Genomic DNA, 72,089 nt, shown 5'->3' on the forward strand with positions numbered 1-72,089 from the left:
ATAAAGGTATTTGTGACATAACCTAAGGGCTAGTTTCACATAAGCCCTGACTTATGGGCTCTTTCCTGCCTTTCTCTTCTGTAGAACTTGAAAATGCAAGTCTCTTGCCTTCCCAGACCATTTGGCACCTAGATGTGCACCTGTTGTGAATTCTGGGTAGTAAGATGGAGAGCAAAACCTCATGGGAAGGCTTTCTGAGAATATTCCTTTTATGAAAAGGGTTCACTTGGCATATCCCTTGGGCTTTTAGCCTTTCTTCCTGCTCAGAATGTAGAAACAATACTTGGAGGTGAAAGAATCATTTTGCAAAGAGGAAGATGGAAGCCATGTGCAAGAGATAGTGATATCAAAGATGAAAAAAAAATCTCTCCTAATAAACATCTTTAAACCTTTGAACTAACCCTAGATTACTGCCACTAGAATTCTTTTATGCTGAAATAAAATATTTGCTTATTTAAGACACTGTTGGGCATGAGTCACTCAGTTGCGTCTGACTCTTTGCAACTCCATGGACTGTAGCCTGTTAGGCTCCTCTGTTCATGAGATTCTCCAGGAAAAAATACTGGAGTAGGTAGTCATTCCCTTCTCCAGGAAGGTACTGTTAGTTTTTAGCTTTTGTTAGTTTGCTTTTGCTTGTGGAAAGCATTCCTTGTTTTTATAAGGTGTAAAGTGTCTAAGAATTTTGTTGACATAATTTGTTCTTTAATATATTTTAATCCTCTCCTAACCACTTTACTGACTCTGAAAGTACATGAGAATAAAACAAAAAACTAACAAAAATTAGAAAATATTCATACTGCACAGTTAGATTTCAATAGGTATTAGCTTGCTATTTTGAAGAACAGAATTTAAGAGTAGCAGAACTTCTCAGGATCACTGTTGCTGTAATATTCACTCATTATAAAGAAGCATACCACTACGAAACACATCACAACAATTGATCAGATCAAATCCCCATCTCATCAATAAGTATTTTAGTAAGGAGATGAGACACACGTTTTATGATTTGTAATTTTTACAGAAATTTCATCCCATTCTTTTTAAAACAATTCAGTTTTTCTCCTTTTTCAGCTCATTCATTTCTCAATGTCTTTGGAGACACAGCCCTGCAAAATAACCTTTCCTGCCTAAGCCATTTAGTTCTCACTCCCATCCTGACAAATATAAGCTACAATCTTGTGCTTCACAATCATGTCCTTGGTGAGAGGGAGATGATATAGAGGGTGAACCTCAGTTTATCTTATAACAACTACAATGAAATGAAAGTGAGGCAAATAGGAGCTCGTTTAAATGTTCATAATTTTATAAAATTAGGCACTTTAAATGACAGAAAGAGTTACTTATAGTAACTCATTGCTAGAACTGTTCCTAAAGGGACTGCATTTTGTCGCCAAAAGGCAATTGAGTATGACTACTTCACTTACGCGTATTTGTGTATAATTTAGCAGCAAAAGATAGAGTGAAATAAAACCCCTTGAGCTTGTGCTTCCTTTCAGTTACAAGGACTTGGGTACAGGGGAATAAAGAAGTTTTAAAACCCAGATATTTTAAATCTCAAAAGCAATGCTATGCTATGTAAAAAGAGCAAGGTTACTGAAAGCTGTATCACCACTGACTGTGTGGAGGACAAGTTTTAATGAGGTATCTTTGTCCTCTATGAAGTGCTGTTTGCTGTGCTAGGTCATTCCATCAGGTCTGCATCTCTGCGACCCCATGGGTTGTAGCCCGCCAGGCTTCCCTGTCCATGGAATTTTCCAGGCAGGAATACGGCAGTGGGTTGCCATTTCCTGCTTCAGGGGATCTTCCTGACCCAGGGGTCAAGCTCTGTCTCTCGTACTTCAGGAAGGTTCTTTACCATTGTGCCACCCGAGCTAATCGGAAGTTTAAAAAAGTGTTTGGATAAAATCAGTTCATTCAAACAAAACACAGTTTTCCCCTCCAGTTTCTTTATGTCTTAGTCCTATTGCTTATTTATTTATATTCTACCTTTTCAGTGTTTGAGCATAAAGTATAATATTAAGGTTCTGTTTATTCACAAGTGCGTCCTGAATCAGAATGGGCTGACTCATCCAGTTAGAGAAGGAGTTTGTTCTTTATTCCTCTCCTCCAAACAGAACTCCCTATTTTGTGCCACCAACCACGATTGATACTCGTGCTTTTTTTCATTTTGTTGAAACTTGGCAGAGGAAGCAGGCTGCAAACAAAGATGGGCTTCTCTGTGCTTTAGTGGCAGATTAGCTTCTTGTGCGTCTTAACGTATAAGCAAACCCTACTGAAAAGCAACTCAAAGACTATTCATTGTGGAGGGTTTCTAGTTTCTAAAAGGTGCTTTATTAACACATATACATATACTTTTGGTTTGGTGTTCATATTTATAAAACAATATTTTCATCACAAATCTTTATCTTTGTCTTCCTAGGAGACACAGGGTGCCAAATAAGGTTTGTTTCATTCTTTATTGCTCTGAAAGTTGCTAAATGATAGAAATGACCAAGAGACAAACCCTCCCTTCCCATTTTTTCAGAAGAATTGGGTGATTACTTTAGTCTTCTAAGACTCGTTTCATTCTTATGACTTTCAGAGCTATGAAACAGTGAATCTGTGTTATTTAATGCCACTGAGTTTGTGGTAATTAGTCATATCAGAAATAAAAAGATATACACTTATCTACTGTAAAACTGACTTCCAGAAGATTGGTAACAAAAATTAGAAAAATCCAAGTCCATGTCTCTGTTAAGATGTTGCTGTCACGGGATCATCTGCTGATGATAGAGAAGCAGATAAGGGAAGCCATCTAGTGGAATGTGAGGAAGTATGACTGGGAGTTAAGATAACTGATATGAAGTAGAAATAACAAATATCCAAGACAAAGGAATGTTGTGCGGAAATATTCAAGAAGAGGGAGGCACTTCTGTCAAAGGGAAAAAGTATTTGTAAACAGTTTATGTTGGTTAAAAGCTTGGAGAATATCAGAACTGAAAGAACTCATATCTCTAAAATATTCAAAGTGACGTGAAAAGCCGTGTGCAATGAGACAGGTAAGCTGGAATGAGTGGAGAACTATTTGTTATTTTACATTGGATCATCAAGGAACTTGTCTTTCTTTTAGGAACACGTGGAAGCCAGCAATGGATTTTACTGCACACGCTGGGGTAGTTTGGACTTTTGTTTTAATTAAACTATTTAATTTTATGACTTTCGTCCCACATTAGTCATTCAAATATTTCAGTGCTTTTCTTCACCTCAGCATTTAAAAGCATCTGCAACAAATATATGACAAGGGTGATGATAGTTTTAGGATATCATCCTATTAAGCACTTGTAATAATGCAAATACCATAAGTGATTGTGATGTTTTATATAATAAAATACAATGATTAAATGCCCATATTTCTGGTACTGAGTAGGCAGTTTAGATAATTAATGAAAGTCAGTTAGTTGTCCACATCATCTTAATCAATAAGGTTAGATGGCCTCAATATTTCCTCCTGCCCTTTTGCCCAGCCCTAATGTAAATGGAGATGAAAAAGAAAAATCACTGTGATTAAAAACAAATCTTCTTTAAGTGAACTTTAAAATTAATGTGCCCCTTGTGATAGTCATGGTCTGAGTTTTACTCCCAATTAAGCGCAATGTAAAAATGAAATAAAAATGACATTTGTAAATGGATGGAAAAGAAATCATATATAAGAATGATTTGATTTTAAATACCTAATGATATTATCTCTTTAAAAAAGTCTGAGGGTAAGAATGAATTCGCCTATAAAATTTCTGATGTCAGTATTTCCCAGAGACAGATGAGGCCTTGCTAATTTTTGCTTATTTGAAGGGAACTGCTCTAAGTTTGATTAAGGGTCTTTCTTAAGAGGGGTACAGGATGACACGGGGCTTCCCTTGTAGCTCAATTGGCAAAGAATCTGCCTGCAATGCAGGAGACAGGGGTTCAATCCCCAGGTTGGGAAGATGCCCTTGAGAAGGAAATGGCAACACACTCCAGTATTCTTGCCTGAAAATGTCCATGGACAGAGGAGCCTGGCAGGCTGCCGCCCATGGGGTCGCAAGAATCAGACAACTTAGCAACTAAACCACCACCACCACCACATGTATATTACTTTTTATAACTTTTATCAGTCATGATAAAAAATTAAAGTGGGGAGAGTCCCATTGAAAATGGATTTCAGAAAGGATAAAGAAAATTTCACGTGATGGCTCTAGTTACAATAAAGCTAAAGCATCTACTTCGCTATCACATATTTCCAAATAGATTTGAGTATACTTTTTAAAAATTAAGATGGGTCCAGATCTTTTTTGTATATTATCATAAACCTCCTACTAGTAGATGAAAAACTCAGGGTGAAGCAGGAAGACTCAAAGTCTCTCTTGAGGTATCTCCTCTTTGCTGGCAATAGTTAAGTTTTTCTCTAGTCAAAGTATGTTCCCTCATTTTAAAATCAGAGTCACTGCATTCACATAGAAATACTTCAAGTACTATGAACAAGTCATACAAACTCAAGGCACCATGTTCAATCTTGGAGATAGAACATCGGATTCTGAGAAGAAGGTCAAAGTATTTCCACTCTGTCCTCCACTCATTGACTTCAATTTACCCCCATTTCTCCCATTCAAGTAATTATTTTTTTTTCCTTCATGCTCCATTTCTAAAATAAAACCTTGTTGTTTATGGCATTATGTTATCCTTAAAATGATTTTAAGTGAGAGACTGAGTATAATGGTTGTGGTCTATAAAGACATTAACATTTCTGGATTAATTTTCTTATGAATTTCATATTTAATTCATGGTCTTCTGTGTTAGGAGACATTCATGTGTGTGTGTATATATATATATATATTATATATATATATATATATATTTAACTCCATCTCCTTATTCGTAAAGTCTTCAGGAGCTTTGTGATAGTTAAGACCAAAATTTTCCCTAGAGAAACACCTAATATTCACATAAGACAAAATTGCATGCTCTATCATGTCTGACTCTTTGCCACCCCATGAAGTCTTTTTATAAGCAGGAAAGATATAATTAAACGTGGTTGGTGTTTAAAGCTGGATGCTAAACAAATGAAGTTTAAAATAATTTAAATGGTGAGGTGAATCTGTCCCTTGGAAGATTTTATTTTCATCTGGATAACTTAGAAATTAATTTCAAAAATAAGTATATAATCATAGAAGGTGAAGATTAGTGCAGGCCACTCACATCCACTCTTCTCTTAGGGACAAATCAGAACTGGAGAAACCAGTTTAATCACCTGTAAATAAAATCATGTGCTCTCTAGGCATTTAAAATCGTGGCACTAGTAATTTTGAAATATGCCTTATTTGTTTATTGGAAATGAAATTTGAGGAAAATAGGACTTTAGTATCTCCATTTGTAGCTGAGGGAGACTAGCACTCATGCATGTTCATGACCAATGCCACACAGCTATTTAAAGTCCCAGTTTTCTTTTTTTCTTCTTTTAAAAATTATTCATTTTAATTGCCAGCTAATTACTTTACAATATTGTGGTGGTTTTTGCCATACATTGACGTGAATCAGCCACATATGTACATGGGTCCCCCATCCTGAACCACCCACCCACCTCCCTCCCCATCCCATCCCTCAGGTTGTCCCAGTGCACTGGCTTTGAGTGCCCTTTCTCATGCATCGAACTTGGACTGGTCATCTATTTCACATATGGTAATATACATGTTTCAATACTATTCTTTCAAATCTTCCCACCCTCGCCTTCTCCCACAGAGTCCAAAAGTTTGTTCTTTAAATCTGTGTCTCTTTTTCTGTCTTGCATATAAGGTCATTGTTACCATCTTTCTAAATTCCATATATATGCATTAATAAACTATATTGGTATTTTTTTTTCTGACTTATTTCACTCTGTATAATAGGCTCCAGTTTCATCCACCTCATTAGAACTGAGTCAAATGTGTTCTTTTTAATAGCTGAGTAATATTGCATTGTGTACATGTACAACAACTTTCTTATCCATTTGTCTGCCGATGGACATCTAGGTTGCTTCCATGTCCTGGCTATTGTAAACAGTACTGTGATGAACATTGTGGGACCAGAAACTATAAAACTCCTAGAGGAACACATAAGCAAAACACTCTGACATAAATCACAGCAAGATCTCTATGACCCACTTCCCTGAGTAATGGAAATAAAAGCAAAAATAAACAAATGGGACCTAATTAAACTTAGGTTCAAGCTTTTGAACAACAAAGGAAACTATAAGCAAGGTGAAAAGACAGCCTTCAGAATGGGAGAAAATAATAGCAAATGAAACAACTGACAAAGAATTAATCTCCAAAATATAAAAGCAGCTCATGCAGCTCAATACCAGAAAATAGTGACCCAATCAAAAAATGGGGCAAAGAACTAAACAGACATTTCTCCAAAGAAGACATACAGATGCTAACAAACACATGAAAAGATGCTCAACATCACTCATCATCAGAGAAATGCAAATCTAGACTACAATGAGGTACCGTCTCACACCAGTCAGAATGGCTGGTATCAAGAAGTCTACAGCAATAAATACTGGAGAGGATGTGGAGAAGAGGGAACCCTCTTACACTGTTGGTGGGAATGCAAACTAGTACAGGCATTACGGAGAACAGTGTGGAGATTCATTAAAGTCCCAGTTTTCTATTGATGATCAGAATTAATGATTGACAAAGAATGCTAGAATGAAAACTGGGGTGGGTAAGGCCAAACTGGAACCCATCAAATTCACAGTGGAGATATTTACCTAAATAACGATGACCTTCAGAGTGTCATGGCAACTGCTACTTCTTGTCTTCCAAATCCTGTACAACTTTATTTTGACCAACTCTAATCTGGAATTGGCTTCCCTGGTGGCTCAGTGGTAGAGAATCTGCCTGCCAATGAGGGAGATGAGGGTTCAGTCCCTGAGTCAGGAAGATCCCCCAGAGAAGGAACTGCAACCCACTCCAGTATTCTTGCCTGGGAAATTCCATGGACCAAGGAGCCTGGCGGGCTACAGTCCATGGGGTTGCCAAAGACTCAGACATGACTTAGAGACTAAACAACTTGGAATCACCCAGGAAAAGGACATTCTATGAACTTTAGTGCCTAGAGTAACCAAGTTGGCAGAGCCACAATTCAGCATATTCTCAATGTTAAAGCAAATATTTTGACCAGTTTGTCAAAGCTCTTTTCTTTTTTCTTGTTTGATGCTATTTCTAATTGAGTTATAACTGACATGTAATATTATTATATCAGTTTTAGTTGTATATCACAATGATTCAATATGTATATGTATTGTGACATGATCTCCATAATTAGTCTAGTTTAAGAGAAAGCATGTTCTCTGTATGTAGGAAGAAGGAGTAGCATTAAATAGAAGATATGGTACCCTTAGTATTCTTTTATAAATCCAGGTAATTACCAGTAAACAGTTTTCTAAAAGGCATAGTGGGACCCTGTTTTGAAAATATTAATAATGGTGTTAAGGATCAGAGAGAATAGATATTCTACAGTCAATCGTTTGGTAAGTACAGTGCTAAGCAAAGTTTAGCAAATATTAAAAATGATGATGTTTTTAACATTTTGGTATTTATTTTGATTGAAGGAGAAAGGAACATAGGAAATAATATGAGGAATTTTGTTAAATTACATGTCCACATAGCTGCTACTTTTTCCTTCACCTTGATGACATCTCTAAGAACAAAAAAGGAAAATTTTCTAAAGGTTTAAATATCTGATACAAATTTTCACCTGCATATCTTATTCTCTGTATTTAAAAAGTAAATTATCTCTTCAACATGAAAGATGAGGAAGGTTGATGATCTTTCACAATACACAGTCATTTTCTGACAATTTTGTATTGCCTAAAAAGTAAAGAATGGATGATTTAATGCAAACGAACCAACAATTAAGGGTCATTGTTAGTTAATCAGCAATTTAAAAACTTCCATAAGGTATCCTCAGAGTGGAATTCTTTCCTTGTCCTTGATTCATGATATTCCCATGACTTTGCTCAGGGGGAGACTTGGCAGAATCACGCTGCAGTCAATCATAAAGCTATTATTAAATGCCCATGTTAATGACCAGTTTCTAATCATATTGTGGATAAAGTTAATCAAAGATAGAGACATGCTTTGTGAAAAAAAAAATTACTCATGAAATTGGTTTTGAGTGAAAAGTCACACTTTTGCTTATAAAGTTAAATTTTAACTTCACCCTTTATTTTTAACAGTAGTCTACTCACACTTCACAGTCTGAAAAGACATGTAGCACTGACAAGGTTTCTTTATATATTATTTAAACATCAAGTCCGTACAAGGACTGCGATGTCTTAAAAGCTCTATTATATTATATAATAACCCAAATCCAATGTGAATGATAACTCAAAAATGGCATCCTGAAGAGACATATAAGAAAGGTCAACATTTTATATCAATATAGGTCTTTTTATGCATAGATCAAAATTAGTGTTTATAAATTTGGTGCTATGAGAGTATTGCAAGAATGCTAGAATTAGAAAAATTAAACACATAAATAAAATTTATATTGGTGATATTTTCCCAGTGTAAATTTAATAAACTTATAATTTCCATATAAATTTCAATATATTCCAATATAAATTCCCAATTCTTTTATATTTGCAATAAGATTGATTATTCATTCCAGATGGTCAATGATCTGACTTAAATTCTATCAGGTCTTCTCTAATCTGTCCCTTCTATTGATTAAAGAGGACTATTTAAAATAAAATTAGCTTGGATATGAAAATAAATATATACACTATATATGCAAAAATATATTCTTACAATATTCACATATATTATGCAATGCAATATTATATAAATGTTTGTATATACTATAAATAGCATATTTAAATTAATTCAGATGTAATAAAGGGATGTGAGATTGAGATGAAGTGATATTTCCTATATTTGTAGAGTTGTCATATACTTTTATTTTCTGATCTTTCTGAATATAGTCTATATATCTTTAGTTAAGCTATCTTGTAGCAGAGAAAATTAACTTTTTAAAATTAGATTTTCAAATTGTTGGTAGAGAAAATTCACTGAATTTCCCTGAATAATTCTTCCAGAACAACTGATACCATTATGATTTGAAAACATATTTAAATTTTACAAATTTAGTGAAAGAAAACCCACTGGAAAGAAATTCTAATCAGAATTTCCAAAACTAAATTAGCAAAACTTGAAACTATAAAATATCAATAGTTATCAAGGTAGGTACATTTGCAGGAAAAAGACTGAATAGATGCTATTTGATAGTAAAGTTAAATGCTTAGCTTTTAAGATTTAAAAGGAGATCACTTGGGAAATAAAGCAAGAGATTCTTTGATGAATAAAATAAGTGCGATTTTTTATTGAGTTAATTTTGAGTAAATTGTCCACTAGAGTATTTATTTGGGCTTCCCTTGTGGCTCTCCTGGTAAAGAATCCACCTGCAAGGTGGGAGACCTGGGTTCGATCCCTGGGTTTGGAAGAACCCCTGGAGAAGGGAAAGGCTACCCACTCCAGTGTTCTGGCCTGGAGAATTCCATGGACTGTATAGTCCATGGGGTTGCAAAGAGTCAGACATGACTGGGCAACTTTCACTTTCATTTTTCACTTTCAGAGTATTTATAAACTCCAAGAGAAAGAATTTTACTAATTCGGGATATAGTTATTAAAGAAGATGAAAAATTCAATGGATCAATCCTATTAGATCATTTTTTTCTGACCTAGGAGTACAGAAGTAGGTGGGTAGAATGTAGGTCAATCAGCTGATGTAACTGCATCAAGACTCAAGTTCCTTCAACCTTGATCTTGTCTTCTCTAAGGTGTTCTATTAAAGAAGAAATCAGTGCCGTCTCACCTACACATTGTCTGTTCTATAGTCACTGAGATGGGAGACAGTGATTTCCTTCAAATCAGTTAAAGTCAAGAAACACGTTCCTTCACAAAGATTTGACCTGGAAGTCTCACCCCTTGCTTCTGCTCACCTTTCACTGCTGGAAGCTTACTCATATGCTGCCACACACAGTTTCAATGGAAACCCAGGTTTGTATTCTCTGAATTAGGTCACCATGTATCCAGCGATACCCGAGGCAGGTGTGGAGAGAGAACACAGGAGACTCTGTGGCTGAAAGAAGATGGAGACAATGAGTATCTGAGGGCTTTAGCAGTCTCTACCCCAGGAACCTGGACATTGTGTTCACTAATGTGTCCTCTCCTGAACAAGGTTCTAGTTCACTGTAGTTGCTCAATGAATATTTTCATTTCAGGAAAATCAAACCACAAAAAGAAAGTATAATGTTTCACCCAAGGTGAATTGCATTTAACTTATTTATAACAAAATTCATTATTCCTGACCTTGCTGCTGCTGCTAAGTCACTTCAGTCGTGTCCGACTCTGTGCGACCCTGTAGAAGCCAGCCCACCAGGCTCCCCCATCCCTGGGATTCTCCAGGCAAGAACACTGGAGTGGGTTGCCATTTCCTTCTCCAATGCATGAAAGTGAAAAGTGAAAGTGAAGTCAGTCAGTTGTGTCCGATTCGTAGTGACCCTGTGGACTGCAGCCTACCAGGCTCCTCCACCCATGGGATTTTCTAGGCAAGAGTACTGGAGTGGGGTGCCATGGCCTTCTCCAATTCCTGACCTTAGTTGATTTTAAAAGTGTGTTATTCCACTTTATTGGATGTGTACACTAATGTTTTTTGTAAACTTTGAGAAGTTTTGGCTCTCATTTTTTCAGTTTTGTTTCCTTCCCTTTCTACCTTTCCTTTCTTTCTGGAGATCATATCATGTATAAAAGAGTCCAACAGGACTGAGCAACTGAGCATGCACACGTATATTGGTGTGCCTGATTGTATCCAGATCTCTGAGGCTCTATACATTTTCTTTATTGCCTGTATTTCTTAGACTAGAAAATCTCATTGATATAAATTCAAATTTGCTGATTTTTTTATTCTTCCAGTTAAAATTTGCTTTTAATCCTTTTAGCCAGTTCTTCTCCAGGATTTCTAGTTGTTTCTTTTTTTGCAACGGATGTTCATGGTTATTATCTAGTTTGTGAGACATTATTCTCCTACTTGCTTTTGATTCTATAGACATGGCTTCCTTTAGTTCTTTCAATATATTTACAATCGCTGATTTAAATTCTGTCCTAAGTTCAATATATGAGCTTCCCCAGGGACAGTTTCTATTAACAGTATCTTTTCCTGTGTATCTGCCATACATTTCTGTTTCTTTGTGGGTCTCAATTTTTTTTTTTAATGAGTATAGAACGTTTTTGAAAATATACTGTGGCATCTCTAAAAATCACATTTACCCACCTCTTCATGGATTGTTTTTGTTGAAATGCATTGTTTTTGTCTGTTTGGACTGTTTTTATAAAGTAAAAGTCTACATTAAATGTCAGATGCAGCAACTGAAAACTTTGTTCCAGTTACCTTAATGATGAGCCTTTCATTGGACAGAAGTATAATTAAATACCTTGAATCTTGCTGAGCACAGACCCAGCACTTTCCAACTCTGCCTTAGTCTTCAATGTTATTCAAAGACAGCCAGAGAGGAACAGTTAGGACCTTCTTATGTATGGGGATGTACACAGTCTTGCATATGTGTGCGGCCTTCTAAATTTTCAGAAATATATTAAAGTTTTCAAAAGTCCACTATGGACACAGTTTCCCCCAATTTGTCCTTTTAAGATTTTTGGTGAACCCCTTATTCTCCCAGACTGGTTTTGCTGCTTCAGATCTCTGTGATTAAACAATTACCAGAGATTATTTTTGAAAAAAAAAAAAACAAAAAAACCTTGAATAGTAGTCTTTTTGATGAGAGCATGCACTGACTCATATCAGAACAGATGATTCTGAGAAGAGAGCTTTTCAGGAACCATCCTGACATGTTAAATAATGACTCTCCCTTGGGATTTTTGAAGTGGTGCAATCCTGGTCTCTTTAATGATTGCTGAGCTGCTGGACTGCTGGGTTTTAGATTCTGTAATTGAAAATTTGTTAGTTTTCAAGGATATAAAGAATACATAGAGGAGAAGTATGGAAAGATTCGTGGCATGTTAATGTCCCAAGACTTGCTCTTATTTAGATTTCACCATTTTTCTTGATAGACTCTTCTTGTGTTGTTACAAGCTTTTGGTTGATTTCCAGAGTTTTTAAAAGGTTGATTAAGGACAATTTTGACCAATGTTCTCAATATTTTATAGAGAAACAGATTGTTAGATTTCCTTAATTTTTTTGTTTGACATCTGGTTCTTATAATTGGATATAAGTACCCTAATGCTCATTGCAACAATATTTACAAAAGTCAGACATGAAAGTAACTTAAATACCCATCGACAGATGAATGGATAAAGAAATTGTGATACATTTATAATTGAAATATTACTCAGCCAGGAAAAGTAAATAATTTGAGTCAGTTGTAGTGAGGTGGATAAACCTAGATATCTCACCTTTCTCAGACCCTTTGTTATACAGACAAAAAGTTTGAGGTTCTGGAAATTTAAATGACTTTCCAAAAGCAACCCAACTGGCATATCCTTTATCTAGATAAAACCAAGGCCCAAGGCCTTCTGCATCCTTGGAAAACTCTGGTCAACACATTTAAGGAAAAAAAAAAGATAATGTATGAAACTAGATATTATATCTTATGTATGTAAATACAATATTATTTTATTTACAATTATAAGCATACAGAGTAGAGTCCAAAGCTAGATAATGGCAGGGAATGCTTGGAGGAAAGACCAGAATAAGTTTCAGATCTCAGAAGACATGACCTTGAATGTCATGAGGATGTTTTAGTCTTTGAAATAACCCATTATAGTAGTGAAAATGAGACTTGACTTTGAATGAAAATTCATTGTTTGGAAATTGTTTCAAGGATGACGTGTTTTTCTTTAAGTTGATTAGAAAATTGCTTTTTTCTTAAGTAATTGTCTCCTCTTTGCAGTTAACTGCTGCTTGTCAAAGGTAGGAATGTGTGTGTCAGTGATGTCAGTTAAGGGTAACTTAATTTTACTTACTTAAAAGTTTAAGAGAGTAACATCTTACAGTTCCACCAAGACCCCCTTCACAAGTTTATCATCATCAGCTTAGATAATTGCCATTCATGACCAGCTCCCCCAGATATTCTTTTGGCAGACACATCAAATTTAGCTAGTTATTCTAGAATACAGATCCCCAGCATCCAAGATCTAATGCCTGATGATTTGAGGTAGACCTAATGTAATTACTCCAAGAAGGGGGACCCTTTCCAGGGCCCAAATTGAGCTCTTGTCTAATACTCAGAAATGAACTGTCTGAAGAGATACATGTGCTAACAAGGAAAAAGATTTTATTGGGAAGGAGCACCCAGGCAGAGAGTAGTGGTAAGGGAGCCCAGGAGAACTGCTCTGCCATGCGGCTCACAGTCTTGGGTTTTATGGTGATGGGAATTGTTTCCGGGTTGTCTCTGATCAATCAGTCTGACTCAGAGTCCTTCCTGGTGGTGCCTGCATTGCTCAGCCAAGATGAAGGCCAGTGAGAAGGATTCTTGGAGGTGGTCTGACACATGGTGTCTCCTTTTGACCTTTCCTGAACTCTTCCAGTTGGTGGTGGCTTATGAGTTCCGTGTTCTTTACCAGGACCTCCTGTCATAAAGCAACACATGCAAATGGTTACTGTGGTGCCTGGCCAAGGTGAGTGGTTTCCCTGTGCTTTCCCTAAGATAATAATAATAGAAATAGAGTGCATGACATATGTGGCACGCTTGAATCAACCCAAAACCACCCCTCTTACCCCTGGTTCATGGAAAACATGTCTATCAAAAAACTGGTCCCATATGACAAAAAGGCTGGAGACTGCTGCTCTAGAATTTAGCTAATGTAGTTACTGGGGTGTCTTCTGCAGCTCCTCCAGTCAAATGGTCAAATAACCCTCATGAAGATGTGAGGAAAAAAAATATATGAAGATGACTGACTCATCGTTGGCTACCCACCTTCAGTCTTTATTTTTCCACTATTAGTCAAACAGAGGATGAGATGGTTGGATGGCATCACTGACTTATGGACATGAGTTTGAGCAAGCTCCGGGACATGGTGAAGGACAGGGAAGCCTGGCATGCTGCAGTCCATGGGGTCCCCAAAAGTTGGACACAACTGAGCGACTGAACAACAAGCAAGACAAGTAACTGAGTCTGTCCTGCCCTGTTTTGGAACACATGGTGTGTAGATCTGACATTTCTGTTGCTTTTTTCCCCTACTTAAAGTTGATTTAATTTAGTTTCTTCTGGAAAATTGTTAGTGTTGTGACAGAAGGGAAAAGCCTGTGTCAATGTTTGCCTCTGTTCAGCTTTCATCGGAGGGTTTCCTGTGGCTAAGAACCCTGGGTGAGTTTTATGATGCAGATTCTGCTCACAGACCTGTCATCATCCCTGGGAGAATACCGAGGAGGCAGACGCTCATACTAAACAGAAAACCCCAAGGACTCTGGTCACTTGTCTCTCCCTTAAGCACATAACCAGGCTATCAGATGATCCTTTGAAACAACACACATGGCTTTCACTCATCTGGTTACGTCCCTGTTTCACCAGAGCATTAGGCTGAAATCTGCCTTTGACATTTTCTGTGGTTGCATCTCCACTGCTGGCAGATTCTTTGATTCTTTGTGCAGCATCTTTTGCAGAACTTGTAAAGCTAGACCAGAAATACCCAAGTGGCAATACATTTAAAATGTCTTATTAGAAGCAACTTCACAGGCAGCTTTGCCATAGTTTGTTCCAGAAGCTTGAACAAGAAATCTATTTGCACACACACTGTGCTACAAAGGCCAATGTGATCTTTCCAAACTTGAAGTGCTGCCCCATAAACAGTCTCAAAACACCTAAGTCTATAGGGAGGCCCTCAGCTGTGACCTACTATGAAAATCTGTTTGGAACTTGGACCACACATTTGTACAATTTTTTTTGGAGATATTAATGTGTTAAAGGCTTGAAAGAAGACAGTGCACTTTCTTTGAGTAGAATGGTTCTCCCTCTTTAGGGAATCCTAGGTAAACGGATTTTCTGAAGAATTATTACAAGCAAGCTGTTTTTGTTTCAGCTGTAGGAATTTAATTGGTTGATTTGTTAATAATTGCTGTTACATGCTATGCTCTATTTTCTGAAAAGATAGATGCAAGTGTATTTTTAAAGCCTGCTTAAATAAATTATGTTGCTTTTTAGACCTTTTTAAAATGCATAGAGCTGCTTCAAAAACCAAGCAATAGGGCACTGGTAATTGAAAGGAAAGTGGTTTCCTTAATTCCTTCCTATTGTATGTGGTGATGATGTTAAAGAGGCAGAAATTTGCCATTGGCATTGTAAAGTGTCTGAAGAGGTTATTCTCCGATATTTTAAATTAAATTGTTACTTTGATTTATAAATGAACGGGTAAATACCAAAAAATTAACAGCTATGCCAGCTGGAGCTCTAAAGTAGAATTCAAAAATCTATAGAATGCTGCTGGAAACACTATGTGGTATTTTTGCAGGGAGTACAGAAACAAATTTTCAAAATGTTTTCCAAGTGTTGCCAGGAGAAAATGAAATGGACATTTCAGGTAAAGCTATGAACATTGACAGATCAAGCGTCTAGGATTTCTTTCCCTGATATCATCTAACACAGCATCCTATTATTCCCATACATAATTCTTTCTTCAACATTCAATTAAGTAATGTTTGTTGAACTTTACTATCTTCTAGAGACTGTTTTATACACCTGGATTATGTCAATAAGAAAAAGCAAAAAGAAAAAAAAAGAACTATGGAGCTTAAGTTTTAGTTTGACAATAAATGATTGTAAGAAATAAATTTTAAGGTATAGATGACAATTGATGTAGTTAACACACACACACACACACCAAAAACAACAGAACCTAGTAATGTGAGGAAAAAAGGAATAGGTGGAGGGATGGAAGTAAATCTTTCATTGTTAAATAAAGAGATCAGGCTTTGAAAAGACTTAAAGAAAGTAATTGGATTGAACAATGTTTTCATCTAAAGCAGAGCTCTCCAGGTACTGGAGAATGAGTAGCAGGATCCTATTGTTTCGGAGTCCAAGCTCACTCAGCTGCGTGGCTGTCAGAGGCCAATGAATCCGAGGGAGGAGTTGTTGAGCAAGGAATACAAATTTATTCAAAGCCAGCCAACTGACCAAGAAGATGGCAGACTAATGTCTCAAAATAACCAACATGTTGAGGTCTGGATGTCATGTTCTTTTATGGGTCAGAGATGGGAGAAGTGAGGAAACAAATTATGAAAACCATTTAATTCTTGCAAATATCTCCTAGAATAGAAAACCTCAGGCAGTGGGATGTGTTAGTTTTTGTTTCTTACAGTTCTTCAGGGGTTAACAGTGTAAGATTATCTCCCAGTCATGTAACAAAGGCACTTTAGTTTAAGGGTCAGGCAGAGGCTTCTGAGGCAGGCCATTATATATGATTATAATAACAAAAGTGGCAAAAAAGAAAAATGGCAAAATCAAAGCAACAGATCTAGCATGGAAGAGTCAAAATCAGCTCTTTCCTGTTACACGATTGCTCCTAGAAATATGTGGCTGGGACAAAGCAGAGACAGAGAGTGATTGTAGGAAAGTAAATTAATGAGATTTTAACATAATAAGGGTAGGGAGATCATTGTAGGTTATTGTAAAATCTCTGGCTTTCACTGTAAATGAAGTTGAGAACTACTGCTAAGTTTTGAGCAGAAAATCTGACTTTCTTGTTTAAAAGATATTTCTTTTGTAGAAGAGAGTAGTCATTTTTAGAAAAGTTGGTGACTTGAACCAAAGGGTAACTTTAGTAAATGTGGTAAGGAAATGTGGGAAGAAGTGCTCAGCTTCTGGATAAACCTTGGATGTTAATCCAATAAGATTACTGACAAATTGGATTAAGATGCCAGAGTAGTTTGCAGGAAACTGAGATTAAAGAATCAGAAATTTGGTAATTAAAAGAAAGAAGACAGGATCATTGGAAGACATGATCAATAATGTATATAAGTATGCATGGGTTTCCTTGGTAACTTAGCTGGTAAAGAACCCACCTGCAATGGTGGAGACCTAGGTTTAAACCCTGGGTTGGGAAGATCCCCTGGAGGAGGCATGGCAACTCACTCCAGTTTTCTTGCCTGGAGAAGCCTGATAGACTTCTCCAGGAGCCTGGCAGGCTACAGTTCATGGGGTTGCATAGAGTCAGACATGACCACAGCACATGTAAACATGTATGCATTATGTCAACTAACTTTTAACTGAGTAAATACTTCAAAATTTTGTAGATTAAGAAAACTAAAATTTGCTTGGTTCATGATTATGTGGGTTAGCTGGATGATTCTTCTGATGTGGGCTTACTTGGATAAACCCCACTGGGCTTTCTCATGCGTCATAGTCAGCTGAAGTGTCAGCTGGTAAATGGATGATCTAGGATGACCTCACAGATAGTTCTGGCAATTAGCAGGCTGTCAGCCAAGGCATTAGGAGTGATTTAGCTGTGGTGTCTTTCATTGTTTGGCAGGCTAGCCTGTCCTTTCACACAGGTCAATGTTAGTTTTTCTAAGACAAGGGTGCACAATGCACACACATTTTACAAATCTCCACTTACTTTATGGTTGCTAATGATCCATTGGTCAAAACCAGCCACATAGCCAACCCACATTGAAAGGATGTTGAACCAGACTATCTTCAGATGGAAAGGGACAAATTTGTAGCCATTTTTAAAATTAGCCATACGTATTTATTTTCTGTCTTATCTGCTACGTTCTAACTTCCATGAAACTAAGTCAATCATGTTCATTTATTAAACCTCTATTGCTTTGTATGATATTTGAAAAACAGTGTTCATTGATATTATAAATGCCTATTTATCAGTGTCTAAATATACCCCAAACAAAGTTACCCACTTCCCCAGTAGACCATCACCACTTCCAATTTCCCAGCTTTCAGGAAATACATATCTGTTTCCTAACTCTTTAGATCAAAACATTGCTGTCACTTCTAGGCATTCCTATTATCTCTTGCCTTATCAGATCCAGTTCCTTGTTTATTCTAGTTATTCAGTTACTCTCAACTGTACATCTTTCAACTTCTATTAGTTTTATCTTCTTATAATTAAGAGGTCAGATGATCTCTTTACTAGATAAGTTCTAGCTTGACTTTCGGCTACTACAACTCCTTTCATTGTTCACCTGACCTCCCATCAAATCCCGGATTAATCTTTCAAAAGCCTACTACACATTATGCCAACTCTCTGTTCAATGATTTTCAATACTTTCTTTTTTTTCAAACAACTTGTCAGCTGCATACTGAAAGGTCAAGATTCCATGAAGTTAATCAGCTTAGAGCCTGGCATGCTACATACAGTCCATGGGGTTGCAAAGAGTCAGACATGACTTACTGACTGAACATCAACAACCAGCTTTCACAGTGCTTACTTTCAAGCTTTCAAGTATCTGATATTCCTGATACCTGGACTACAACTCTTCCCCTCAATATCCATATTCTTTTTCTTTCCTCTGTATCCACTAGCATATCAAATTTTGCTGTTGATCACTCAGTCATGTCCAACTCATTGTAACCCCATGAACTGCAGCATGAACTCGTGTCCGTTGAGTCAGTTATGTCATCCAACCATCTCATCCTCTGTCATCCCCTTCTCCTCCTACCCTCAATCTTTCCCAGCATCAGGATCTTTTCTAATGAGTTGGTTATTTGTATAGATGTCCAAAGTACTGGGACTTCAGCTTCAGCATCAGTTCTTCCAATTAATATTCAGGATTGGTTTTCTTTAGGATTGACTGGTTTGAATTCCTTGCTGTCCAAGGAACATTCAAGAGTCTTATCCAGCACCACGATTCAAAAGCATCAATTCTTTGGTGTTCAGTCTTCTTTATGGTCCGTCTTTCACATCAGTATATGACTACTGGGAAAACCATAGCTTTGACTGTATGAACCTTTGTTGGCAAAGTGATGTCTTTGCTTTTTAATTTGCTGCCAAGTTTGTTATAGCTTTTGTTTCAAGGACCAAGTGTCTTTAATTTCATCGCTAGATTTACCATCCAAAAGTGATTTTGGAGCCCAAGAAAATAAAATCTGTCACTGTTTCCAGTTTTTCCCCGTCCATTTGCCAGATGCTATGATCTTAGGTTTTTGAATGTTGAGTTTTAAGCCAGCTTTTTTGCTCTCATCTTTCACCCTCATCAAGAGGCTCTTGAGTTCCATTTTGCTTTCTGTCATTAGAGTGGTATTACCTGCATATCTGAGGCTATTGATATTTCTCCTGGTAATATTGATTTCAGGTTTTTGTGTTATCCAGCCTGGCATTACTCATAACGTACTCTGCATATGAGTTAAATAAATAGCATAACAATATATTGGCTTGATGCACTCCTTTCCAAATTTGAACCAGTCCATTGTTCCATGTCCATATCTAACTGTTTCTTCTTGTCCTGCATACAGGTTTTCTCAAGACATAGGTAAGGTGGCCTGGTATTCCCATCTCTTTTGGAATTTTCCAGTTTGTTGTGATCTACACAGTCAAAAGCTTTAGCATAGTTAATGAAGTAGAAGTAGTTTTTGTTTTGTTTTGTTTTTAGAATTCCCTTGCTTTTTCTATGATCCAATGAATAAAAATTTTCCCACACTCTGAGCTTCTCAGTGGTCAAATTCCAACTCTCTGAACATTGTTCTATTCAAGACACTTCACAATTTCAAACAAAACATAAAAAAACATAAAAAATATTATGAAGTTTTAATAGCAAAAGCAAAATTTTCTTTTTGTGGGTTGGGTGCTTTAGACAAATTGTTGAAAAAAGTGCCAATGACTGTATGATCTTTGGTGTTTCAATGGAATTAAGAAAGAAATCTAGAAACAAAAGTTTTGTTACTCAAATAGGTTAGGAAAAACTGTGTTCAGGTTATTTTAATGAAAACATTTTACAGTGTTCTACTTTGCTGATTTATTTGATGAATATCAAAGGAAAGGATATGGTTATTCTCAGAATTCTATAACACTTGAAACAACTATATTTTTCCTTCTTCATTTGCAACCATGGATCTACTAACATACTGAGGATCACATTTTGGAAAATAGCTATTGATAATTTTTGGCTACTTTATATGTTTCCATAACTGTGTTTGCCATTTACATTTTACTAATGATATTGGACATTTGCTGTCTATGGCTGCTTGCATTCATTCATCTGGTTCCTATGAAGCAGGGGCCTCAATATAGTTTCAAGCAATTCCCTCATTTAGCATAGAATTGATGGGGGTGATGGCACCATCTGATAGCCAAGCAGGGGATGTAATGACCCAACCTGGGCTATTTGTACTTTTTGGAATTTTGAATCTTTAGTAGAGAGCCAGAAAAAATAAAGAGCTAACTCATTCCAGTAGCAGTAGCCTGCCAATACCATTAATGCATGACAGGTAGAGTAGACACTCCTGCTTCCCGCCACCCCTCAACTTAAGATATCCATGTCTTAACCCCTATAACCTGTGAAAAGGCGAACCAGGTGGGCCAATATAATTACAAGTGTCTTTAAAGATGACAGATGAAGAAAGGCACCTAAGCTAAGGAACCTGTGCAGGCTCTTGAAGTTGAAAACTTAAGGGAATGAATTCTCCACAAAGCCTTAGAAGGGAATGGCATCCTGCTGACCTGCGGGTTTTAGCTCAGTTGGATCTGTTTCTGGCTCCCCAAATTACACAACAGTAAGATAGTACATTAGTGTTTTCAGCCAATGTGCTTGTAGTTATGTTTTATAGCAGTCAGCCATAAAAAACAATGCAACAAACCTACCTTGATTCTTGAAATCAGGTTGGGTCTTATTTATTCTTAAATGGTTCCTCAACTTTCTTGTACATTGCCTAATACTTCCTAAAACATTCTGATAAATTCTGTCTTTGCTAAATTTATTCAGAGTCAGTTTCTGAGGCTTTATAAACAAAACATACAATTTAAAATATTTATCCATGTATTTTTGTCATTTTTTCTCCTTATTAGATTATAAAGTTTCATGGAAAATATCTTCATGTGTTTTATATATACATATGTAAATATAAATGGAGTCTAATGTAGTCATTAATTATTTGCTGTTCAATAGATGTTGCTAATCCTTATTAATTGGATTCATTAAAAAATACAAAAAAAATCTTATGGAGCAACATACAATATAGGTATTTTATTAGAAAAAAAATGGAATGATGCAAAATTAGTAACAAAGCATAAAATTTCCTCTGAAGTCTTGTTTAAATGTATGAATACAATTACATAATTCCAATGTAGCTGTTTTACAATTTTAATTTTTATCTTTTACTTAAGCATTTTGTGTGTTAGCATGTGTTTTCATTACTTTTATTTTCACTGGCAATGAATTTCATTAAGCCAGGTGGTGTAGTGGTAAAGAATCCACCTTCCAATGCAGGAGACTCATTGGACTTAGGTTGGCTCTCTGGTTTGGGAAGATCCCCTGGAGAAGAAAATGGCAACCCACTCCAGTATTCTTGCCTGGAAAATCCCATGGACAGAGGAGACTGGCGGGCTACAGTCCATAGGGACACAAAGAGTCAGACATGACTGAATGACTAAGAAAAAACACACATTACAATCGTTAGAGTTTGCACTATTTTAATTTTCTAGAAAACAATTTATACTGCTTCTCTTATAGTAAATGTCCACGGGTTGCAAGATTTTGTCCAAAGTAATTAATCTGATTATTTTATTTATATATATGGTGTTATCAAAAAGTTGGCATTAACTGTATATGAATGCAAAAATATTTGCTACACTTTTGCAGAATTTTAAATCAATAGCTTTTATTTGTTTCTGTTTTTGTCCTTTTGTTACTGTTATTCTTGTTGTTCAGTTGTGCCTGACTCCCTGACCTCATGGACTGTAGCAAGCAAATTCACAGGAAAACAGGATAATTCATTCCTTCCTACTGGCTTTTGTCTGAAGTGTTGCTGATAACAAGGCAGCTGTCAGTTAAACTGTCATATCTCACCTGGCTCAGTGACTCAGTGACTCACCAGGCATCACAGGCTCAGTGGACTGAGTTTGAACAAACTCTGAGAGATAGTGGGGGCAGGGAAGCCTGAGGTATTGTAGTCCATCGGGTGACAAAGAGTTGGACATAACTTAGCGACTGAACAACAATAGCTGTGTGCATTGTATATGTGTTTTCTAGATGCTTCACAGATTATATGGATTTACCTTATTTAATCTTATTGGGATTATAATTTGAAATATTATTTTTATTGATTTACTTGGGTGACTAGATCTGAGAATGTGTTTCTCAACAGTTCTGGAAATTTCCTGGCTAATAGTTCTTTAAATATTGTTTCTTCATTGTTTTTATGTTTTGGAACTCTGATTATATTTACATTTAAAAATGTTTTGGTCTTTTCAGCTCCTTTTATATTTTTCCTCTTGTTTTCCTTTCATCCTGAAATCTGCTACATTCTTTAAATATAAAAAAGCATTTTATTAATCTTTTTACTGCAATTAATACTTTTTCTAATCTGTTGTTTACCTATCTTTTGATAATTTCAGTGATTATATATACATATATGTGTATATGCATATGTGTACCTATGTTTATATTTCTACTTTAAGAATTTATAATCAGTTTTTTCTTTTTTCTTTTTAAATTATATATTTTATTACTTTGAAAGAAATTTATTGGCATACAGTTGGTTTACAATGTTGGCTTAGTTTCAGGTGTACAGCAAAGTGAATAAGTTATACATATACATACATCTACTCTTCTATGGATCCTTTCCCATTAAGTCATTACAGAGTATTGGGTAGAGTTCCCTGGGCTATGTAGAGGGTCCTTATTATTTATTTATTTTATGTATAGTAATGTATATGGTGACTGCAGCCTTGAAATTAAAAGACGCTTACTCCTTGGAAGGAAAATTATGACCAACCTAGATAGCATATTAAAAAGCAGAGATATTACTTTGCCAACAAAGGTCCATCTAGTCAAGGCTATGGTTTTTCTAGTGGTCATGTATGGATGTGAGAGTTGGACTGTGAAGAAAGCTGAGCACCGAAGAATTGATGCTTTTGAACTGTGGTGTTGGAGAAGACTCTTGTGAGTCCCTTGGACTGCAAGGAGATCCAACAAGTCCATCCTAAAGGAGACCAGTCCTGGGTGTTCATTGGAAGGACTGATGCTGAGGCTGAAACTCCAATACTTTGGCCACTTCATGTAGAGTTGACTCATTGGAAAAGACCCTGATGCTGGGAGGGATTGGGGGCAGGAGGAGAAAGGGACGACAGAGGATGAGATGGCTGGATAGCATCACTGACTCGATGCACATGAGTTTGGGTGAACTCTGGGAGTTGATGATGGACAGGGAGGCCTGGCGTGCTGCAATTCATGGGGTCGCAAAGAGTCGGACATGACTGAGCGACTGAACTGAACTGAGTGTGTATATGTCAATCCTAATCTTCTAATTTATCCTTTCCCCGCTTTCCCCCTTGGTAAAGGTAAGTTTGTTTTCTATATCCGTGATTCTATTTCCATCTTGTGTGTAAGATCATTTGTACCATTTTTTAGATTTCACAAAAAAGTGACATCATATGATATTCATCTTTGTCTGATTTTACTCAGTATTTATTTATTATTTAGATATTCACACACTTATCTTTATAAATATATTCATCTTACTACTTTTTCTCCATGCTTGATAATTAAGATATAAGCATTTTAAACTCAAATTCTGACATCAATTTTATTTTATTCACTGTAAATCATATTACTTCATGTCCTTAGCTGTTTTGTGATTTTTGACTATTAAGTCGTATTCCTTAGACAATCTGTAGAAATACAGTAAGCTTATATTAAAGTTAGGCTTCTCTGCGATGCAGGAGACCCAGGTTCAATCCCTGGGTCTGGAAGATCCCCTGGAGAAGTGAATGGCTACCTACTCCAGTATTCTTGCCTGGAGAATTCCATGGACAGAAGAGCTCAGTGGGCTATGTTTCAAGAGGTCTCAGAGTCAGACAGAACTTAACAATTAACCCTTTCACTTTTTAAATGTTAAAGTTGAGTTACTCTGGACAGGGTTTTTGTTTGTTTGCTTGTTTTGCTATCACTTGACTGGAGGCACTACAAATCTAGGATCATTTTAAATGAAACTATATGGTTGCATGTGTGATAAGTCACTTCAGTCTTATTTGTCTCTTTGCGACCCTATGAACTATAGCCTGCCAGGCTCCTCTGTCCAAAGGATTCTCCAGGCAAGAATACTGGAGTGGATTGTCGTGCCCTGGTCCAGGGCATCTCCCCAGCTCATGCATTAAATGTGTGTCTCTTATGTCTCTTGCATTAGCAGGTGGGTTCCTTATCACCAGCACCACCTGGGAAGCCCAAATTATTTGGTTAAGATTTTTCAAAAGAAACAGACTGAATTTACGTTACAAATCTTCATGAAATCCAGATGGTTAAAAAGAGAGAAAAAAATTTTAATCAGATCCCATTTGTTTATTTTTGCTTTTATTTACAATATTCTGGGAGGTGGGTCGTAGAGGATCCTGCTGTGATACAGAGTGAAGTAAGCCAGAAAGAAAAACACCAGTACAGTATACTAATGCATATATACGGAGAAGGCGATGGCACCCCACTCCAGTACTCTTGCCTGGAAAATCCCATGGATGGAGGAGCCTGGTAGGCTGCAGTCCATGGGGTCACTAAGAGTCGGACACGACTGAGTGACTTCACTTTCCCTTTTCACTTTCATGCATTGGAGAAGGAAATGGCAACCCACTCCAGTGTTCTTGCCTGGAGAATCCCAGGGACGGCGGAGCCTGGTGGGCTGCCGTCTATGGGGTCGCACAGAGTCGGACACAACTGAAGCGACTTAGCAGCAGCAGCAGCAGCAACACATATATATGGAATTTAGAAAGATGGTAACAAAAACACTGTATTCGAGACAGCAAAAGAGACACACATGTATAGAACAGTCTTTTGGACTCTGTGGGAGAGGGAGGGGTGGGGATGATTTGGGAGAATGGCATTGAAACATGTATAATATAATATAAGTAATGAATTGACAGTCCAGGTTCGATGCATGATACAGGATGCTCGGGGCTGGTGCACCAGGATGACCCAGAGGGATGGTATGGGGAGGGAGGTGTCAGGGGGGTTCAGGATTGGGAATACGTGTACACCCGTGGCAGATTCATGTTGATGTATGGCAAAACCAATACAATATTGTAAAGTAATTAGCCTCTAATTAAAGTAAATAAATTTAAATTTAAAAAAAAGAGAAAAAAGATTTTTGAAAACTATCTTTTACTTCTATGTAATTTACATATACAGTTAATAAATATGTTTTTATATTCCCTAAGAATATTTGAATAGGGGGAGTGTCATGCTTTGAGAAATTTGATTTTTTCTCTAGAAAAGTGAGTTCCTTATAATATTAATGTATTTCAGTAATAACTTACCACAGGTGATTTTTCAGAACCCATAGGGACCAGATGAATAAAGAAACTGGAGAGATATGGTTAACAGAGAATAGATGTTATAAAATAGGAAAGTACAGCTCAGTTATCACCATCCTTTCCTTGATCTTTTGATAGTAGAGGCACAGTATTGTTAGAGTTCCAAATTTTATGGAGGAACTAGAATTCTAAATTTTGATATATTAGGAGCATATTAAAAATAAACAACAGAATAGCATAACCAAAAATGGTGTGATATGGACTTCTGAAAATATAACCCTCCTTAAAACCAATGAAAAACATCTGTCAAACATTGTCAGAATTAGCTATTTCAAAACTATGAAAATTAAGCAAAGACTTGCAGCAACACTTATTTTAAAAATTGCTGAATGTTCATATTAGCAGCAAGCTTTATGGTTTTGTAACTTGCTCTGTATCTGTGTCCTACTATCTAGCCTAGGAATAGATTGCTAAAATAACAAGTCAAACTTCCTGGTACCAAAAGGAAAAGCATGAAGCTCCAGCTTTTTCAAAACCTTATTCTGAAACAAAAATGAAATGATTATTTTTTTCCTTCCCTGGAAATGCTCCAGATGAAAATTTTGTCTTTATTAAACATGACTTGAATTCATGCATTACTAAAGTTTATCCTTACATTAAAATACTTACAGGAAAGTATTTTAATGTTGCAGTTGCTGCAGGTGAAGATAAAAGTTGGGCCAAATAATAAACCATCTAAAAATCTTAAAAAGAAAAACTGAGGAATAAGATGTTGCCCTAATAAAATGCCATAGCCTGAGTGTCTTAAGCAGCAGAAATATTTTTGCCACAGTTTTAGAGGCTTGAAGTCTAAGATCCAGGTGCCAGTATGGTTGATTTCTTGTGAGAGTATTTTTCTTGGCTTGCATAAGCCACTTTCTCACTATGTCTTCACATGACAGTGAGAGAGAAAGAGGGACATCTTTATTTATCTTCTTATAAGTCCACACATTCTGACCAAATTATGGTCACCCTTAAGACCTGATTTAACTTTACTTCACAAAGAGCTTATCTCTAGATATGCTTATATGGAGGGGTAGGGTTTCAACAAATGATTTTGGGGAAACACAATTTTGTCCACATAAAATGTCACAGAAATTTTGGAACGCTCTGATGTATTGTTGGAGTCTAGAATGCTGTGACCATTTGTGAACTTGTCTATATGTCTAGGAAGGTCTTGAGAATGTCTTAACATTTCACTTACAAATGGACTTGAAACTGCACAACCAGCAATTAAAGGCCAAGACAGAGTGGTAAAAGCTTGTAATGGTATGCACACAGATATCGCAACAAATATGGAGAGATTTATGAATTCTGGAAATTTAGGGAAAGTTCTAGCCACTAAAGGAGAAGGCAATGGCACCTCACTCCAGTACTCTCGCCTGGAAAATCCCATGGATGGAGGAGCCTAGTGGGCTGCAGTCCATGGGGTCGCTAAGAGTCGGACACGACTGAATGACTTCACTTTCACTTTTCACTTTCATGCATTGGAGAAGGAAATGGCAACCCACTCCAGTGTTCTTGCCTGGAGAATCCCAGGGACGGGGGAGCCTGGTGGGCTGCCGTCGATGGGGTCGCACAGAGTCGGACATGACTGAAGCAACTTAGCAGCTAGCCACTAAGCAGAAAACTCAGTGGAGGTTTGTAGGATTCCAAAATTACTGTGCCACATGTCCTACGGTAATATTGAGAGATGTGTCTTGAAATCTGTTGGGTGATATCCATTTTAGCTTGTATTTTTTCTTAAAAATATTGTGTCAGGATCTATGGAAAGTGAGTTATATCCTAAAATTCTGGGTACCCCCAAGTTTTTCTGTTTTTGAAAAAGAAAGATAATAGGTGCCTTTCAAGACTCATTTTGAATATCTAACAAGTAACTTGCTGTGAAACACAAAGTACCTTGAATGATTTTTCTTTGTCTTTACCATCAAGAATACCACTGAGTCCACAGATGAAAGCCCTCAGACGAAAGACCAAGCAGTAAATTTTAGACCCTAAGCATCATATAAAATAAAAATCCATCTCTGTGTGAGTCATTATCAAATAGACTTTGTCACACACTTGAAGTCAGTTCAGTTCAGTTCAGTCGCTCAGTCATGTCCGACTCTTTGTGATCCCATGAATTGCAGCACGCCAGGCTTCTCTGTTCATCACCAACTCCCAGAGTTCGCCCAAAGTCATGTCCATTGAGTTGGTGATGCTATCCAGCCATCTCATCCTGTTGTCCCCTTCTCCTCCTGCCCTCAATCCCTCCCAGCATTAGAGTCTTTTCCAATGAGTCAGCTCTTCGTGTGAGGTGGCCAAAGTATTGGAGTTTCAGCTTTAGCATCAGTCCTTCCAATGAACACCCAGGACTGATCTCCTTTGGAATGGACTGGTTGGATCTCCTTGCAGTCCAAAGGACTCTCAAGAGTCTTCTCCAACACCACAGTTCAAAAGCATCAATTCTTCGGTGCTCAGCCTTCTTCACAGTCCAACTCTCACATCCATACATGACCACAGGAAAAACCATAGCCTTGACTAGATGGACCTTTGTTGGCAAAGTAACGTCTCTGCTTTTGAATATGCTATCTAGGTTGGTCATAACTTTTCTTTCAAGGAATAAGCGTCTTTTAATTTCATGGCTGCAATCACCATCTGCAGTGATTTTGGAGCCCCAGAAAATAAAGTCTGACACTGTTTCCACTGTTTCCCATCTATTTTCCATGGAGAGATGGGACCAGATACCATGATCTTAGTTTTCTTAATGTTGAGCTTTAAGCCAACTTTTTCACTCTCCTCTTTAGTTTTAAAAAATGTTATTCCAGCTTGCGATTGAACATGTGATTGTACAAAACCGACTTAGTCACTGGATATTTTTGGTCCCTGAAATGCCCTTTCCAAGTTTTGGAGCAGAACTTTTGCCTTGGGCTATCTTTAATAATATATTAAGCATTAAATGTATGAGCATAGTATAAGCACATTAGTTTTTTTTGTTGTTTTTCATTGCATGGCTTTTTTTGCGTCTTTAAAATACCACAAATAAGTCTGAGGAGTTATCCAGTTTCATGCTGTTTCTGTAACTGAACAAGCTTTTATTCATCAGCCTAAAAAAACTGTTCCTTTTTTCACAAATGTAGATACTGTCCAAGCTTTTTTTGATATATTTGCTTGTAACTGGTAGGGTTTGCTGAATCAAAGAAGCTAAATTTGGTAGAAGTTCCATGTTGTTCCTTCAAGAATTAACTCATCATTGTAAAGTAATTAGCCTCTAATTAAAATAAATAAATTTAAATTAAAAAATTAAAAAAAGAAAAGAATTAACTCATCTTAAAAATAAAAAATCAACTCATCTTTTTGGGCTTGAGACAACAAACAAACAACTCCTGGCTTCATCCAAGCCCAGTAGATGCGTTGCTTTTTGCCAAAGAAATTTTGAGTTTCCTCGCGAGACCCATTCTCTTGAAGAATGACGTTGATAGCAAAGCAGGCCACAGCACTGGTGTTCTGTACATGAATACAGTTTATGCACACAAGCTGGTGCCTTTCTATCTCCCCACCCTTTGTAACCTGGAACTTCTTTTTTTTTCCCCCAAGGAGAGTGAGTTCTACATTGATGAGATTGGAGTCCTTCTCCCAGGGTGCCACCAGAACCCTTTGCAACAACTGGGCATCCCTTCAGAGTGATTTTGATATCCTCTGGAATATGAACCGGAGAAGGCGATGGCACCCCACTCCAGTACTCTTGCCTGGAAAATCCCATGGACAGAGGAGCCTGGTAGGCTGCAGTCCACGGGGTTGCTAAGAGTCAGACAGGACTGAGCGACTTCACTTTCACTTTTCACTTTCATGCATTGGAGAAGGAAATGGTAACCCACTCCAGTGTTCTTGCCTGGAGAATCCTAGGGATGTGGAGACTGGTGGGCTGCTGTCTATGGGGTTGCACAGAATCGGACACGACTGAAATGACTTAGCAGGAATATGAACAGTCTTAATGCTGAGGACAGGCTTCATTCTTCCAATAGGTGCAACAAAGAATCACATTCATATTTTTTAGCTGCCCTGAATTCCACATTCCTCTGTACTTGTACTCATTCCTTGTCAAGGAAATATACTTTATTTAAATGTACAATTACTTGGTATTTTGTTGTGTGTGTCCTTCCACATGGAAACTATTTTGTTATCTAATTTTTAAGTTGCATTTACTAAATAGTTAATGTTTTCAAGCTCTCTTAATCCTAGACTGGTAAGAGTTTCCTAAGCAGCTATAAATAGAAAAAAAAATATACAGCTGGAATTTAAATCTGAAGCCATCATAGTCCTGTGGGTAGAAGCATAGTTAGAAGTAGTTGACATGAAAATTAACTTAAGTAGCATCATGAACTGTTCACATTTATTAGGTGATCCATTCAAGGAGGGTCCTTTATTTCTTAAATCATGCTCAATACATGAGGTGTTATTCACTAAAGTCTCAACTAGATGCATAGACTGAGTACTGTGCTGCTGCCCAGATCAATTGTGTGTAGGCTGATCACTGATCAACCATCAATGAAGCAAGCATCCACTTATAGTTTGTTTCTAGTACTCCAAGAGGTAACTGTAAGCGTTACTGTGGTTACCTCTGCCACTTGAAAGACTGAGTGAAGAAAAGAGCTTCAGGTGGAAATATTCTCCTCATTGAATAAATTGATGAGTGGGTACTTGAAACTTCTGTGCCCCAAATTCTTCATCTTAATTCAAAGTAAGGTATACAATTATTTGGCATTAATATTGTATTTAAAATGGCCATAATGACTGTGGTGGACAATGAAATGCTACAGTGATTTCCCACTTTCTGGTACCCAGCAATCTGTGTAATCTTTTCCAGAGTGGAGGCTGGGACCAGTGAGTTGATTCTAACCAATAGCCTACAGTAAGTCCCCTACATATGAATCTTTAAGATGCGAACTTTGAAAGGTGTGAATGTGCATTCTGATAGCCAATCCTGTAAGTGAGTTCGCGTGTCTGGAATATATCGTCATGTGTGTTCATCCTCTAGAAGTGGTTGTGCTTCTGTGGACCTTACTTGCAGTACAGTTCAGTACAGTACTATACAGTCTACTGTGTAATGGTACAGTGTCTTTATTTAAAGTCCAGGATGTTCCAAAGCCAGTATAAAAGCAGTGGTATGTAGACAATTGTGGTAGTTGAGTATCTAGGCTAACTTGGTTGTACTTAGGAACAAATTGGACTTAAGAACACAGTCTTGGACTGGAACTTATTTGTCTGTAGAGGACTTATTATATGGCAAAGGTAATGCTGTTGTTCAGTCTCTGCGTCCACCTTTTTGTGACCCCATGAACTGTAGTACACCTAGTTTCTGTGTCCTTCACTATCTCCTGCAGTTTGCTCAAACTCATATCCATTGAGTTGATGATGTCATCCATCCAAGTCATCCTCTGTCACCCCCTTCTCCTCCTGCCTTAAATATTTCCTGGCATCAGGCTCTTTTCTAATGACTTGGCTCTTTACATCAGGTGACCGAAGTATTGGCGCTTAGATTCAGCAACAGTCCTTCCAGTGAATATTCAGGGTTAATTTCCTTTAGGATTGACTGTTTGATCTCCTTGCAGCCCAAGAGACTCTCAAGAGTCTTCTCCAGCACGAGAACTGGAAAACATCAATTTTGTGCTCAGCCTTCTTTATGGTCCAACACTCACATCTGTACATGACTACTGGGAAAAACAGAGCTTTGACTATAAGGACCTTTGTCAGCAAAGTGATATCTCTGCTTTTTAATAGGCTGCCTAGGTTTGTCACAGCTATGCAATAATAATAATAACTAATTTAATTTAGTTTATTTTATATGGAAAAGGTGATGGGAAAACACCCCATGATTATTTTATATTCTATAAGATTCTGTCTTAGCATACTCTCTTTTGCTGGTCTTGAAAAAGCAAGCATCTATGCTGTGAACTTCCTATTGAGAGAGTCACATGGAAAGGAAGAGAAGGTAGTACAGAGGACCTGGCAGTTAGCAAAAATGGGGAGACCTCATTCCAATAATTGAAAGAAGTTGAATTTTGCTAACAACCCTAGCCAACTGGGAAGAAATTCTCACTTTGAGCATTAAGATGAACATGTAGCTCAGCTAATACCTTGACTGCATTTTCTGAGGTCTTGAGCAGAGGGTTGAGATAAATTGTGTCTGGACCCCTGACCCACGAACAACATGAAAAAAAATTAGGTGTGTTGTTTTAAGCCTCTAAGTTTGTGGTAATATTTTTATTATCATGTTGAACATGCATACAATAACAAAGGGGTAATTTCCACTTATATGGTTGATGGCAAATATTTCTGATAAAATAATGCTGTAACATCATTAGCAAGTAATGATGAATGGTAAATTTGTTCTATGAAAATTCTCCTTAAAATGAGTTATTTATTTAATCAAGAGGGCATATAGTGCTTAAGAACATGAGTCCTGTACTCCTTGGGTGAAATCCCAGACCTTCTACTTTCTAGCTGTATTACCCTGAACAATCCATGGAAACTCTCTGAGCCTCCATTGTCACATCTAAAAAATGGATAATAATTACATATATCTCACAGGCATAGCTGTGAGAATTGAGTGAGTAAAATCATGCCATTTATATTTGTTAAACTATTGGCATAAATATTTTGGTTTTATGCAATATAACTAAACTGTAAAGTGTGTTATTTCTGCCAAAATAATTAATCTTCAAAAGTGAAATAAATAACTCTTGTGCCTAGAATTAATGTTGGAAATAGTAAAGGCTGTGAAACAAGTGAACAAAAAAATTGCAGATGCTCAAAATTTAAAGAAAGTGAATTCAATGACAGAGCAAAAGAACACTGAGAAATAGTCACAGATTCACAGCAGATAATCACAGCAGATTACTGAATTCAGAGAAAGAGACAACAGGTAGAGAACGCATTCAGAGAAAATGTGCTGCAGGTAAAACAAAGCTATAATGATAAAAGTTTTGGTTAAGAAAAGCTACATAAGAACAGAAAACTTTACTTAGTAAGGATATGTAAACAGTACACAGAAGACCTAGTATAGAAATCATTATGCTAGTAGTAAATTTTAGGAGAATTCTCTAAGGCTAAAGTCGTAAAACACACTAAGGAAAGAAAGACAGAGAGTGGCTAATCCAGGCACATATTTCACAAAGACAGGACAGAGACCATATAGCTGAAAAGTCACTTGTTCATAGCTGAAAAAATTACTATCAATTTCTATGTGATCTCACATCAGTGGTATAAACTAAGCCTACTGTCTCTTTGTGTTTCTAGTTGTTTATACACTTCAAATAAACAGTGAATCTGTATATGAGCCAGTCTAATGTATAATCTGATTCCAGCAAATATGTTTTATTGGATTCAACAGTTAACCAATGCAATTTATCCTTGAAATTATGTTGCTCAATGGATTAGCCTTGGTTAGTTATCCTCAGACTTCTCTGTTAGGCATAAGCATTTTTATTTTAGGTTCTTGAAGGCAAAGAGAGGTAATGTATTTGAAACAGGACATATGCCCCTGAAATAAATGGGCATTAAGTTTAGCTACCTTTTCACTGATTGCTTGTGATTTAAGGGCCTTTTCAATGATTATATTCAATAGCCAAAATGATTGAAAAATCAGGATCCTATGAATCCAATTTTTTGTCTTTCTAGGGCAGAGAATTGATGCTTTTGAACTGTGGAGAGAGAAGACTCTTGAGAGTCACTTGGACTGCAAGGAGATCCAACCAGTCAATCCTAAAGGAAATCAGTCCTGAATATTCATTGGAAGGACTGATGCTGAAGCTGAAGCTCCAATATTTTGGCCACCTGAAGTGAAGAACTGACTCATTGGAAGAGACCACGATGTTGGAAAAGATTGAAAGCAGGAGGAGAAGGGGACGACAGAGGATGAGATGGTTGGATGGCATCACTGACTCAATGGACATGAGTTTGAGCGAACTCCGGGAGCTGCTGATGGACAGAGAAGCCTGGCAACCGAGCAGCTGAACTGAACTGAACTTGAATCCAATTCTTTGTCTTTCCAGTGTAGAGACAGCTTTAGTTTTCTATTATAAAGATCAAACAGTTATAAAGTAATTTTTTGAAGAATACAATCTTCTGGTGAAAAATTAAATCAAACTTTAATCCATTTGATATTAACCAGGGGTAAAATTAGATGATGAATATTAAAGGGGATACCTACCATTTTTAAAGAAGCTACAGATTTTGAAAATTTTCAAGTCTACTTTATATCATTGTAATAAATCACAAAAATATAACTAACAAATCTCAGTAAACATGACCTTTTTAAGAAAATTTGTAAATATCACTCTATTTTTCTTTGTCACAGTTCTCTAATTTAGAAAAATAAATAGAATGTAAATATTGCTCTTATGTTGAATCAACCACTCATTAGTACTTACAGTCCCAATGGTTTTTCCCCTTAAATACACACTCTCCAAAAATTTTAGATATCCATTAGCTAAATACTTCTTAATATGTTAACATCATATTTATTTTTTATATTTTAATAATGAACTATTTCTTGCTGTGCCTATATATAAAACATAACATATGCTATTGGCTTAATTATCTATATGAGGCCTCAGAAACAGTTTTCTGAAATACAGAATGATAAGAAGAATTACATACATATGTATGTGTGTATAGTTTTAAATATTTATGTTCATATTTCTTTTTTTGTATTTATATATATCCAGACATGAAAATGTATCTCAGTTGAGGCTATTAATATTATTCCAAGCTGAAATGTGGGCAATCCATGCAATATTTGCCATTATGACAATACTAAACAATAGACACAACAAATACATTTCCAGATAAGCATTTCTCATAACACTATAAACATAGGTGCATAGATAGATAGATGGCAGCCAGTTAGACAGATGTGCATGAGAGCTATGTCATTTCAGTCATGTCCAACTCTTACAACCCATGGACTATTGCCCCCTAGGCTCCTTTGTCTATAGGATTTTCCCAGCAAGAATGCTAGAGTGGACTGCCATTTCCGTCTCCAAGGATCTTCCCAATCCAGAGATTGACCTACATTTCCCAATGGATAGATATCCAGTGGTAGCAAACTATTCTAGTGTTCTGTAAATGAAAGTGAAAGTTGCCCAGTCACGTCCGGCTCTTTGCGACCCCCTGGACTATACAATCCATGAAATTCTCCAGGCCAGAATACTGGAGTGGGTAGCCTTTCCCTTCTCCAGGAGATCTTCCACACTGGGGATCAAACCCAGGTCTCCTGCATTACTGGCGGATTCTTTACCAGCTGAGCCTCAAGGGAAGCTCAGTGTTCCGTAAATAGTCACATATTCAAAGAACAACTCTAGCTCTAAAAATAATTCCAAAGATAACTGACAAAGTATTTTTGGGAAAAAAAGGGATTACCTGTGGGATAAATGCATAAATTATGGAGGGAATAGTTAGATTCAACAAACATTTGTTGAGCATTCATTATATATCATCATTTCTTTTAGGGAATTGTATTGGGCATTGTGGATTTTGCTACTTCTATAATATTACTGTTCAGTCGCTAAGTCATGTCTGACTCCTTGCAACCCATGGACTGTAGAATGCCTTCCAGGCTCCTCTGTCCATGGGATTTCCCAGGCAAGAATATTGGAATGGGTTCCCATTTCCGTCTCCAGGGGATCTTCCTGACCCAGGGATCAAACCTATGTCTATTGCATCTCCTGCCTTGCTAGGCAGATTCTTTAGCACTGGGCTACCTGGAAAGCCTAATATTTGCATATTTAAAAGCAAGAATTACTACTTGTTTTTTTTTTTTTTTAAGTAGTCTCATTTATAGACATACTGAAAAATTGGTAGCTTAAAACTGCTAAATCTAGTTATATTATTTATTCCAAAATTCTATCAAGTGATGGCATTGTGCTATTCACTTTGTGAATGAGACAAATGTTTCTTGTCCCATGGTGTTAGAAATCTAACAGACAATATTCTTCCGAATTTTAAACTATTATTCATTTAAAAATACTCACAATTGATGGAGAGAAACTTTTAATGCTGATATATCTTAAATGACATGGAAATGTTTTCCATGTGGTCACTTTTGACCAGTGCTCACATTTGAAATAAGAACTGCTGGGGATTGTGGTGATGTACACATATGCATAGATGGATAGACAAATGCTATTTAAATAGTGTTTTCTATTCTTGAAGATCTTTATTTTCTGAGGTACGTGTATGACATTGTGTGCATAGTTAAATGATACTTCAATAACAGAAAAGGAGATATTAATTGAGGAAGACAATATCAGATTGTTACTCATTTGTTTATATGAAGACAAGGTGGAAGATCATGCTCAATTTATATGTATTGCTCTATTTAACATGAAAACTTGATTACCATTTCACTGGGGAAAATGAGACAGAAAATATATATTAAATTTGAGAAAATAAAAGATGATTCACTTTAGGTATGACATTAACATGAATCCCAGGCCATGAATTGATGGCCTCTGTACCATATCAAGAACAATGACCTCAATTAACTTTATATAAATGCTAGTAAATAATGTTGGAAATATATGTTAATAAAAAGAATAATTAATTTAGTTTCTTGAATTTTTAAAGAAAATTGATTTTGCTATAAGTAAGCCATTTGTATCAAAGTCAGTTCTTTTGTCTATTAGTCTGTTCATTCATTCAACAAGTGTTGTTATTTAAGAAGAAATTTTGAATGTATAAATATGTATTAAAATAGCCAGTTATTTAATTTTTCAGTTTAATAGATACATATTTGACATTTAAATGATTGATTCTTACAAAACTGATTAATGTCTAAAAATGTGAGCTCATTGAAAATACATTATATATTGTGTTGATGCTATTAATTGATGTATTATTTTATTGATAAAATAATACTCATAGGAATAGCATTACTGTTGTATATAGCAGTAGCTGTCACTCCCTTGATTGGTTGAAAAAGATTAATTTTTATATATAGATTCATATATAGATGTTTATATAGTCAATTATTTTAAAAATATACTTGTTTACATACTCAGTTATCTTAAATATATACATGCAAATGTAAAAATATAAATTAATATATAGTCAAGACTATGGTTGGAGAAGGCAATGGCACCCCACTCCAGTACTCTTGCCTGAAAAACCCCGTGGACGGAGGAGCCTGGTAGGCTGCAGTCCGTGGGGTCGCTGGGAGTCCGACACGACTGAGCGACTTCACTTTCACTTTTCACTTTCATGCATTGGAGAAGGAAATGGCAACCCACTCCAGTGTTCTTGCCTGGAGAATCCCAGGGATGGGGGAGCCTGGTGGGCTGCCGTCTATGGGGTCCCACAGAGTCGGACACGACTGAAGTGACTTAGCAGCAGCAGTAGCAGCAAGGCTATAGTCTTCCCAGGGATCATGTATGGTTGTGAGATCTAAAATGGAAAGAAGGCAAACACCAAAGAATTGATGCCTTCAAACTATGGTGCTAGAGAAGACTCCTGAATGTCCCTTGAACAGTAAGGAGATCAAACTAGTCAATCTTAAGGGAGATCAACCCTGAATACTCACTGGAAGGACCGATGCTGAAGCTGTGTTTTGGTCATCTGATACAAACAGACGACTCATTGGAAAAGTCCCTGATGCTGGGGAACATTGAAGCAGAGGGAGAAAAGGGCGTCAGAGGATGAGATGGCTGGATGGCATCACTGATGAAGAAAACATGAACTTGGGCAAACTCCAGGTGATGGTGAGGGACAAGGAGGCCTGGCGTGCTGAGTCCATGGGGTCACAAAGAGTTGGACACCACTGGGAAACTGAACAACAACAGCAATACATATACAATTGCTTCTTTATTCACATTCTTATATAAGTAGCATATTTGTGTATGTGTGTCATTGCAGAAATGACACAAATTAGCAGTTATAAAACCAATTTTATCTGAAATCATGATGGTTTTATTTGTATTGATTACAAGGTGCCTGCCACAATTGCTAACAAGAGCAAATCCATAGAAGATGTGAGAATATCAATAGGCTTCTAAGTCACAAATAATGAAGATGTATATTCAAGGTACTTTGAGTTTCTGAAAATTATTCCTTAGCTCTCAGAATGAAAAGAACTACAGTAAAACCATTTTTGGTTGATTAGATAGCAATGACAATATCAAGTGAAAAGAGAAGATGGTAAATTGTCAGATTCATTTTAATGCACAAGGTATTTTACAATGATATAAATAAGCTGTGTTTTGCAATTATATATGTTGCAAGTCATGGTAATTTTTCCTGCACTTTTTTTTTTCTTTTCTAAACTGCCTTGAGCTAAGTTGTGAGTATGATATTCTCAGAGTAAGTAAAATGGAACCTTAAGAAAGTACTTCAATAACTCAAGCAATGATAATATGAAAAATCCTTATTTCAAGAAAAGGAGAGATAGGAATGTTGATGTGTTCAGAATCACTGATTCCTGTTTGATATCTTTATTTCATGAATCAGTATTTAACAATCACAGGCAATGAAGTTCATGTACAGAAAAACGTTGAGAGAGCTGACACTATATTATGCCTGAAACTATGGTGGTACTTCTGATTTTAAAATATCTTATTAAAAGGCATATAGCAGTAACCATTTTATTTATTAATCCCCTGCTATTTCTTACCTCTAATTTTATTATAATGAATATATTTAAGTTGATATTTATGGAGTTATGAGAGTTAATACTTTTAAGAAATTAACTTAAAAAAAAACTCTTCTGAGACACACTATTAATTTGAGCAATGTTAAAAAATAGTATTCAGGCATATAAACCATATATTTGCACTTTTCCACCCAGTTCTAAAAAACCAACACTTTTAATTCAGGACATTTTCAAGCAGTAATTAGATTATTTTTGGCCTTTACTAGAACTTGGATTCATCTTCAAGAAACAACATTTTGAAATGCCTTGTTGCAGAAATTCATATTAAATTGCCATCAGGAAATTACACTGAACTATTAAAAATTCTGCTCTCATTTAAATTACCCTTGCCTCTCTTGTTTTTTGTTGAAGGATGCCATTAGTGTAAAACCCTTATAGTAACCAGACATGAATAAAGAATTGTTGCATTTATTCTGTATTTTCTCCCTTTTACAAGTGATACAATTTAATACAAAGTGAGTTTTAAATCGAATTCAGTTCAGTTCAGTTCAGTCGCTTAGTTGTGTCCGACTCTTTGCGACCTCATGAATTGCAGCACACCAGGCCTCCCTGTCCACCACAAACTCCTGGAGTTCACTCAAACTCAAGTCCATCGAGTCGGTGATGCCATCCAGCCATCTCATCCTCTGTAGTCCCCTTCTCCTCCTGCCCCCAATCTCTCCCAGCATCAGAGTCTTTTCCAATGAGTCAACTCTTCACATGAGGTGGCCAAAGTACTGGAATTTCAGCTTTTGCATCAGTCCTTCCAAAGAACACCCAGGACTGATCTCCTTTAGAATGGAATGGTTGGATGTCCTTGCAGTCCAAGGGACTCTCAAGAGTCTTCTCCAACACCACAGTTCAAAAGCATCAGTTCTTCAGTGTTCAACTTTCTTCACAGTCCAACTCTCACATCCATACATGACTACGGGAAAAACCATAGCCTTGACTAGACAGAACTTTGTTGGCAAAGAAATGTCTCTGCTTTTGAATATGCTATCTAGGTTGATCATAACTTTCCTTCCAAGGGGTAAGCGTTTTTTAATTTCATGGCTACAATCACCATCTGCAGTGATTTTGGAGCCCCCAAAAATAAAGTCTGACACTGTTTCCACTGTTTCCCCATCTATTTGCCATGAAGTGATGGGACTAGATGCCATGATCTTCATTTTCTGAATGTTGAGCTTTAAGCCAACTTTTTCACTCTCCACTTTCACTTTCAGCAAGAGGCTTTTTAGTTCCTCTTCATTTTCTGCCATAAGGGTGGTGTCATTTGCATATCTGAGGTTATTGATATTTCTCCCAGCAGTCTTGATTCCAGCTTGTGCTTCTTCCAGCCCAGCATTTCTCATCTTAAGGCAAAGTGAATGTACAAAGATGTGTGTACATTGTACAAAGGATGTACAAAGAATGCTGTGTTTGTTTAGACATTTACTGAATCCATTACCTAAGAGGATGCAAGAAGTAAATAGTGAAGAATAGGCTTCATTTTACAGTGTAGATTTAGAACAGGTCTACTTGGCATACTATATATAGAAAATATGCAAAGAAATTCCATATTTGCAGTATTGGAGGGGGGATTTCTGTGCTCAAACTTTCTGTGCTGAATTAAAAGTAAATGGGGAAGGAGCATGAGCTAGCATTTATTAGACTTTGCTATGGACTAGACAGTAGGTTTCCCTGGTGGCTCAAAGGTAGAAAATTTGCCTGTCAAGGAGGAGACTTAGGGTCAGAAAGAACTACTAGAGAAGGAAATGGCAAACCACTCCAATATTTTTGCCTGGAAAATCCCAGGGACAGAGGAGACAGGTGGGCTCTAGTCCGTGGGGTTGTAAGGAGTTTGACATGACTTAGTAAGTAAACAGTAACATGAACTAGATAATGGGGATAAAGGAGATGTAATGAGTGAAAAAGCTGGCTTAAAACTCAACAGTCAAAAAATTAAGATCACAGCATCCCATCACTTCATGGCAAATGGATGGGGGAACAAAGGAAACAGTGATAGGCTCTATTTTCTTGGGCTTCAAAATCACTGCAGATGGTGACTACAGCCATGAACTTAAAAGACGCTTGCTCCTTGGAAGAAACGTTATGAAAAACTAGACAGTATAATAAAAAGCAAAGACATTACTTGATTGACAAAGGTCCGAATAGTAAAAGCTATGGCTTTGCCAGTAGTCTGGTATTGTGTGAGATTTGGGTCATAAAGAAGGCTGAATGCCAAAGAACAGATGCTTTCAAAACAGTGGTGTTGGAGAAGAATCTTGAGGATTGGATGGAAAGTAATCCTAAGAAATAGGTGAATCCACTGATTGCTTTTCTCGGGATCACCAGTTCATGACATTATGATTATGTAAAAACGCATCTTGAAGAAGCATTACTTAGGAAATGCTTTAACATGCCTAAATGCCCCCTCCTATGTCAGAACATTTCAATTCTTTAGGAGTGATTTTAAAAGTTTAAACTTCCTGGCATGTCTTTCAAGATGTTCTTAGATTAACAATAAATGGACCTATGTGTGGTGCATGCTAAGTTGCTTCAGTAGTATCTGACTCTGTGTGACCCTATAGACTGTAGCCTGACAGACTCCTCTGTCCATGGGATTCTCCAGGCAAGAACACTGGAGTGGGTTGCCATTCCCTCCTCCACAGGACCTTTCTGACCCAGGGATCAAACTTGGGTCTCTTCATGTCTTCTGCATTGGCAAGCAGGTTCTTTATCACTTGCATCACGTGGGAGCTATGGTTTTTCCAGTAGTCATATATTGATGTGAATTAGACCATAAAGAAGGCTGAGTCCTGAAGAATTGATGCTTTTGAAATGTGGTGATGGAGAAGATGCTTGAGAATCCCTTGGACTTCAAGGAGATCCAACTGGTCAATCCTCAAGGAAATCAGTCCTGAATATCCATTAGAAGGACTGATGCTGAAGTTGAAGCTCCAATACTTTGGCCACCTGATGTGAAGAGCCAACTCATTAGGAAAGACCCTGATTCTGGGAAAGATTGAAGGCAGGAGAAGGGGATGAGAAAGGATGAAATGGTTGGATGGCATTACCGACTCAATGGACATGAGTTTGACCAAGTTCTGGGAACTGATGGACAGGAAAGGCTGGAGTGCTGCAGTCCATATGGTCACAAAGAGTAGAACATGACTGAGCCACTGAACAACAACACTGACACTTGGGAAGCCCGAGAGAACCTATACTGAGATCCAAACGATAATGAGCGTTTCAATTCCTTGTACGTTTCATGAATGTTTCAAAATTAGGTTTTTTGTTTCATGACAAATGTCCAAGAATTTAGGTCTCAGGAGTGCATGTGATGGAAAACAATCTAGCATATTTCTTAGGAAGACTGTTAACTCTATGTGTAAACTTTCCTGTTTCCACACATGAGCTGATTTTCTTTAGGGCAAAGTTGTTCAGTTTCTCAGTCTTGTCCAACTCTTCATGGCACCATGGACTGCAGCACACCAGGCCCGCCTGTCCTTCAGAGTTTGTCCAAACTCATGTCCATTGAGTCAGTGATGCCATCCAACAATATCATCTTCTGTCATCCCCTTCTCCTCCCACCTTCAATCTTTTCCAGCTTCACAGTTTTTCCCAATGAATTGGCTCTTCACATCAGGTGGCCAAAGTATTGGAGTTTCAGCTTCAGCATGAGTCTTTCCAATGAATATTCAGGACTGATTTCCTTTAGTATTGACTGGTTTGATCTCCTTGCTGTCCAAGGGACTCTCAAGAGTTTTCTCCAACACCACAGATCAAATGCATCAATTCTTCAGTGTTCAGCCATTTTAATGGTCCAGCTCTTACATCCATACATGACTACTGGGAAAACCATGGCTTTGACTATAACTAATTTTCTTGGCAAAGTAATGTCTCTGCTTTTTAATATGCTGTCTAGGTTGGTCTTAGCTTTTCTTCCAAAGAGTAAGCATCTTTTTATTTCATGGCTGCAGTCACCATTTGCAGTGAATTTGGAGCCTGAGAAAGTAACGTCTGTCCCTGTTTCTACTGTTTCCCCATCTTTAGGGCAAAGAGTAAGGTCTAATTGAAGGCCACTGATAACTGAATAAGAGCATCATCCTTCTTCTGTCTAGGATCTCAACCATTCAATTAGCAACTCCTCCAATAATAACAGATGCAAGCACAGTAAACCCTTGTGCCATGAACAAGGCTGTCTATAGATATATGAAAAGAAAAATTGGGGGTTGTTATGAGCTAGTTATGTTACCCCATAATTTTCCCAATCCTGCTTTAATTTCCAGAAGATCTTTAGCAAATTAAGTGCAGACTGCTAATAGTACTTTCTTCCAGTCGTGTCTGATTTTCGGTGCCCCTGTGTGCAGTGGCCTGTTAGGCACCTCTGCCCGTAGGGCTTTTTCAGGCAAGAACACTGGAATGTTCCTCCTCCTCCGGGAGATCGTCCCATCCTGAACATGTGCCTCCTGCATTGCAGGTGGATTCTTTACCTGCTGAGCCAGCAGGGAAGCCCTATTTTTTATGTACCTTTTAGATTGTCTAACGTCCATTTTCATTTTTAATTATTCTGTTTTGCATTTGTTTGTTAGGCCACTTCAGGTATAGATTTTTTTAATTATTAATCTATTATCTATGAAACATTCAAGGTAATAATACTCAATATTTAAAGAAAATAAGCATACCAAGAAGAACTCTTTTCTCCTTATCTTTAAAAATGGCCATATTAATCACTGTGAAATGAAAATCATGAGAGGTTTAGGAACTGAGGTGGAAGATGACAGGAAATCATTAGAAAAATCAATATGCTTAAATGATGAAAGATGAAAGCATAATACATCTAAGAAATGTACAAATATCAAATAGGTAGTTCAGTTGTCAAAAAGCAACATTATTCTACTCTAGGGGAAAACAGGAACTCGAGGTATAAAGCATGATAATGGGGAATGTAAAGTAAAAATTCAGTGTTTTTCAGAGTGAAAATGATGCTGACTTCCAGGAAAGATGGAAAATTGTGATGGATTACAGCATTCCACTTGAGAGTTTTCCTGATCACAGTGCATTACAATACCTGTATCTGTATGTGTTTATACATATGTAGTGTGGTTGTCTGAGGAGATCTTACAAATAGCTGAAAATAGAAGAGAAGCAGAAAGCAAAGGAGAAAGGGAAAGAAATACCTAACTGAAAACAGATTTCCAGAGAATAGCAAGGAGATAAGAGAGGTTTCTTAAGTGATCAAAGCAACAAAATAGAGGAAAACAAAATGGGAAAGACTAGATATCTCTTCAAGAAGGTTGGAGACACCAAGGGAACCTTTCAGGTAAAGATGGATACAATAAAGGACAGAAACAGCAAGGACCTAACAGAAGCATAAGAGATTTAAAAAAGGTAGCTAGAACATATAGAACTAAACCAAACAGTCTTAATGACTAGGATAACCACGATATTGTGGTCACTCATCTAGAGCCAGACACTCTGGAGTGTGAAGTCAAGTGGGCCTTAGGAAGCATCACTGTGAACAAAGCTAGTGGAAGTGATGGAATTCCAGCTGAGGTATTTGAAATATAAAAAGATGATGCTATTAAAGTGCTGCATTCAATATGCCAGGAAATTTATAAACTCAGCAACGGCCACTGGACTAAAAAGGTCATATTTCATTGCAATCCCAAAAAAGGCAATGCCAAAGAGTGTTCAAGTGCCATAAAATTGCACTCATTTCACATGCTAGTAAGGGAATGCTCAAAGTCCTTCAGCTAGGCATCAGCAATACCTGAACAGAGAACTTTCATATGTACAGCTGGATTTAGAAAAGGCAGAGAAATCAGAGATCAAATTGCCAACATCCCTTGGATCATCAAAAAAGCAAGGGAATTCCAGAAAAACATCTACTTCTGCTTCATTGACTACGCTAAAGCCTTTGACTGTGTGGATCACAACAAACTGGAAAATTCTTAAAGAGATGAGAATACCAGACCACCTTACTTTCCTTCTGAGAAACTTGTATGGAGGACAAGAAGTATTAGAACTAGACATGGAACAATGGACTGGTTCCAAATTGGGAAAGCAGTATGTCAAGGCTGTATACTGTCACCCTGTTTATTTACCTTCTATACAGAGTACATCTGTGAAATACTAGACTGGCTGGATTACAAACTGGAATCAAGATTGCTGGGAGAAATATCAATGACCTCAGATACTCAGATGATACTACTCTATTTGCAGAAAGCAAAGAGGAAATGAAAAGCCTCTTGATAAAAGTGAAAGATGAGAGTGGAAAAGCTGGCTTAAAACTCAGCCTTCAAAAAACTAAGATCATGACATCCGGTCCCACACTTCATGGCAAATAGATGGGGAAAAAATGGAAACAGTGGCAGATTTTATTTTGTTAGTCTCTAAAATCAATGTGGATGGGGACTGCCGTCATGAAATTAAAAGATGTTTGCTCCTTGGAAGAACAGCTATAACAAACCTAGACACTGTATTAAAAAGCAGAGACATCACTTTGCAAGCAAAGGTCCATATGATCAAGGCTATGGTTTTTCCAGTGGTCATGTGTGGGTGTGAGAGTTGGACCTAAAAGAAGGCTGAACACCAAATAATTGATGCTTTCAAATTGTGGTGCTGGAAAAGACACTTGAGGGTCTCTTGGACTGCAAAGAAATCAAACCAGTCAATCCTAAAGGAAATCAATCCTGACTATTCATTGGAAGGACTGATGCTTAAGCTTAATCTCCAATACTTTGGCCACCTGATGTGAAGACCCTGATCCTGAGAAAGATTGAGTGCAGGAAAAGAATGGAGTGACTGAGGGTCAGATGATTGAATGGAATCACTGATTCTAATTTAGAGTCAATGAACATGAGTTTGAGCAAACTCCCGGAGATAGTAAAGGAAACCTGGGGGGCTGCAGTCCATGGGATTTCAAAGAGTTGGACACAATTTAGGGACTGAACAAAAACATGCAGGAGAAGAGAGTTGAAAAGGTCTAATTATTAGGTTGTGAGTCTGTGCAATCTTGCTACATTTTAAAACAAATTTTAACATACATATATTCTAACTCAGCAGTTCTAATTCCAGACACTTATCCCAGAGCAATTGACAAAGATTTCTAGAGAGATATCTGTACAGCAACCTTGATAATAGTGTTACTTATAGTTAACAAGGGAGAAACAAACCGAGCAGCCACCAACACAAAAATGGATAAGCAAATTGAGGTAATTATTAACAATTAAAATTCTTTCATATTTTACAGAAAGTAAAATTACATGAAAAAAGAACTCTAAATAAATATTAAATTCTAATTAGTAATATGAACCCTGAGACATTTTGGAGTGGGATGTAGCATTGTCTGAAACTTGATAAAACAAATTGATATGTGGCGAGAGATAAAGATATGTATGAAACAGAACAAATATGCCAAAATATTAATAATTACATAATTTAAGTGACTGGAGTATGTTTATTCACTGTATGGTGTTATATACATTTAATATCTCAAATATGAACTGTAAGGGATAAATTAAGAGACGCTAATACCGCAAAACGTATGACCTGTTGCTCTTTTGTTTACCTCTTCATTTATATCTATATCCAATACATATAACAACAGGAAGGAATAAAAACATTAAATAAAGGAAATCTAAAGATCAAGTATGAGAAAAAATAATGTCTGTTAATCTAAACCAGAAAGTGTTGCCTGTGGATGGTCGTGATGGACTGAAAGAAGCAGGCGGGATCATCCGAGATAATGGAAACGCTCTGTCTCTTGATCGAGGTGGTGGTTACATGAGTGTGCAAGTGACCCAAATCCATCACTGATAAAATTAAGATTTTACACCAAATAAAAAAAAAAGTGAAACAGAAACATTTAAAAATTATCTTCCAATTAAAAATGAATTTAAGAAAAATATTAAAAAGAAAAAAAATATTTCACTTTCTCTTAGAAAGCTGAGATGACTCATCTGTGATATAATTTTAATAAAGGAAATACTAAGGAGTATTTTTTATCAGAAAATTAGCTGCAGGAAGAAGAATAGATAAGCAGGAAGGAATAAGAGGCAATATAAAAAGTAAGTATATAGGCAAATCTAGATACAAAACTATTTTAATTGTTTTACTGAGTTAAAAATGTGTATCAAATAAATTTAAATGATTAAGGTAGCATCCAGAGAAGAACATATATGTTGAGTTAAAGTTCTCTAAGCTGAGTCATGGGAAAATTGCATGTATATGTTTTATACATCAAGATTTTAGATTGTGATCTCTATGAGAACCATAAAAGTAATGATAAAAGATACTAGCAAATCATAAGGAAAAACTGTTTGCTTTACAAATAAGTAGACAAGAATGAAGCTGTACAATGAAAATGATATACAAGCACTTAAGTATTTAGGACAATGTGCATGGTTGTGGGCAACTTTTTTTTGATACATGTCAAAAATAAAATAAACTTATGACCAGAATGATAGATGGAAAGATATATATATATAGCAACATGAGAGAAAAATGCTGCACTTAAGTCCAAATATGCCAATGGTAACATAAAACCATTTTACATAATTAAAAAGAAATATTGTCAGATGAGTTTAAAAAGAAATAAAACAAAGTAAAAGAAAACATTTCTGCTTACAACCTGCTTTAAATATGAAGATACAGAAGAAAAAGAAGAAAGCAATGGAACTGATCAATGTTAATCAAAAGAAAAATCATGCGACTATACTATTAATAGACAAATAGAATTTCAGAGAACATTAATAAGATGAAGAGGCATATATCAAAACGATACAAGGGTTACTGACCAACATTTGTAAAATGTTAAACATGTGTTACCTAATACTATAATGTCAAAATATTTGAGCCAAATGGGCAGAAACCAAAAGGGGAACTATTCAAATTCACAATGATATTTGAAGATTTTAACCTAGTTTTCTTAGTCATAGGAGAATAAGAAGAAAACCTAATACGTAGGAAAAAGAGTGGGAGTTGCTCAGTCAAGTTCAACTCTGCGACCCAATGGACTGTAGCTCACCAGGCTCCTCTGTCCACGGGATTCTCCAGGCAAGAACACTGGAGTGGGTTGCCATGCTCTTCTCCAGGGGATCTTCCCAACCCAAGGATCAAATCCAAGCCTCTTTGGTCTCCTGCATTGGCAGGCAGATTCTTTACCACTAATGCCACCTGGGAAGCCAGGAAAAACAAAGGTTCACTATAACTGACAATTATCAAACTTTTATATCTAAAAATCGTGCCAGCAACTGAAGCATACTAATTTGTTTTAAAGGCATGTGAAATATTTGCAAAAATAAAAATATGTTAGTAAAAGAAGTAAGAGTATATTATCTTCCTAATGTGAATTAAAGATAAGCAACAATTTAAAAAAATTAAGAAATACCAAATACTTGGATATCATGTAGAATACTTTTATTGATACATTGCCAAGGACTTAAACACATACAAAATGAAAATCATAGGATGATTTGAACTTAACAAGACTTGAAAAAATGGATCTATCAACTTTTGAAGCAAGAATATTTAGAATCAACTTAGAGAGTTGGTGCACTCCTGTCATTTGTTATGGTGTTAATTCTGTTCTCCAGCTTCTAATTCATTGTATTGGCCAATACCTTGTCTAGAAATGATTAATTTGGAACTCTGGCTACCTATTTTCTCTCTTTTTTCTCTCATTCCACCCCCGATTCTAAGAAGTATCCTTCCTCATGTTTATAGGAAAGTGCACCACATCTTTTCATTGCTAATAATCCATAGATACTCATATACATAGAAATTCATTATATCCATTTTTCTATTGTAAAAGTCAGATCAATACTGGCTACAATATACACACAAGAAGTTAGATGATCCAGAATGTATATATATATATATATATATATATATATATATATATACTCCATCATCATTATCATATTGCTATCACTATTATCATCGTGTCAGAGCAAACACTTTCATATTTATGTCCGTAAATGAGGTTCTCTTTTGAATTCTCAATTAAGCCTTAGAACAAGTCTATTAGGTGGGTACTATTATATAACCCATTTGTACATGAGGACACTCAGGCAGAAAACGGTAAATAAATTTTTCTGGTAATAGAGCTAATGCATGCTGACCTAATTTGAACCAAGGTAGCCTAGTTCAAAAGCATGCTCTTACTATATGTTATGCTACTTCTTATAAATATAACACATGAAAATATACCCAAATTTGCTGTTTTTCAGTCACTTAGTTATGTTTTACCCTTCACGACCCCATGGATGGCAGCAAGCCAGGCTTCTCCGTTTCTCACCATCCCCCAGAGTTTGCCTAACTTCAGGTCCATTTCATTGATGATGCCATTCAGTCATCTCATTCTCTGTAGTTCTATACCCAAATACAGGCATTTTTTTCCCCTCAGTTGCCACCTAACTTTTACAGATAGGTTCTCTGAGTTAATCTCATATATTCCTAATTTTATGGTTTACTAATCAAGAAAACTGACTTTATTGAATTAGTTTTTTTTTTTTTTTTAATAAGAGAATGATAACCTAAAATTGTTTCAATCTTTGCTGCCTAGCTATATGCTTTTTAAATATGTGGTAGTTGAGTTGGACATGACTTAGCAACTAAACCATCAGCACCACCATGCAACTATTTCAGGTCAGGAGGCCTTATGGATAGCTGTCTTGCCAGACTTTCAAGGCAAATGCCTGAGTTCAAATATCAGGCTATTATTCGAAGCAGTTCAGTGACTTCCAACTTGTACAAGGTCAGGAAAGTTAGACAAGTTTCCATAACCTTAGCTTCCCCACATGTAGAATCAAGATGATAATCTCTGTTCTCGTGTGTGTGTGTGTGTGTGTGTGCACATGTGTGCACTCTCACATGTTTGTAGCCCTGTGGATTGTAGCCCACCACATTCCTCTGTCCATGGGATTTTCCGAGTAAGAATACTGGAGTGTATTGCCACTTCCTACTCCAGTTCCATGGCAAAGCATTAAATAAAATAGTGCAGGTAAAGCACATAAACATCTGTGCATGCTGGTTGAAAGACAGAGAAGACAGAGAAACACATTGAGACAGAAAAATAAAGCTGTTAAAAGTTAAACTGAAACATACTAACATTAAAAGAGTTTGAATAAAAATCATTTTGAATTGGGCAGAATCCAATCTAACAGATAGAAAGGAGACCTGAGGAGCTACACACAATGAAATGCTTCTCTGTTTTTCTTTTTCTCATTCTGGAGCAATGAATCATTTTACTTTCCTTACTGCTTTTCATACACATTTTTTCCCTTTCACTCTTTCTATCTCTATGTAGTTTTATTTTATTTTGATGTAGATCATTTTTTAAATCTTTCTTTAATCTGTTACAATCTTGCCTCATTTTTTTTTTAATGTTTTGGGTTTTTTTGGCTGCAAGGCATTTGTGATCTAATCTCCATGACCAAGGATTGACCCTGCACCCCCTACACGGCATGGCAGTCTTCACCATGGGGCTGCTAGGGAAGTCTCATGCCCAAGTGGTTTTTAATTCCATGTATTGATTATAAGTTTATTCCATAAATGCTTAATTCCTAATAAAACCTAAGAACTAAGCACTTGTGGACAGTATTCTGTGAACTGGCAAATTTGTAAATACATTTTATAATTCTAGAAGTATATTCTTCTCCACAGTAGAAATTCCAATGTGGCACAAAACATTTTTACTAAAAGACCCAAATAGCTTTCGTTCCTCTGTAAAAGGAAAGTGAGGGTGGATAATTCTATGTTCAGCAATTAATTTGTCAGTATTTTATCTATTGGAAATGATCTGGATATTTGATGTATATCCATTATTTAATCTATCTTAGTGTAGATAAATTTTGAGACATCACAATTTTTTTTGGAAACTATTTCTAAGTAAATATACCTTAAAGGACTTCCCTGGTGGCTCAGACCATAAAGCGTCTGCCTACAATGTGGGAGACCTGGGTTCAATCCCTGGGTCGGGAAGATCCCCTGGAGAAGGACATGGCACCCTACTCCAGTACTCTTGCCTGGAAAATCCCGTGGACGGAGGAGCCTGGTAGTCTACAGTCCATGGGGTCACAAAGAGTCAGACACAACTGAACGACTTCACTCACGACTTCACTCATACCTTAAAGCATAATTATTGCTGAAAGTATTATTTATAAGATCTTCCCTGGTGGCTCAGATGGTAAAGAATCTGCCTGCAATGAGAGAATGGCAGCCCATGCCAGTATTCTCGTCTGGAGAATTCCACGGACAAAGGAGGCTGGCAGACTACAGACCATGGGGCTGCAGAGTCAGACACAACTGAGCGACTAACACTATTTATAATTTTTTTATTTTATGCCTATTTAATTTACTTGTTTTTGACGATTATATTTAGGTTAGTCATGAAAATTTCATGACATTATGCAGCTAACCATCATCCTATGGTATCTTTATTACCGACAGTTTCTGTATATAACAAAGTAAGTAGGTTGAAACTAGCTTTTATTTACCAAAGATAATCCTAGTTCATGGAGAAGGCAATGCTTGCCTGGAAAATCCCATGGATGGAGGAGCCTGGTAGGGTGCAGACCATGGGGTCACACAGAGTCAGACACGACTGAAGCGACTTAGCAGCAGCAGCAGCAGCAGCAGCAGCAGCATCCTAGTTCATGTAATCTTGAAAAATAGTTGGGTTAGATTCTGTATTTCTGAAAGTATACTTGATTTATACTATGCTTGTTTGACTTGAAACCAATTAAATAGAGCTCTTTACAAAATAATTTTGGAAATATGATCCAGAAAATTTCGCATGTATAAAGTGAATACATACACATACTATAAGCATACAGACAGACACAAACAGAGATCTTAGAGCTTTTATTCTAAAATTTTAGCCATGAGACAGGTGCAATAATGCAAAAATCACTATTTTATAAAAGAAGAGTTGGATCTAAATTGTGTTTCTGCAGATGGAATAAATGAAAGTTATTTCCTCAGACAGCTAAAGCTTTTTGCTAATATCTGTGAAAGAGAATTTTGAGATTTTTCCTAGGCCTAGATTTCAAAACAGGCCCTTCCCACCCACTCCCCTCCCCCCACCTTCTGATAAGATTACTTGGTTTCCAGAGAAGTACAGGCAGAATTCTTCTATCAGAAAAGACACAGAAAAAAGGAAGCAACTTCCATCAAGAAGGATTTTTTTCTGGTAAGTCCAGGTGCTTTACAACATTTGTATATCTTCTAAGATAAATAGGAGAGATTTGGGTATTTGTAAAACAATAGATGGACTTTAGAGCCACCTCTCTATGCTTGTAAAGACTTGAATTCCAAGACAAGTATGTGTGCTCAGTCACTCAGTCCTGTGTGACTCTCTGCGACCCCAGGGACTCTAGCCCATCAGGATCTTCTGTCTATGAAGTTTTCGAGGCAAGAATGTTGGAGTAGGTTGCCATTTCCTACTCCAGGAGATCTTCCCAACCCAGGGATCAAGCCTGCATCTCTTGCTTCTCCTGCATTGACAGGCAGATTCTTTACCACTGAGCCCCCTGGGAAGACATGTATAGTTGTTTGTAATTCCTCAGGTTACAACCTGAATGATAGAGAGGCTGACACAGCTTCCAACTACCCCTTCCTCAATTTGCTTCCATGTATGTGAGGGAGCAGATCTTCAGCTAAGATGGAAATCAAACATTCCCACATCTAGATGCAGAACTGTGTATCTTTGGAATGTTTCATTAAATTCCTTCACAAAAACTTCAGAATATTTTACTTTCCCTTTGGGTAAATAGTTTCATTTTGATTGTATGGAAAAGGCGTAAAAATGCTCCCATTAGGCCCTGAATATTAGCTTCCAATTTGGCCAAATTTTGACCACAGAGATACTATAAAAATATATTTTGAATACCTTGTCAAGTTTCAGTAAGTATTCCTGGACAAACATGGCCTCAAGAGGCATCCCCAAAGAGGGTGCAAAATATACTATCCTTCTAAGATCACTGTCAACCAAAAAACAAAAAAAAAAAAAAAAAATCAAGAAGAAGTGCAAGACGGCAAATAAGAAAAGAGTCTATTTGGGGTCTAAAGAACTGCAGTTGGTTCTCATTTTTTATCTATTTTATACACTGTAGTATATATATATCGGAGAAGGCAATGGCACCCCACTCCAGTACTCTTGCCTGGAAAATCCCATGGTCGGAGGAGCCTGGTAGGCTGCAGTCCATGGGGTCGCTAAGAGTCGGACACGACTGAGCAAATTCACTTTCACTTTTCACTTTCCTGCATTGGAGAAGGAAATGGCAACCCACTCCACTGTTCTTGCCTGGAGAATCCAGGGACGGGGGAGCCTGGTGGGCTGGCGTCTATGGGGTCACACAGAGTTGGACACAACTGAAGTGACTTAGCATAGCATAGTATATATATGTCAGTCCCAATCTCTCAACTCATCCCCCCTTAGTGTTCATACATTTGTTCTCTGCATCTGTATCTCTATTTCTGCTTTGCAAATAGGTTCATCTGTATCATTTTTCTACATATATGGAAGCAACCTAAATGTCCATCAACAGAAGAATGGATAAAGAAGATGTGACACATATATGCAATTGAGTATTACTCAGCCATAAAAGGCACAATATTGAACCATTTACAGAGACATGAATGGATATAGAGACTGTCATATAGAGTGAAGTCAGAAAGAGAAAAACAAATTCTGTGTATTAACACATATATGTGGAATCTATCCATTGAGGTATATCTTAAATGTTACTTTTTCTATTAACCTTTTACTCATATTTATAGTTTTGGTCTATTGTGAACCATTACACTACATTAATAGATGTTTGCTTTATTCATTATCACATTAGTTTGGCAGATGACTCTCTACTCTTGAAATTCTTATGTTTGAAACGTTGCAAAACTACCAAACAAATGACCATGGTCAAGTTAGGTAAACTCCTTATTCCTTGTTTATGTATCTAAAGTTCTACCAAAATCTTAATGTCAGCAGGAGATTATATTGGCTAGTGAAGTGAAAGTTGTTCAGTCATGTCTGACTCTTTGCAACTCCATGGACTATATAGTTCATGGAATTCTCTAGGCCAGAATACTGGAGTGGATATCCTTTCTCTTCTACAGGGGACCTTCTCAACCTAGGGATCAACCCCAGGTCTCCCACATTGCAGGCAGATTGTTTATCAGGTGAGCCACAAGGGAAGCCCAAAAACACTGGAGTTGGTAGCCTATCCCTTTTTCAGTGGATCTTTCTGGCCCAGGAATTGAACCAGGGCCTCCTGCATTGCAGGTGAATTCTTTAGCAACTGAGATATCAGGGAAGACTATATTGGCTAGGACCAGTGTAATGAACAATAGCAGTAAAGTTTGTTGAGTGTTCATTAGGTCTCAGATTGTCATAAATTCCCTGGTTGATAAAACATCATGGAGTCCTTCTTCTGTGGCAGAAGTACTGGATATTGTACCCTCCGATATGTGTTTGTGATGACATTTACTCTTTTTTTTTTATTTATTTTTTTTGGTTTTATTTATTTTTTTTTAATTTATTTTAAATTTTTAAAAGATATCCATCCTGAACCCTCCTCCCTCCTCCCTCCCCATACCATCCCTCTGGGTCGTCCCAGTGCACCAGTCCCAAGCATCCAGCATCGTGCATTGAACCTTGACTGGCATCTCGTTTCATACATGACATTTCACATGTTTCAATGCCATTCTCCCAAATCTTACCACCCTCTCCCTCTCCCACAGAGTCCATAAGCCTGTTCTATACATCAGTGTCTCTTTTGCTGTCTCATATACAGGGTTATCGTTACCATCTTTCTAAATTCCATATATATGCGTTAGTATACTGTATTGGTGTTTGTCCTTCTGGCTTACTTCACTCTGTATAATAGGCTCCAGTTTCATCCACCTCATTAGAACTGATTCAAATGTATTCTTTTTAATGGCTGAGTAATACTCCATTGTGTATATGTACCACAGCTTGCTTATCCATTCATCTGCTGATGGACATCTAGGTTGCTTCCATGTCCTGGCTATTATAAACAGTGCTGCGATGAACATTGGGGTACACGTGTCTCTTTCCCTTCTGGTTTCCTCAGTGTGTATGCCCAGCAGTGGGATTGCTGGATCATAAGGCAGTTCTATTTCCAGTTTTTTAAGGAATCTCCACACTGTTCTCCATAGTGGCTGTACTAGTTTGCATTCCCACCAACAGTGTAAGAGGGTTCCCTTTTCTCCATACCCTCTCCAGCATTTACTATTTGTAGACTTTTGGATCGCAGCCATTCTGACTGTTGTGAAATGGTATCTCATGGTGGTTTTGATTTGCATTTCTCTGATAATGAGTGATGTTGAGCATCTTTTCATGTGTTTGTTAGCCATCTGTATGTCTTCTTTGGAGAAATGTCTATTTAGATCTTTGGCCCATTTTTTGATTGGGTCATTTATTTTTCTGGAGTTGAGCTGTAGGAGTTGCTTGTATATTTTTGAGATTAGTTGTTTGTCGGTTGCTTCATTTGCTATTATTTTCTCCCATTCTGAAGGCTGTCTTTTCACCTTGCTAATAGTTTCCTTTGATGTGCAGAAGCTTTTAAGTTTAATTAGGTCCCATTTGTTTATTTTTGCTTTTATTTCCAATATTCTGGGAGGTGGGTCATAGAGGATCCTGCTGTGATGTATGTCAGAGAGTGTTTTGCCTATGTTCTCCTCTAGGAGTTTTATAGTTTCTGGTCTTACGTTTAGATCTTTAATCCATTTTGAGTTTATTTTTGTATATGGTGTTAGAAAGTGTTCTAGACATTTACTCTTGATGATGGACTGGATGTACTGGAAGCTTACCTCGTGAATTCTGAAAAATTCTTCCAGATTCCAGCATCAGAAGTCTTAATCAATGATAACCTTCAGCCAAGTGTGGATATGAACATGGACATATTTTGTCCTCCAGGAGCAAAAGTTGATGCATCTCCATGGTTGGAATGTTTAATCAAGTCATATAATGTGAGCAGAATGGAGCAGCAAACTTGCTATCAGATTTCTGACACCACAGTTGCAGATGATGTTATCTAATTTTGACATTCAACTTTGCATATGCAAAATATTGCAATTTTAGAAAAAATTATTTTCTATGACTCTGCCATAAAACACATAAAAGATCTAGCTCTGTAGTTTACTTTCCATTTTAACTAGTATCTTTTTTTTTTTTTTTTAACAAATAAGCATTGTCTTATATTAATGCACTTTTAGTAAGTTAAAAGTGTTCCTGTTGCTCAAAAAATCCAATATGACAGTTCTGAGGGTTATAAAAGAGAGACATCAAATAACTAAGGACTGTGTTTTCACTTAATTTTTATTCTTCTCCTTTTGAGAGACGCTTTTCTGTTACTCTACTCTAAAAGTTGGAGTAGGAAATGGAAACCCACTCCAGTACTCTTGCCTGGAAAATTTTCATGCAAGAGGAGGAAAATTCCACGGACAGGTGAGCCTGATGGGCTAAAGTCCATGGAGTCTCAAAAAGTCGGACATGACTGAGCACGAGCATGATGTATTAATTCATGCAAATCCGATACCATTCATGGTATTTTCCACGTATAATCGTTGAGAAATCTAATGCCCAGAGGAATTTTAAACTTATAAGGCAGACCATGATTTTAAGCAAAATATGTTTACTACAGAATCAGTGCTGAGTCGCTTCAGTGTTTCCATTTCTTTGCCACCCTACGAACTATAGTCCTCCAGGCTCCTCTGTCCATGGGACTCTTCAGGCTAGAATACTGGTGTGGGTTGCCAAGCCCTCCTCCACGGGATCTTCCCTACCCAGGGATTGAAACTGCATCTCCTGTGTCTCCTGCATTGCAGGCAGATTCTTTACCCACTGAACCACCTGGGAAGCCCCGTTGTAGAATCTACATTCTACGAAAACTGTGATTTTCTAACATGATAAAAATATACAAGGGGATATATAAAATAAAGCAGACTGGTAGAAAATATTTTAACTTTTTGTAATCCATTTTCAGAAAGTTAACTTATAGGTAATATATTGTTCTTTTTTTCTTTCTTTTGGTTTTCATAAATGAGAAAATGCTGTCTTCCATTTAAAGAACCAATGTTTACTTCTAATTCTATTCTGAGCTCATGAAATTGCATTGTTTTCCCAGTTAGAATGTAGACAGAATCTTATGCTTGAATATGATCAAGCTTGAAAAGTCAAACCTTCTGATTTCTTAATAGGCATCACTGGGTGGTTTGTAAATTCAATCTATTGTAATGAGATCACTGAGGAAAATTATGTTAATATTGTCTAACCTGAACTAGATAAGGTTCATCAACAGAGCTGTTTTGCAAATCAACTATGCTATGTTTTACATAATCATGCAAATTGCTGTTGCATCTATCCATTCTATGCAGTGAATGATATTCAAAGTAATTCTGCACTTGTTGTCAAGATTTACATTACAAGGGCATTTAGCAGTTTTCTTATGGTAGATGTCAAATAAACAAAAGTTATCAAGCACATTTAGAAACCACATATATACTGAACTGTTTGGTCTCATCTTAAGGTAAATCTAATTTCATGAAGCATGATAAAAAATAAATACTTACCCTTGAGAACAGGGAATGATGTGGGAAGATACTGATTACTTTCTCAGAAAATTTGATTAGGTAATTTTACCGTGTTTAGGATGTCAAACAAATAAGTACTACTGAACTCTCTGCCACTTTATGGAACCATAAAAACCAGACCAGAGTTTTTCACCACTCCAGTGAGGTCAAATATGTATGTGTACATAATACTGGGAGTTTATATTTTTCTCTGTTGAATATTTATATTACATGGTTGACATGATTCTTTGTTTTCCTGAGAGAGAATCTTATGACAGAGACCATCACTTGAGAGTGCAAGTCTTTCAGCCGTGTACCACTCTTTGTGACCCCATGGACTGTCCATGGGCTTCTCCAGGCCAAATACTGGAGTGGGTAGCCTTTCCCTTCTCCAGGGATCTTCCCAACCCAGGAATCGAACTGGGTTCTCCTGCGCTGCAGGCGGATTCTTTACCGACTGAGATATCACGGAAGCCCAGATCATCACTAAATTGAATCTAATATCTCTCTAATTTTTAAATTCCTTGTCACAGAGATTTGTTTCTATTTATATAATTGACTACTCAAAGTTTAATTATGGAAACAATTTCACAAATACCTAAAACACAGATTTTGGCCCACAAATCAAGCCTGATTTTCTTCCCATCCATATAATTTCCCCATTTGAGAACTGTATTTGCTAGGTGAGCCCACCTAGCATTACAAGGTGACATATAATTGAATTAACCTTTTCAAGAGTTGGGGTAACAGAACTGCACATAGGGAAAAAAATGTGTGAAGTCTATAAATGGGAAAGGACTTGGAACAATAAAAGAAAAAATAATTTACATATGTAGATATTGGAGGGTATTAGTGAACCAGAAGATGTGGAATGGAGATGAGGTCATAAAATCATTGTGAAGAGTTGAAATTGATCCTGTTGGCCATGGTAAGGAATTGGATTTTGTTTTAACAAGAGAAGTTATTTGAAGATTTTTTTAAGAATGAGAATAGAGTGCAATGGTTTAGGATTTAAAAACCTAACTCTGGATTCTTTGAGATTACACTTTTGAATTTGGATAGACCATTTAATAACTACTGCAGCAGAAAAGGCAAAAGATTATAATGATTTACATTAGGCTAGGTGCATAGAATAGTTGTAAAAGGAGGAACATTTCAAAAATATTTTAGAATGATAAGCAATAGAACTTCTTATGGATTGTACTTCAAAGAGGATAAAAATAGGAGATATTAACAAAGATGGGTCTTCATCAACTGGGTGGGTTGTTGGCCCAGTTAATAAAATGCTAAAGTCTTCAGGAAAAAATGGATTTTGGTCAGAGCAAGGGATTAAGTTGTATGTTTTGGATAAATGTGTGAGATGCTTCTTAAATACAGATATGCAAAGATGTATCCCTTTTGGCAAATTTTGAGTAAAGACCCTCTTCACTACCATGATCTTGAGATGGAGCTGCATCTAGCTTTCCCTTCCACTTTTGTATTTCCCAAGATGCTTTACAAACTCAAGTTCATCAACAACTTCCCAATAGCTGGGTCTGCAGCTATTTCTAATCCAAGGTACTTGCCAGTGTTCATGAAAAGGTGAATACTTTCTCATTTTTGCAAAAATTTTAGTATATTCTAGTATATTTTAGTACAACATTTTTTACGCTGTTTTAAAACACAATTTCTTTCCAACCTTTCCATACAACTTCTTAACCAGCTAACCAACTCTGATTTATTCTATTCTCATAACACAATACATTGGCCTTGCTTGTGTGAACATGAGTGATTTTCAATAAAGTTTTTTCATAATGACTTAATTATATACTTGTCTAGTTATTGTATATGACTAAATGCTGTATCCATATTTATTTTGAATTCCATAATTACAGGGCCTTCCCCCATGGCTCAGCGGGTAACCAATCTGTCTGCAATGCAGGAGACACAGGAGAAGTGGGTTTGATCCCTGGGTTGGGAAGATATTCTGGAAGAGGAAATGATAAGGATCGTTTACTCTTTATATCCTCTATAACACTGATCCTCTGCTTGGTAAACAATGGGTACTCAGTATTTGTTGAATTAAGATGAACCTCCATTCCACAAGGACAGAATTTATCTAACGGAGAGAGACCTTTAGAAGTAAATATTTTGACAAACTTTTATACTTGATGAATTTCTTATTTCATTTCTATATTCTGTTGTCCTAGTCCAATTATTATTTCATTGCTAAAGCTGTTGGAAGAATTGTATTTTTAGAATACAGTCGCACAGTTTAAAGATCTATTTGATTTTAATTTTCAAAGGTTCTTTTATGAATAAAAATTTAGCCAAGTAAATAAAATATGCTATTATTTCTTTTCTGTTTCTTACATGAAAATAATGAGGAAACAGGAAAAACACTGCAAAGTCAGTTATATTATATGCTTCTTACATGTTTGTGAGTGGTTTTATATTCTGGTCAATTAGTCATATTTCCTTAGAAAGCATTTGTAGAATGCAAGATTTCAGGTGGTAGGTCACTGAATGCTAAGAGAACTAAAATGTCAACAACAAAATTAATTTTTAAACTATAAATTTGAAATGAGTCCTGCATTGACAAGTAAGAAAATTATGTACTTTGAAATTTCAGCCAGTTTTTATTTTTTTTTATTTTTATTTATTTTAATTGGAGGCCAATTACTTTACAATATTGTATTGGTTTTGCTATACATCAACATGAATCCGCCACGGGTGTACACGTGTTCCCACTCCTGAACCCCCCTTCCACCTCCCTCCCCATACCCTCCCTCTGGGTCATCCCAGTGTACCAGCCCCAAGCATCCTGTATCCTGCATTGAACCTGGACTGGCGATTCATTTCTTATATGATATTATACATGTTTCAATGCCATTTAATGCCTAAAATTTTATGTTAATACAGTAAAAAAATATAAAAGGACCAATAATAATGTGTGTAATTAGTATTTTTTTTTTGAAGCAGACAGCAATTTAGAAGTATTGAGTTCTCACATGTCTATTTTGTGCTGTTGATTAATAGGTGAAAGAGTAGAAAAATGCATTTTAATTTTTCTTGGAGAGCAGTTATTTGTAAATCTGGGAAACCCTGCCTTATTCTGTCTATACTGTAAATTGATTAAAACTTGATGATGACTTTTCAAGTGACTTTCAATTAAATAAAAAAGATCATTAAAGTTTGTATTTATCATTTGATACATAATTTTAATGACTATAATTTAATGCAATAGAGTTGACTTCAAACGGACCTACTTGCTTTTATATCTCTTCAGCATATCCCCAAATTTCTGGTAGAAAAGGTAATATTTGTGCTTTCCATTTCCCCATAGAAATTTAACAGCTTTTTTTTTTTTTTTTGAAAAAACGTGCCATGATTACTAATAGAAGTAATTAATTAAACTGTTAATTTAATATGTTACTCAGAAAAAATTCTCATTTTTCTCTAAATTTTTATTTTAAAAGAATAATTAGTGCTTATTTATTTTACAATATTGCAATTAGATTATTCTTTCTTCCTCTCTCTCTCGCACAGGCACACACGCTCACACATGCACATACATCCTCTATCCAAAAAGTACATTTCTTCCTAAAATCAGAGTAGGTTATCTGTCCTAAAATTGATGTTTGTGAACATCATTCTTTTTAAATTTTATAGCACTTTGCTTACATGCTATATTTAGAATGAATGCAAAAAAAAAAAATCTACTTTCTTGAATGTTCTTATAATTTTAACTTTTAAATTTTTATTCTCTGTATTTTTATTTACTCTCAGAAAGATTGCTATTTATCTGATTTGTCTAACTTATGTTACTTTTCTAAAGCTGTACTGAAATATAATAAGTTCATATAAAAGGATTAGTGACAAAAATATTTGAATATCATGTGCTGTCTTCTTTAACAGAATTCAGGAAAATAGCTAGACCAGGATAAAATGTTACGGAACTTGGAAAGAGTGTTCTGTATGAGAAAAGCTGGTCTGTGGGTGAAAGGACAATCGTTTGGCATACCTAAGAATTCCTGAAAGTAAAAGAAACCAACCAGTGATAGGTCTGGGTCTTTTTCTTGGTTGTACCTTATGTAAGAATCTCATAGTAGATGCTCAAGAGGATCCTCTTTACATCTATTTCCAAGGGACATCACGCAAACAGAGAAGTTGACAGACAAGACACAGAATTCTGGTACAAGAGACCTAAGAAGTCCCAGTTGTTGTCAAGACCTTTTAGTAGTTGAATGTGATACTTCAAGAAGGCGTGGAAATAGAATCATGGTGATCTTATAGGCCCTTTATTAACTTACAGTGTGACAGAATTTATTAGCATTATTGCATTTTAATTTCTTCATTCTTAAAATTGATTCCATCTAATTATGATACTTTATATATTGGGTTATTCTGAGGAGCAAGGTACATTAATTTATCACTAGATAAATTAGACAAGCTACCACTTTTTAAAGTGTAGTGTCATTGTGTATATATATATATATATTTTTTTTTTCAGATAGTGTTTATTGACTGTGTATTAAAAAGTAAAAGCTATGAGTTGTTAAGGGGAAGGAGAGTGACAAAACAAGAGGGTCAAAGAAAGAATAAGACCACAGACAATATGACATGTTCAGGGATGGTCATGAAGGAGATGTAACAGGAAGAATGGGAGAGAAAACTTTCAAATGCAGAATATCAGTTCAGAGTGGACTCAGTGTCAGGCAGAGTCGATTCCATTTCAGAACATGTGTTCTAAGAAGCTCTATATCTATTTATGAAATCACACTAGAAGTTTAATCTTTATGAGCACCTTAGTTTAAAAATAAAACTGTTAGTAATTTCCATTTATTTTTTAATATAAGTTTTGAGTATTATTTTCATGGTATCATTGACTTGCAATTCAGAAGACTTTACCTAGTTTTGATAATGAACTTTGACTTAAATGCTCAACGTCTTGCAATTTCTTATGATTATTTTCATTCATTTGTGATGAGCAGAGTTAGTGTTTGAAGTGCAATCTGTTTCCATGGAGCAAAGCAAAGCTGATTGACCTTTAATGCAATTAAACCTGTGAGTTTGCCTCATTAGTCACATATTTAAAGCAAATGAGCTGTTATATTTATCTAACATAATTAACTTGTAGTCCACGTTTCAGAGTAAATAAAGTATGGCCAACTTTATGAGATTATTTCATGTAATAAATTCCTATCTCAAAATAATTAATTGTGAAGATTATTATACATTTTGGGTTTATATACTTTTCTCATCTAAGACATTTAGAAAATATGTACTACAAGAAATGCAGTTTGAAAAATTTGAATATCTTTTAAAAATTACCACCATATTTTAGTAAACATGAGAATTATAATAGTAAATACCAATAATGTAAACATCTTTCAATAATGTAAGCATCCTGCATATTCTCTTACAAAGTCAATACACTCAATTGCAGTTGAGCTAATAATTTATAGAAGTATTATTTCTATAAATGTATGTATAAATGTATAAAAGTATTACTTTTATAAATACTTCTATAAATTGGACTTCCTTGATGGCTCAGATTGTAAAGCGTCTGCCTACAACATGGGATACCTGGGTTCAATCCCTGGGTTGGGAAGATCTCCTGGAGAAGGAAATGGCAACCCACTCCAGTATTCTTGCCTGGAAAATCCCATGAATGGAGGAGCCTGTTAGGCTACAGTCCATGGAGTCGCAAAGAATCGGACATGACTAAGCGACTTCACTTCACTTCTATAGATACAGTAAGACTTCTGAAACATGTGCTGGATAAATGATGGGTTGTGTAGTTAAATGCTTAACTGATGAGTAGGAGCTTTATGTAGTAAAATTGTGAAATGTGTAGTATATAGTTCAGTTCACTTCAGTAGCTCAGTCGTATCTGACTCTTTGCGACCCCATGAATCACAGCACACCAGGCCTCCCTGTCCATCACCAACTCCTGGAATTCACTGAGACTCACGTCCATCGAGTCAGTGATGCCATCCAGCCATCTCATCCTCTGTTGTCCCCTTCTCCTCCTGCCCCCAATCCCTCCCAGCATCTGAGTCTTTTCCAATGAGTCAACTCTTCACATGAGGTGGCCAAAGTATTGGAGTTTCAGCTTTAGCATCATTCCTTCCAAAGAAATCCCAGGACTGATCTCCTTCAGAATGGACTGGTTGGGTCTCCTGGCAGTCCAAGGGACTCTCAAGAGTCTTCTCCAACACCACAGTTCAAAAACATCAATTCTTCAGTGCTCAGCTTTCTTCACAGTCCAACTCTCACATCCATGCATGACCACTGGAAAAACCATAGCCTTGACTAGATGGAGCTCTGTTGGCAAAGTAATGTCTCTGCTTTTCAATATGCTATCTAGATTGGTCATAACTTTTCTTCCAAGGAGTAAGCATCTTTTAATTTCATGGCTGCAGTCACCATCTGCAGTGATTCTGTAGCCCAAAAAAATAAAGTCTGACACTGTTTCCACTGTTTCGCCATCTATTTCCCATGAAGTGATGGGACCAGATGCCATGATCTTTGTTTTCTGAATGTTGAGTTTTAAGCCAGCTTTTTCACTCTCCTCTTTTGCCTTCATCAAGAAGCTTTTTAGTTCCTCTTCACTTTCTGCCATAAGGGAAACACCATGCTGAAGTGAAACATTAATATGTTTTAATATTTATTAACTTACTGAAAGAGTAATAAAAATACCCTCCATTTATTGATTAGCAATTCTGTCCCTAACATGTATTAGGATCTTCACTTGCTAATAACACAAATAATTTAGGAAGGGGTTAATCACTGCATTTTATATACAAGCAATCTCAAGAAGGTAAAGGTTTCTCATGGCCTCATCTAGCCAGAGAATGACAGAGGCAAAATTCATCTGCAGATACAGTGAATCCAAGTTCAAAATTTGTACCCTTTTTTTTTCTCAAAGGTGTAGAATTCACATTATCAAATGAATAAATGCAAAATTGTGTTCACTATATATACTTGTGGGTGTTCAGTCCTGTCCAACTCTTTGTGATCCCATGGACTGTGGCACACCAGGCTCCTCTGTCCATGGGACTCTCCAGGTTCCAAGAATACTGGAGTGGGTTGCCATTTCCTCCTCCATGCATCTTCCTGACCCAGAGATAGAAACTGTATCGTGTATCTTCATATTGCAGGTGGATTCTTCACCACTGTGCCACCTGGGAAACCTCTATATGCTTAGTAATATGTAAGTAAACTATAACATGTGACTATTGCTATATATTTAGAAACACAACAGTGGTACACTGTATTAGGGAAAATGGCTCTCAAATTGCAGATGATTTTGGCTTGGAGAAGCAAACCAGAAGCCGCATGAACAAGGAGTCAACTCTTTTCACCTAATTACCAGCAGATTACATTTTCTTTTCATGTTTCATCTATTTTATATCAGGCTTCCCTGTTGGCTCAGACTGTTAAGAATCTGTCTGCAATGCAGGAGACCCAGGTTCAGTCCCTGGGCCAGGGAGATCTTGAAAACGCAGAGCAACCCACTCCAGTATTCTTGCCTGGAGAATTCATGGACAGAGAAGCCTGATGAACTACAGTTCATGAGGTAGCAAAGAGTCACACATGACTGAGCGACTAACACTTTCTTGTTACAATTGTTAACACTTTCTAGTTGAATAAAGTTGGTTAGAGGAAGCAAACCGGAAGCCATGTATACCTGGGGCCAACTCTTTTCACCTAATTGCCAGCACATTATTTTTGCTTTTTACGTTTCATATATTTTACGTCACATGATATTTTAGTTGTAAGGAGAGCATACATACTGGCTCTATCATTACCTTAGGTGAATTTCATTTGTATTCTAGTTTGAAAATTGGGTGCAATGGCAATCTTAATCTGAAAGGTGTTGTGAGGATTGAATGATAATAACCCACGCAGAGTGCTTAAAAAGTTGGCACAAAGTAAGTGCTTAAAAAAACATCTAATTTTTATTATTACAATATATTATTATTTTTTACTATTGCATTATAGGTGTCTCAGAGGCTAACGAATTCACTTGCAATGCAGTAGATCTGGGTTCAATCCCTGGGTTGGGAAGATGCCCTGGAGAAGAGAATGGCTATCCCCTCTAGAATTTTTGCCTGAAGAATTCCATGGACAGAGGAGCCTGGGAGGCTACATGATTGACTTTCATACTTGGAAAAAATATCTGCTGTATTTTTAAATATTGGGTTGGACAAAAAGTTTCTTTGGGGTTTTCCATAACATCTTACAAAACAACCCAAAGGAATTTTTTCTCCAACCCTATATATTTATGTAATATAGTAATGCTTATATTATATAAAAATGAGTAGATATCAATCTCATGTTCCAATTAATTTTCAATTGGATTAACTGATGCATAAAATTTTTATTTTACTCATTTCCTGAATGCTTAATTTTGTAAAAATATACTAAGAAAATACCTAGTGTACAAGTTATTAAGGATAGTGCAAAATCTTTCTGAAATGTGCAAACTAAAGAGTGATTATTATAAGATAGATGAAAAATATACATAAAATCTTGTTGATTTTTTTTTCTTTAACATTTTATCTTTGGTCATGCCACAAACTGAATCTTAGTTACTTGAATAGGGATTAAACCTGCACTCCCTGCATTGGAAGCACACAGCCTTCACCACTGGAGCACCAGGGAAGTCACAAAATCTTGATTTTTTTTGGGGGGGGGGGAGTTATTGTATAATAGCAAAAATTCTGACAAGAACTATTTTTTTTACTCTATGTATGTATGTTCAACAATAGAAGAATAAGAGAAAACACTACACCATTTTTTCTCAGCCATCACTAAGGGAAAAATGTAGTTCTAATTAAGTTTCAGTTTAGTTCAGTTCAGTCGCTCAGTCCTGTCTGACTTTTTGCGACCCCATGGACTGCAGCATGCCGGACTTCTCTGTCCATCACCAACTCCTGGAGCTTACTCAAACTCATGTCCATCGAGTCAGTGATGCCATCCAACCATCTCATCCTCTGTCATCCCCTTCTCCTCCTTCCTTCAATCTTTCCCAGCATCAGGGTCTTTTCCAATGAGTTAGTTCTTTGCATCATGTGGCCAGAGTATTGGAGTTTCAGCTTCAGCATCAGTCTTTCCAATGAATATTCAGGACTGATTTCCTTTAAGATTGACTGGTTTGATCTCCTTGCAGTCCAAGCGACTCTCAAGAGTCTTCTCCAACACCACAGTTCAAAAGCATCAATTCTTCAGCGCTCAGCTTTTTTTATAGTCCAACTCTCACATTCATACATGACTACTGGGAAAACCATAGCTTTGACTAGACAGACCTTTGTCAGCAAGGTAATGTATTTGCTTTTTAATATGCTGTCTAGGTTGGTCATAGATTTTCTTCCAAGGAGCAAGTGTCTTTTAATTTCATGGCTGCAGTCACGACCACAGTGATTTTGGAGCCTAAACAAATAAAGTTTCCATTTTTCCCCATCTGTTTGCCATGAAGTGAAGAGACCAGATGCCATGATCTTAGTTTTTTGAATGTTGTTTTAAGCCAGCTTTTTCACTCTCCTCTTTCACTTTCATTAAGAGGCTCTTTAGTTCCTCTTCACTTTCTGCCATAAGGGTGGTGTCATCTGCATATCTGAGGTTATTGATATTTCTCCTGGCAGTCTTGATTCCAGCTTGTGCTTCATGCAGCCTGGCAATTAGCATGATGTTGTCTGCATGTAAGTTACATAAGCAGGGTGACAATGTACAGCCTTGATGTTTCCCAACTTGGAACCAGTCCCGTTGTTCCATGTCCAATTTTAACTGTTGTGTCTTGACCTGTGTATAGGTTTCTTAGCATGCAGGCAAGGTGGTCTGGTAGTCCCATCTCTTCAAGAATTTTCCACAGTTTGTTGTGATCCACACAGTCAAAGGCTTTAGAGTAATCAGTGAAGCAGAAGTAGATCTTTTTCTGGAATTTTCTTGCTTTTTCTATGATCCAAAGGACGTTGGCAATTTGATCTCTGATTTCTCTGCCTTTCCTAAATCCAGTTTGTACATCTTGGAAGTTCTTGGTGCATGTACTTTTGAAGGCTAGGTAGAAGGATTTTGCTAGCATGTAAAATGTTATAAAAGAAAGCAAAAATTATTTAAAAGCTATAAAATATGATAGGGATACAATGTATTATTAATTTATAATGTCCATAAGTATTATTATTATTTTGCTATAATTATAGTTTAGTTTCAAACTTGTTTCCAGATTTGTACTAATTTTTATCAACTTCTCTTACCATAAAGCACATTTATATCCTCAAGCAGATGGTATTCTTTCACCACATCCATGCCGATGAAACTTAGTCTCCTGAGATCTGAATATCTGTATTCTCACTATTTTCGCTTCTTATTTTTATCACCTACACCACCCTTATTATTTTGACTTTACAAGGATATGCATTTTTATTTCCCTCATTGCCAAGCTATTGAGAACTTAAGTAGTAAAAATAGCTTCTCATATATTAGAGTTTATGACCTATCATATTGTATTGGATTTATCTTATCTATTAGTGTGTGCATGCTACGTGGCTTCAGTCGTGTCCAACTCTATGGACTGTGGCCAGCCAGGTTCCACTATCCATGGGGATTCTCCAGGCAAGAATACTGGAGTGGGTTTCCGTGTCCTCCTCCAGGAAAGCTTCCCCGCCCAGGGATCAAACTCACATCTGTAATGTCTTCTGCATTGGCAGCAGGTTCTTGGCCACGAGCACCACCTGGCAAGTCCCTTGGGAAAAACGCATAAATGGAAAAGTCTAGGAGAAAAAAAACAAAACTATGCTTAATTGATAATCTTAGTAAAAAGGGTCTTTTTTTTAAAAGTGCATATTCTATTTTTTAAGAAGCACATAGCACCACTGTATTGATTCCTAAGGTTCCTTGTTTATAAAACCAAAACCTCTTCACACATCAGATCACAAAAGACCAAATGTAAAAAAAAATAAAAGACACAAGCAAACAAAACCAAAATATAATAGATAGGAAACGTTCTGTGATCCATTATTGCATTCCTGATCAAAGACACAAAGGAGATTGGAAATATGCAAACAATCTCCTCGCCATAAGGAAATATTTTATCAGATAAAGCAACCACTTAGAATGGATATAAGAGATTAATGCTTCCACCAGCCTTCACCACTCAGCCTTCTCTTCTATCCTTTATGGAGCAATGGAGGGGAAAAAAAAGTGAGCAATAAACTAGTCTAATCAAAGGCACTCTGTGAGATGTAATGAAAACATTCCTGAATTCCTGATTTTTTTTTTTTTTTTTTGAGGAAAGACAAAGGTTCTCTTTCAGGTGTGTAGCCCTGCATCTCCTGCTGTTAGGTTTGTCTTACAAACTGTGGTGCTGGTTGAGGAGCGGGAACAGTCTCTGCTGGAATTAAGGTGTTGACAGGGAAATATTTTATATAAATGATTCTTTGCTGGTAGATTTTCTTCTGTTCCCTCCCTTCTGCCAAGGGAAAATGCCATGAGGCCATGAACATGAAAATGAAAAAAGATGAGAGAAAAACACCTTTCCTCAGTAATTTTAATTTTTTTGGACCCTTTCAGTTTCCCTGAAATATACTAGGAACACACATGCCCAGCTTCTTTGTTGAACCTCTGGCCAGCAAACATCTGGGCACAAGTAAAACTCTCCAGGATTCCCAGAAATTCCCTTCTCCAGTGTAGGGTCTTATAGCAAAAAGGATGAGGGTTCACTGATATATTTTGGTGTAGAACCTTGTAAAAATGCAGATCTCTAATTAGCAAGGCATCTGACACGAATAAGTTTAACATAAAAGGACCCTGCACACTGGTTCCCAATGCATTTGCTTTGTTCTGACTCATATGATCGATAAAACTTATAGGAAATACACTGGTCAAAGCCGTGTCAATATCCAGTAGAAAGAAATATGGCCAGAGATAATCTCGGATCCTCCTTATTTAAGAAAAGATATGCAATTTAGAATTTTCAATGTTCTAATACCAAATGGCATGTGATTTATTGCACCATTACCTGGTACGTCAGTGGGTTGTGAGACCTGGGTAAGAACTGCTGATATAGAGAATGATCTCTTGGGGCAACTCAGTAAAATCTGCTGTGAAACATGTTTATTGAAGCCACAGTTGCCCTGGGAAATTCCTAATGCCAGCCCCTGCATCATGCATTCATTATAAAGAAAGTCAGAGACAGGAATTTTGCTTTCATCCATCAGGCTACACTCACTCTTTTGCACCTGTAGAGAAAGACACTGGAACTAGAGTTACAGATGTTACCAGGTGGTAGTGGAGGGGACAAGGTGGGAGACTGTCTCCCTGGTGGCTCAGATAGTAAAGAGTCTGTCTGAGAGATCCAGGTTTGATTCTGGGTCTGAAAGATCCCCTGGAGAAGGAAATGGCAACCCACTCCAGTATTCTTGCCTGAAAAATCCCATAGACAGAGGAGCCTAGTGGGTTGCAGTGCATGTGTTCGCAAAGAATTGGACAAGATTGAGTGACTAACACTTATGCATAAAATATAAAATTAATAAGAACCTACATATAGCACAAGGAATTCTACTCAATGCTCTGTGGTAGCTTATATGAGAAAATAATATTGTAATAGCCTATATGAGAAAAGAATGTAAAAAAGAGTGGTTATATATATCTATATATATCTATATCTGATTCACTTTGCTATACTCTTGAAACATAACATAGTAAATCAATTATAATCTAATAAAAATCAAAGCAAAATAAAATATAATGACAAATTACATTTTTTTAGAAAAGAGAGGATACTTTGCTAACGCTTCCTGAATTCTGTAGTGTGTTCTCTACTCACATCCCTCTATGAGCCTGCCTATTGGCCTCTTTCTGCACAGCAGTAAGTATTCTTTCTATATTTTTGTATTTTCTAATTCTCTCAAAAATACAACACAGGTGTATGTTTCTTTTCTTTTTCTCCTTGTCATTGAATGCTTTTCTAGAGGAGAGAAGAAAATGACTACTTTGTATTGGAATCTCCACCTGGGAAAGTCTTACTATAGAACTCAGTGGATTTTTGTTGTTGTTGTTGTTATGAAAGAGGGACACTCACATACTAAATAATTCATTAATTCTACAGGTAATTGCAGGAGTACCTCTGTCAGATATCAAGCCACACATTTGTATGAATCTGTTTCCAACCCTAATCTGGACCCCATTACTCCATTGATACCTTAAATGTCAGAACCTCACTGTCTTAATTTCAGTATTCATTAGTTTAAGTCTTGATACCTACAAATACCATCTAGTTGCTTATTCTTCTTCAACATTATCTTGACTGTTTCTGGCACCTTGCTTTTTCATATGAATTTGAGGAATATCTTGTCAAGTTCTAAGAAAAATAATGTGTTGTTTTTATTGCAGTTGTTCTGATTCTATAGACTAATTTAGATATAAATGGCTATTTTAAAACTCATATTGTGTTATATCTCTTCATTTATTAACATCTCTTTTTGTTCTTTAATAATAGTTTAAAAAAATTTTGCCAAGAATTTACACTTTTGTTATTTGTATTTCTAATAACATTATGCTCTTGTTATTGAAAACAGAATTTTTGAAAATTTTGCATTTTCTAGTTGGTAATTACTAGTATATGTAATCCAATATTTTAAGCGAATTGTGAACTAAGACAGTATGTAAAAGTATTTTTTAAATATAATTTTATTTAGACTGTTTTATATAGATGGTCATAATAAAGATATTTTTAGATAACTATAAATTTATATATATAAATATTTAGATAAATAAAATCCTCCCCTATTGATTTTATTTTTTCTTCCTTTAATATCTTTATTCAAAGTTGTCTTTAATAAAAAAGGCATTGACAATCAATTAATCATATTACAATTGATGTACAGAAGTCACAGAAAAATGCAAAAAAATTTTCATGCTATGAGTATGCTGCAACCAAAATTTAACTCCAGTTAGCATTTATTTTTAAAGTTATCTCTTTCTCTGTCCTCAAGCCAACTCTATTAATTCTAATTTGGGCAGTCAAGTTACTAAGGAAATACTTTATTATCGCTAATCTTTGTCCTCTCTAAACATTTAGCTTCTGTTCAAATCTGACCTACTCTTTGTCATCCAGCTTAAACCCTACCTACTTTCAGAAACTTCTCTAATGTTCTGAGACCAAGGTTCTTGCTCTCTTTTGAATTTCCACAGCAATTATTTTTCTGGGTAAGTTTTTCATATTAATTATGCACACCATTAGAACAATTATTTCATTGTTATAGTGATATTACATTTAAATTACAATTATTTTTTTTCACTTTCCTAACTCATTTCTCAAACTATATTTGAGCTAATAGTTTGCCTTGACATGAGGGACTGTTCTTTTTTTCCCCACTAGGCAAAGAGTATGATTTGCAGACACAGGGACCTGTCACTTGTTTGGTAGTTCTTCTACACCTCCAGCTAGATTTCGACTATGGAGAACCATGGAGTGTTGCACTCAGGTGTGGTGACTGCAGAGAGTCTCCACTAAGATAATGCTCAGTGGAACCAATGGGATGAGTGGGCCACCAAGACCTTGTATCAGTAGAGCCACTGGTGTGAAATTCCAACTCAAGAGAGTCACAGGCATGGAATCCCAACATATGAAAGCCACAAAGTGTGCTCTTCCCAGAAAAGCCATGGGAGCTAGGAGCCAACTCATTGTATTTTGAAAGGGGGATCACCATATCAGTGTGTCCAGATTGCAGGATTGCCTGACCCTGTGAGTCCTAGGGTTTTGGACTTCCTTGGGGCTTATAATTTATTTTCTGTTTGTATTTCACCCTTTGGAATGAGATGTCCTATGCCTTTTCCCACATTGTATTTTAAAAGCATACAGCACATTAGATTTCATAAGTTCACAACTGGAGTCCCATGCATACCTGATTCAGATGATATTCAGATGAGAATTTGGACATACACTTTTGAGTTGCTAACACATGAGAGAGAGATGGGTTTTGTATGTTGTTGTTGTTTAGTTGCTGAATTGTGTCCGACTCTACAGTGGACTGTAGCCCTCCAAACTCCTGTCCATGGGATTCTCCAGGTGAGAATAATAGAGTGGGTTGCCATTTCCTTCTCCAGGCAATCTTCCCAACCCAGGGATTGAACTCATGTCTCTTATGTCTCCTGCATTGGCAGGTGGGTTCTTTACCACTAACGCCACCTGGGAAGCCCCAGATTTTATATAACTGAAGTGGAATGTTATGGTCTGAACATTCGTATCCCTCCCAAAATTCATATGTTGAAATCCTAGTGCTCCATGAAATGGTTTTAGGAGGTAGGGGTTTGGCAGGTGTTTAAGACATGAGAGTGGAACTCTC

This window comes from Bos indicus, chromosome 10, assembly GCF_029378745.1.
Source record: "Bos indicus isolate NIAB-ARS_2022 breed Sahiwal x Tharparkar chromosome 10, NIAB-ARS_B.indTharparkar_mat_pri_1.0, whole genome shotgun sequence".
In the NCBI taxonomy this organism is placed as follows: domain Eukaryota; kingdom Metazoa; phylum Chordata; class Mammalia; order Artiodactyla; family Bovidae; genus Bos; species Bos indicus.